Consider the following 70,804-nt stretch of genomic DNA (forward strand, 5'->3'; position numbering starts at 1 on the left):
CTTTGTGATCCGATCGGCCATCGGTTTCGAGTGACGTCAGCAACTGATGGCCACGTGGGCCGTTCTTGGTGGGCCATGTGGGCCAGGGAAGCTGATGTGTCTTGAAGAAGGTCACCTGGGGGGTGATCGGTGATCATTGTCTAGATGAGCCACGAGGCTGATCAGTCGTCGTGTTACACGCAGTTAAGCTGGGAACGAGAGGGATTCCCGGTGAGAGCGTTGCATGCGAGCCTTGTGTGGCAGAGTGTCAGAGATCAGAGAGGTTATGCACCTTTCAGTACCATGCATGAGAGTGGTCTGAGGGAGCTAGCAGTCGGTCGGTGCTCTTTAGCCCATAACGTGCGTAGGCGGAATGGGGTGATCGTTCACGCGACAGGGGATACCTGGTATGCGCGCTTGTCCAAGTCGCACCTGGTACCCACGCTGAGGTTGCCCGAGACACCCAATGCATGAGACACGCTAAGTTACTTCGTACGCGAATAACTTGGGCGCGCGACAGGGTATATATAGGCATTCCATGCTCATTTCGAAGGTACGCTTTTCATACTGATAAGTGACTAGTTTAGCACAGAGAGGAAAGAGAGAATCACAGAGTGCACGAGTCTCATTGAGATTCAAAATATACGATCTTTTGGTGGTCCTGTTTGACTGACTTGAGCGTCGGAGTGCAATCGGCCGCTAGAGGCGCCGTTTGTATTGTTTTTCGCAGGTTCGCTCGGAGCTAGTTGGAACGTATTTGCGGGAGACGGAGTTTGACGTGGCAAGACCTTCAACGATCAAGTCACTTGCAAGATCACTTTGCTTTTCCCTAGTTTCTAGGATCTAATCTTCACCTTCATCACCTACCATAGGGCTGGCCGAACCTCCCTACTTCCATACACATCATGCACCTTCAAGATCACCATAGCTCCTAGGAGGATCTTCACATTTACATCCATAGCTTCCACACCCTTTGATCACAAATCCGAGAAGAGCTCCATGATTTTGCCATCAGATATGACCCGGGAGAGGGCCACGCCCAGGAGTAATCCATGTGCATGGTACGAGAGGAAGGCTGATACACTCCCAGGGCAAGTGACTAGAATCTGGGGCGCATGAGTTGGCACCCAGGTAGTCACCCCTTGCGCCGGATGCACTTCGAAGAAGGAAGACTTACACGCTGGGATTTCCCTAAGTTAGGTTACAGCATCGTAAGGCCTTCCACGTGGAGTTGCGGTTAAGTCAGAAAGGCCACGTGGCAGCAAGCATTGAAACCCAAGGTATATAAGCTTCTCTGAAAGCTTGAGTGAGGTACGTTCTGACATATTACACACACACTCTAATCATTTGCTCGCTTACTCACTGTACGCATGAGTGATTGCTCTGTGTGGGAGGCCTTACAACGTTGTTCCCTAACCTTTCTCTTTTAGTTTTGCTCTTTGGGATGTAGAGGCCCGAGGCCTCCACGTCCTTCCGTACCGTCTCCCACTATGCCGCCTCCTACTATGCCGCCTCCTATGGTGCCGCCTCCTTCCCGGTCGTTCCTACCCGTGGGTATCAGGAGGTGGCGCCCATCGGATGCAAGCACCTCTCGGACCCAATCAACGCCCGAGGCCAATCAACGCCCAAGGCTGACTCTCCCTTTTACCTCAATGGGCCCCTGATGGGTCCCACCGTGTGTTTGACTTTGGTCAACGCTCGAGGACAGGTCGGTACAACATCAGTTATCAGTAATATCATCCAGAGTTAAGAGGAAGTCCTAGGTCACAAAGAGTCCATGCGTGTGGTGTGAATAACGCATTCAGGCGCAACACAAGTAAAGAACCACTAGAGGCGCTAATGCCCGTTAGGGTTGCGTTTTCCAGGGGCAGACTACATGCATGGCACGTGAACAACTAGGGCACCCCCAGGACGGATGGCCCAAGAGATTAGGTGCACAAGTTGGTACCCAGGTGGCCATTCCGTCAGAGGTTGCACTCCAGTAAGGGAGCCTTGCGTGCTAGATTGCCATGAGATTGGGTGATAGCGGCGCTAAGGCATACCCTCAGAAACCCTAAATACGAGTAACGAGAACAATGAAAACCCTAGACTATATAAAGGGTAGTAAAAAAACCTACAACGTACGCAGTTCTTGAGACTAGAACGATACACACATTTTTGTTTCTATGCCCAGTATTGACTTGAGCGTCGGAGTGCAAACAGCCTCTAGGGCGCCCTTTTGCCTTTGTAGGTACAAAGTGTTTTGATCTGAGGGAGAAGCACGAACCAAGGCAGTGAGAATTGGGCGTGTGATCATCGTTAGAGGCACGAAGGCAATCGAGTCAACCGACAGGAACAATTCTCAAAGCAGAAGGTGAGAGCGTTCGCAAGCAGAAGGTGATTTGAAATTGAAACTCAAGCGTAAGACTAACTGATTACTTCTTAAATTCTTATAAGTCCTGTATTGACTAGATCGTCAGAGTGCAATCAACATGTCTGTTTTAGCGGAGCTACGTTCTAGAATAACAAGATACAGACAGAACTAGAACTTGGGATCAAAATCAACCTACGAACAGGTCAACCGACAAGAACATTAACAATTAAATTTAGAATAAAATAATTGTCTAAACTATATTGTTGTTAAAGAAGAAGTTATTTAATAATATTTGTACGACAAATTTTAATAAAATAAAATGGACATGCATGGTAAATGAATTATTAATCATCATAAATATAAAAATTAAACTCACAAAAGCTGGATAGGAGAACTATTTTGATTGAATTTAAAAACGACCAAATTCAATAATTAAAATAATGTTTTAAGTTATAGGTTTTATTAGAACAAATGTTTTCTTGTTCTTTAATGTCATAAATAATTACATCAAAACAACATTGTTTTACTCACTATTTAAAAAACTATATAAAATTGAAAATAATCAATTTTCTTTCCATCCCTTCTAACATAAATTTTGAAACAATTTTTTTATATAAAATTTATAAATTAAATATATCTTCTCCCTAATTTTAATTTAAAATTTTAAAATATCTGATGCAGCTTTTGTTTGGCTTGCAAAATTATCTTGATCCTGCAACCACTCTTATCAACAATGCTTCTGAAAGCACCTCTCTGTTATGTCACCCTAAAGCCTCCACACTTTGCATCGATGGCGGGAGCTACAGGAAGAACCATCTTCACCTTCTTCATCTCTTCCTCTTCTTCTTATTCTTCCTTCACGCGCTTCCTCGCCAAGCGCGTCCCACTCCGCAAACCCCTCCCCCTTTCCCCCCGCCTCCGCCCCCTCTGCTCCGCCGCTGCTGCGCCGGAAACTGCCGACGCGAAGCATTCTTTACTCCTCCAGAGGCTCCGGGCGCGACACCTCAGGGATGCTGCGAGAGTCTCCCCCGAACCGAGGAAGAAGGCCAGGGTCGCCGCCGTGGCGGAGAAGGAGAAGGTGATTGCGACTTTCGAGGAGTTGGGAGTGAGTGAGGAAGTTATGGAGGTGGTTAGGGAAATGGGGATTGAAGTACCAACTGAGATACAGGGAATTGGCATCCCCGCCGTTTTGGAAGAGAAGAGTGTCGTTTTGGGGTCGCATACTGGCTCTGGCAAAACCCTCGCCTACTTGCTTCCTCTTGTTCAGGTGTTGTTCTACATTCGTTTTGAAAATGGAAAATTCTCAATATGCTTTGTGAGCTAAGTTCATCTCCAATACAAGAGTGTTATTTATTTTAAGTGGATTCTACTCTGTGTCATATTTTAAGTTCATCCCCTTGGAATTTTTGTTCCAATGCAATCCCACATTTCAATAATTATTGTTTATAATTTAACTGTTCAAAACTTAAAACCATTTTTTTGTATTCTTGTGCACTAAGGACTTATTAATACCAAGGTCTTCAATTCCATTTCATGTCACATTAGCTTGTTCCAATAAGGTGTCTTATAAGACCCATATTTGAAGCTTATGACATTGGCTATGAACTCTGCATTGAAGAACTTCCAAAATATTTTCAGATAGTAACCTGTCCATGTTGTACACATAAGAGTATTAGACGCACCAATGCTCATAGGTAAATTTTAGGCTAAACGAGCGTTTTGGTTCACGAGTGTGTGACAATTCAGTCCCAGAGAGAAAGAAAGTTCTGATCTTGTCCCCAATGTGGAAAAAGTTCGACAATTACATCCTTTTGTATAATTTAAAAACAAAATGGTTTTTGAATTTTACTATTTAATGTCAAATTCGTTGTCAAAAATATAACTAATATAACTAAGTATCAAATTGGTTCTTAAATATTCCAGCTTAATGATGAAATGGTCATGCAAAACTTAATTACTTTCAGGTACTAAATAATAATTTTTGGTCTTTTAGGGACTAAATTGTCATCGATTTACACATTTAAGAATCAAAATTGTCATTGATGTACATATTCAAGGACCAAAATAATCATTTATACTAAAATTGATATGGATGTATTTTTAATTTTAATTTTTTAAACTTTTAAGAGTTTTCAAGGTATAATATTTTATCTAGTGTAATATTACTATGAGGAATATTGATCCTAGGAGCATGTTTGGCTGCCTTTTAATAATTTCAGAAAAATAATTAAAATTTATTGAATTTAAAAATAAAAGTAGAAGGACTGTAAAAAATGTAGTGAAGATGAGTAGTTATGTTAGAAAGCAACTTCCATTTTCATGAGAATGTGATACACTTCTTTGACCATGAGAATAAGAAGTGAGACAAATGTTTTATTTTCTTGGTAATCAACAGGAATAAACATATGCGGGATTGGTTTTAGCAAAACTTGTATGAAACATGAGTATATGCTATTAGTTTGCTTAAAAAATTAGCCACTCTTTGGATACCTTGTAATGAGAATAGGTTATTCTCTAGTTCACTATTTGTTTCAGCTATTCCTTAGTTCAATGCTTTTACCAAACATGAGAATATGTTGGTCCGTAGTTCACTCTCTTGAGAAGAAATTTTAATACCTTGAAAAAACACAATTTTAGAGTGAATAATGTTTGCACCTGCTTGTCTTGGAATGTTATTTAGCTTTAGCTGAGGCAAACTTGTCTAGGCATCTACTGTGGCAGCTGAGACACTGTTAATTTGTTGATGTACCTGTAGTTGCTACGACGGGATGAACAATTGAATGGAATACTGTTGAAGCCTAGGCGTCCACGAGCGGTTGTGCTGTGTCCCACAAGGGAGTTATCTGAGCAGGTAAAATGCATTTAACTTGTATAGATCACTCCTATTAAGTTGGATTACGTTAATATGAAGTGGGCTTTATAGGTTTTTCGAGTTGCAAAATCGATAAGCCATCATGCACGATTTAGGTGTACCATGGTAAGTGGTGGTGGCCGGATTAGGCCTCAGGAGGATTCCCTTAACAACCCCATTGATATGGTAGTTGGTACCCCTGGCAGGGTTCTTCAGCATATTGAAGAGGGAAACATGGTCTATGGTGACATCAAATACTTGGTGAGTATCTCATAATTGACCGTTTTTAATAGACAACAATGAGTGTAAGCTTCACTTACCCATGGTGGTCTTTGCTTTTGCAGGTATTAGATGAGGCAGACACAATGTTTGATCGGGGTTTTGGTCCTGATATACGCAAGTTTCTAGGCCCATTAAATAGTCGTGCTTCAAAACCTGATGGCCTAGGTTTTCAGACTATCTTGGTAACTGCAACCATGACAAAGGTGTGTGTGCACCATAATCTTGTTGGCTACATGCAAATAAAATACTAATAGTTTAGGATATTATTCATGAAATGTGAGCCCTTATAGTGTAGTCCGATGGTCCTTTTTCACTTTTCTGAATTCTGGACAATCCCTTTTATATTTAAGTGCAATGCATTTTCCATGATCAATTTTGACAATGAACTTCAGTATTGGTTTCTTTGAGTCTTTCAGGCTGTGCAAAAGCTGATTGATGAAGAGTTTCAAGGCATTGTTCATTTGCGCACATCAACATTGCATAAAAAGATTATTTCTGCTCGTCATGATTTTATTAAACTTTCAGGTTCTGAGAACAAGCTTGAAGCATTACTGCAGGTATAATTTTATATTTTGGCATGTTTGACATATGTCAACCAATGGTTGATATTTTTTAGTTTGTGTTGGGATGTGTAATCAAGTGGCACCAAGTCTGTTTGTGATTATTTGGTCCTGCCATTGTCTCACCCAGGCTGCTTTTCTTTCACTTTAGCTAATGAGATACAAGTCTAGGCTGTTGTTGTTTTGAGTTAGGATGTGATGATACCAACTGACTGGAAAAAATGATAATTATGTTTCGTTTTCTTATGATGCCAGTTTTATCACAGATTTTCTGCCATATATGCCTTAGTAACTATTGGAAAAATAACAGCTTGAAATTTAATAATAGAGGCAATATGTGTACACAAACTACTGGTGATTGTATTAATTACCATCCTAATTGCAACTTTAAAAGAGTAGTTCATGACTTCTTTGCATAAAATGACTTTACACAGATTGTTGTGAACTAACTACTCTAAAAACTTAATCTGTTATGTGAAGATGCATGAATGATTTATCTATTGGGCTTAACATGTGAATAATGCACAGGGCCACATACTTTGTTATGAAGTCAACTTTCTCTTAGAATACTAGGAGTAGCAAGTATTAAAGGAAAAGAAAGAATAGGGTAAATCCCTTATTTATGAACACATAGAGTTATGTTTATATAGAAAAAAAAACATATGGATTAAGCCCATTACATAAATATGAAATATTTAACAATATCTATAATATCTCATAATATCTAATAATATATAATTATATCTAATAATATCTAATAATATCTAACACTCCCCCTCAAGTTGGTGTATATAGATCGTATGTACCTAGATTGTTACAAATGTAATCACGGGTTAGTAAAAATATCAGCTAATTGATTAACAAACTCAGTCTTGATATCACCTGATATAATCTTTTCTCGAATGAAATGACAATCAATCTCGATATGTTTGGTCCTTTCATGATAAACTGGATTTGAGCTAATATGAAGAGCAGCCTGATTATCACATATAAGTGTCATTTGAGTGACCTCTCCAAATTGCAATATTTAAGTAACTGTTTTAAGCCAAATAAGCTCACAAGTAGCCAAGGCCATAGCTCTATATCATGCTTCTGCACTAGATCTCGCCACAACATTGTGTTTCTTGCTCTTCCAAGAGATCAAGTTATCACCAATGGAGACACAATAACCGAAAGTTGATCTTTTATCAGATGGAGATCTTGCCCAATCAACATCTGAATAACAAACGACGTTAGTATCCAGGAGAGCCTTTAATGTACTTCAGTATACGACTGACTGCATTCCAATGATCTTCACATGGAGAATTAAGAAAATGACTCACCATACTGTCTGCAATGGAAATATCAAGACGAGTAACAGTGAGATAGTTCAATTTTCCAACTAATCTACTGTACTTCTCAGGATCTGAAAGAGGCTCCCCCTGATTGGGTAGAAGTTTGACATTGGGATCCATGGGAGTATCAACAAATTTCGAATTCATCAACACAATTTCCTCCAAAATATTCAATGCATATTTTCTTTGAGAGATAACAATACCTGTATTGGATTGTGCTACCTCTGGTCTGAAAGTGTTGTAAATGTCTTGTTTTACTTGTGAGTTGCCATGGTGATCACCGTCTGTAAAAACAATGTCATCAACATATACTACAAGATATACCATGTGAAGTCATAAATTTTTTAAAAGAATGAGAAAGATACGTTCTTTATCACTGCGAAAAATCGAATGGAAATTCCAAATTGATTTTTAATTTCATTGTAAAATATTTGAAATATAGAAAACAACTCAGAATTTAGAAACACCCAAGTACATCTTGAATAATCATCAATAAAAGTAACAAAATACTGAAATCCTAAATTAGACTTAATACGACTTGGTTCCCAAATGTTAGAGTGAACTAAGGCGAAAGGAGATGAAGTACGTTGTGAGACACTACTAGGAAAAGAACTACGAATGTGTTTTCCTAACTGACACGACTCACAATAAACTAGATACATTAGACAAACTTGGAACAAGCTATTGCATCTTGGCAAGACTAGGATGACCCAACTGAGCATGAATGAGAGATGGAGAATCCATAATCACACCAACATGTGCAGTGATCTGTAGTTGATAAAATCCACGAGACTCACATCCGGTGCCAATCATCTATCTCACATTCCTGTCCTGTAAACAAACAAAATATTTGGTAAAAGAAATAACACAATCAAGGGAACGATTGTACCCTGTTTCTTAGCTTGAAACTATTTTACTTATTGTTTCTTAGCCTAGTACTGACTTGATCATCGGAGTGCAATCAACAGGTAGGGCCCTCACTGTGTCAACGGAGTCCCTCACGAGCACCAGAAGTGAACGCAGGAACCATCGTGGATAGGAGGAGCCACCGCCTGCCTTTGAAGTCAACGACGACCGAGTCAACCGGCGAGAACAACTATAAATATATATTATAACACTATAAATATATATTATAACACTATAAATATATATTATAACACTATAAATATATATTGTAATATTATTAGTAACTCTTACGAGTCGAGTTACGATTCTCGAGTTACGATCTTTTATCTCCTTTCCGATCCTCTTACGAGTTACGAGTTTGACTACATTGATCCTAATACCATGTCATGAGCCAACTATTTTCAAAAGTTTAAGCTTAATAGGCAAGGGCACATGAATGGTTTTATTATATTATATCTGTACATAACAACTAACTAATTAAGATATTATCTGATGATCCACAACAAAACATAAAAACTTCTTAAAAATAGGAGAAAATTGCAATATTTGGTGCATATTGCATGTTCTAAGCGCTTGGCTATGCAAAAGGTGAGATATGACCCTAAATTTGTAATGCTTTCTGTTTCTGATCTATTGTTGTATGTGTTTTCACTGAGAACTTTAACACATTCAATATTTTAATATTGCATTGTATTAAAGGAAAAGAAAGAATAGGGTAAATCCCTTGTGTATATTGAACACATAGGGTTATGTTTATATAGGAAAAAGAAACATATGGGCTAAGCCCATTACATAAATATGAGATATCTAACAATATCTATAATATCTCATAATATCAAATAATATCTAATTATATCTAATAATATCTAACACTCCCCCTCAAGCTGGTGCATATAGATCATATGTACCCAGCTTGTTACAAATGTAATCAATCCTAGGTCCTCGTAAGGGTTTAGTAAAAATATCTGCTAATTGATTATTTGAATTAACAAACTCAGTCTTGATATCTCCTGATATAATCTTTTCTCGAATGAAATGACAATCAATCTCAATATGTTTTGTCCTTTCATGAAAAACTGGATTTGAGCTAATATGAAGAGCAGCCTGATTATCACATATCAGTGTCATTTGAGTAACCTCTCCAAATTGCAATTCTTTAAGTAACTGTTTAAGCCAAATAAGCTCACAAGTAGCCGAGGCCATAGCTCTATATTCTGCTTCTGCACTAGATCTTGCCACAACACTTTGTTTCTTGCTCTTCCAAGAGATCAAGTTATCACCAATGGAGACACAATAACCAGAAGTTGACCTTCTATCAGATGGAGATCCTGCCCAATCAGCATCTGAATAACAAACGACTTTAGTATGGTTATTATGACCATATAACAAACCTTTTCCAGGAGAGCCTTTAATGTACTTCACTATACGAATGACTGCATTCCAATGATCTTCACATGGAGAATTAAGAAATTGACTCACCACACTGACTGCAAAGGAAATATCAGGACGAGTAACAGTGAGATAGTTCAATCTTCCAACTAATCTCCTGTACTTCTCAGGATCTGAAAGAGGTTCCCCCTGATTGGGTAGAAGCTTGACGTTGGGATCCATGGGAGTATCAACAGATTTCGAATTCATCAACCCAATTTCCTCCAAAATATCTAATGCGTATTTTCTTTGAGAGATAACAATACCAGTATTGGATTGTGCTACCTCAATCCCCAAGAAATATCTGAGTTTGCCAAGATCTTTGGTCTGAAAGTGTTGACAAAGGTGTTGTTTTACTTGTGAGATGCCATGGTGATCACTGCCTGTAAGAACAATGTCATCAACATATACTACAAGATAGATACACCCAGCACTCGAGTGACGATAAAAAACTGAATGATCGCCTTCACTGCGAGTCATACCAAATTGTTGAACAACATTGCTAAATTTTCCAAACCAAGCCCTAGGAGACTGCTTGAGGCCATATAAGGATTTGCGAAGACGACATACCAATCCAGAAGACTCCCCCTGAGCAACAAAACCGGGAGGTTGCTCCATATAAATTTCTTCCTGCAAATCCCCATTAAGAAAAGCATTTTTAACATCCAGTTGATAAAGAGGCCATTGTTGAAGAGCAGCCATAGCTATGAATAAGCGAACAGAGGCCATCTTTGCTACTGGAGAAAAAGTATCACCATAGTCTAAACCAAAAATTTGGGTATAACCCTTAGCCACAAGACGAGCTTTGAGACGATCAATAGTACCATCAGGACCAACTTTGATAGCAAAAATCCACCTGCAACCAACAACAGATTTCCTAGATGGTAAAGGAACAAGTTCCCAAGTTCCATTATTCTGAAGCGCATTCATTTCATCAAGCATGGCCTGACGCCAACCAGGATGGGCTAAGGCATCACCTACAGATTTTGGAATTGATACAGAAGAAATAGACGAAAGGCAGGTATAAAAGGGTTGAGATAGTCTATGGTAACTCAAAGCAGTATAATGTGGAGAGGGATTACGAGTAGAACGTATACCTTTACGGATAGCAATAGGAAGATCAGGTTCAACAGTCGGAGGTTCAACTATAGGAGCCGGAGGGGGATGAGGTGTTGGCACCAAAATAGAGTCTGCTGATGGACGATGAGACGGTTGACGACGACTATACACCTGAAGAGTTGGCGGCGGTGGTGAATTGTTAGATGCACTAGGCACAACAAGAGGAATATTAACTTGATTAGATGAAGAAATGGAAGGAGAAGGACAAGACTTAAAGTAAAGGGAAGATTCACTGAAGGTGACATCTGCTGAAATAAAATAACGGTTTAAAGATGGTGAGAAACATTTATATCCTTTTTGTGATCTAGTGAACCCTAAAAAGACACATTTGTGTGACTTAGGAGATAATTTATCAAGACCAGGACTAAAATTATGAACAAAACATGTGGACCCAAAAACTTTGGGAGGTAAAGAGTGGAGAGGGTCATGTGGAAATAAAATAGAATGAGGAATTTTGTTATCTAAAACTGAAGATGGCATGCGATTAATGAGATAACATGCACTAAGAACAGCATCACCCCAAAAACGCTGAGGAACATCACCATGGATTAAAATAGTACGAGTTGTTTCAACAAGATGTCTATTCTTGCGCTCAGCTACCCCATTTTGTTGAGGTGTATAAGCACATGAAGTTTGATGAAGAATACCATGAGAAGCCATAAAATTTTTAAAAGAATGAGAAAGATACTCACGTCCATTATCACTGCGCAAAATTCGGATGGAAATTCCAAATTGATTTTTAATTTCATTGTAAAATATTTGAAATATAGAAAACAACTCAGAACGGTTTTTCATTAAAAAAACCCAAGTACATCTTGAATAATCATCAATAAAAGTAACAAAATACTGAAATCCTAAATTAGACTTAATACGACTTGGTCCCCAAATGTCAGAGTGAACTAAGGCAAAAGGAGATGAAGCACGTTGTGAGACACTACGAGGAAAAGAACTACGAATGTGTTTCCCTAACTGACACGACTCACACGATAAAGTAGACACATTAGACAAACTTGGAACAAGCTGTTGCATCTTGGCAAGACTAGGATGACCCAACCGAGCATGAATGAGAGATGGAGAATCCATAATTGCGCCAACATGTGCAGAGATCTGTAGTTGATAAAGTCCATGAGACTCACATCCGGTGCCAATCATCCGTCCCGAACTCCGGTCCTGTAAAGTAACAGAATCTTTGGTAAAAGAAATAACACAGTCAAGGGAACGAGTGAGACGACTAATGGATAATAAGTTAAATGGAGACCCAGGGACATAAAGAACATTATCAATAGATAAAGATGAAAAAAGATTAATAGTACCAACACCATGTGATGGTACCCTATATCCATTGGCCATGGTAACTGAAGGTAAATAACCCGTAGTAGATAAGGAAGAGAAAAAAGATTTATTACCAGTAATGTGATCAGTGGCACCTGAATCTAGAACCCAAGGGCCATGGGAAGTGGAGTGAGTGAGGCCAACAAAAGATGTACCTGAATGTGCAACAGAAGCCGTGGAACTAGGGTTCTGACGATCCTCATACCATTTAAGAAATTCATTGAAAATAGCAGGCTGGCTTGGGGTATCAATTGAAGTATGGTCCATGGTAGAAGGTTGCACAGGGGCAATTTGAGCAACCGCAACAGATCTAGGAGGACGACCATGTAAGGCATAACATCTGTCAATTTTGTGGCCAAGTTTGCCACAATGGTCACACTTGTGACGCCCTTTGCCCGGCTTGTGAGGGCGAGTACGATCATTATGCTGAGATACTAAAGCAGAAGAGTCATCAACATGAGACGTTATATCAGCGGTGTGTTTACCTGGCACGCGCAAAAGGGTAGAACAAGTGGAAGTAAAATTGGGCACAATAGGAGATCCCAAAATTTGATCACGAACGTGAGAATAATCATCAGGAAGACCATGTAAACCCAATAACATGAAGAACTTGGATCTTTGTTCTAGTTCTTGAGAAGGAGTAGAAGCAGGAGGTAATAACTCATTAAAATCATGAAGAAGAGCATGAATTTTACCTAGATATTCTGCCATTGTACCATCAAGACGTTTGGGAGCAACAATTGTGAGAAGATTTTGACACACACCATAAAGACGTTGAGTATCATTGGTGTATAATAATTTTGCTTGTTCCCAAACTTCTGAACATGTTTCATAGGTACGAAAAATTTGTTTTAAAGATGAGTGAATGGTCGATTTGATAACAATGCATAATTGAGCATCAATTTTCGACCAACGAACAACCTCATTTTCAGCAAGAGTAGGATGAGTAAGATGATCAACATAACCTTGACTCTTAAGCCATAATTTAATATCTGATGCCCAAGTGTCATAATTGGTTCCATCCAATTTGTCAATGGAAAGATGAACATTGACGTAATTAGTATAAATAGATGAATCCGGCATAATGACTAAAGAAGAAGCCATAGTGGCAGCGGAAGCGGAAGAAGCCATAAAAGATAAGGACAAATCCAGTCACCGGTTAATTGGCGGGAGCAACAAAGATGAAGGCTCCGACAGCGATTCCGGCGAGATTCCGGCGAAGGTCCGGCGAAGGTCCGGCGGAGGTCCGGCGAAGGTCCGGCGGAGGTCCGGCGGAGGTCCGGCGAAGGCCCGGCGGAGGTCCGGCGAAGGTCCGGCGAAGGTCCGGCGAGACAGTGGGGGTGGTGGCTGGAAAATTCCAGTGAATAGTGGATTCACCAATAAAAATTGAACCCTAAACCCTAAACTCTAACCTTATGCTCTGATACCATATTAAAGGAAAAGAAAGAATAGGGTAAATCCCTTGTGTATATTGAACACATAGGGTTATGTTTATATAGGAAAAAGAAACATATGGGCTAAGCCCATTACATAAATATGAGATATCTAACAATATCTATAATATCTCATAATATCAAATAATATCTAATTATATCTAATAATATCTAACACATTGTTTCATTTTTATTTGTGTTCCTACTTATGGTAAGGTTTCTCTTTGGCAAGGGTGTTCAAATTATGATGTTTAGTGTTTAGGCTATTTTACAAGCAAAATGCAATATTTTTCTTCAGATGAGGAAACATCTACTTTTTTACAGTTTTTCTTTTATTTTTTGTTCACATTCAACATGTTTATCAGCTTTTGGTGTTTTGTAAATAAAGCTATGGTGCATGTTTTTCAAATAATAGACTTTGAGCTGTCAAACTGAATCACAATCTGTTAGTCAACCTAGCCCAGCATAGGTTTTAGTTGGGTTGGGTTGGTGAAAAATTGGCTCACCAAGACCCTGGATCAGTTTGGCCAAGTTTGCTTAGCTCATGTCTCACCCAATTCCTCACCCAATTCAACCCATGGTGAACTATGTTGGGGTGTTTCCTTTTTAATTTTGTACTTGTTCAGAATTTGAATTGTTTTATGTTTGAAATTTCAGTAATTGTTGTTTTAAACTGTACTTTGGTTTTAAACTTGAATTTCGGCTAATTATTGTTTTATGCGAACCGGTTGGGTGACTCACTTTTTGACTAACCTGTTTGGAAGGCCAACCCTACTGAGTTTGGTTGTCATTATCACTGTAGTTGGCTTGGGTGTTTTCGTGATTTATTGGGTTTTCATTATATCTTTTCTGATCACGTGATGATAGGTACTAGAACCAAGCCTTGCAAAGGGTAATAGGGTGATGGTTTTCTGCAATACATTGGATTCTAGTCGTGCTGTGGATCATTTTCTTAGTGAAAATCAGATTTCTAGTGTGAACTACCATGGGGAGGTACCAGCAGAGCAAAGGTAATATGCTATAGTGAGATTCTTATATACTTCTCCTTCTTTATTTTGTTATGGTGCTGAATTAAACTGCCCAGAAATAGGCACACTGTAACTGTTGAATTTGACTCTAAACTTTAAAATGAGGAGATATGTAAAGTGAAAGGGTGTATCTAATGTTGATTTGGACTGGGTTAAGTTTACAAGGTAGGTGCCGTATTTCAAATTAGTGGGTGCATCTCCTTACTTTATTGCAAATTAGGTGCATCTTCTCACTTGAAATCCAATCCATGGAAGAGAGGTAATAAAGTGAAAAATGTAAAATATATTTTACCAATGAGGCTTACAATAACTATGCTACAATGTGCTGACTTCATGCCTATTTTTATACTAAAACTTCGATGATCAGAAGCAACAACACCCTCTGCTTTGGGGACACCAAATAACTGCTAAATTAACCAAGATTTTACTCATCACATAACAATAAATACTTCTGAAGACTTCCTCAACTTGTTATAAATAAACCCACTTGATCAAATTCATATCAAAACTAAACATGAATTCTTGCAAAACTTGTGATGGGTTTCAAATACAATGACATAAATTAAAATGTCATTAAAGAAGATGGGCACTGCTTAGACAACTCATTGACCTTATACACTAGGCAGCTAGAGTGATGCAAAACAAAAGCTAGACAACCTTTCTGGAAAGAGTTGTGTCAGTTTCTGTAAGAAAGGGACAGACTGAACTACTGTAAGGGTGCACTACCAAAGTTTAATTCTGAAGATCACCATGAGGAACATGTTTAGAATCCAAAAATTGGCTATAGCTTGAAATTCAAATTGGCTTTGACATGGTCGCAGGAAGTGGAGAACAGCTTTTCCAACTTTCAGAAACTCTCTCAATATGTGTACTTTATCTTGTTTAGGCCCTGATATTGATTAGTCTTCATTTTTAGTCATGAGCTTCAAAGCCATTAATTGTTTGGTATGAGCTCTGAAAGGTTGAAGATAGGTGAAATGAGGACTTTAAAATTTTGAGGTAAGACAGTTTACTGTGTTCTTACATGAATAATTTATTTTGGCAGTGCCATATATTTGAATGATAGGCATGTGAAATGTGACATGTAGACTTTGTTTGAATAAATTTATTTTCAAGTACTTGTAGAAAAAAAAGGAAAAATGAATTAAGTTTCTTGTACAATCTAAAATCAGCTTATACACTTAGCTTTTATAGTCCATTTTTTTTTAATTTATTTTCTCCAAAAACTAAGGACATATATTAATTTTAACTTATGAAGAAACTCAGTGTATTTTATCTTCTAAGTTTGCTCTTGTTGAATTGTTTATGAGAGGTTTTACCAAGCAAGACCATAAAACTTAATTAGTTGGGGGAAAAAGCAATCTTTTGTCCATAAGCAATGCGAGTGTGGTCTAACTTGCTTTGACCTGCTTATCCGTGTAATTCCTGCCCTTCTGAATATGTTATCTATTTTTTTATGCCCAGTGTAAACAACATCAAGGTTTAAGATGTAATAATTTTGAATAACTTTCACTTTAGCATAATAGTGACTTCTCTGATACTCATGTCGAAAACTATTGAATTGAACTTACGTATCTGTAACTCTTAAAACTTACTTAAACGCATGTTGGTGCTGACATTGCATCTCTTGCTTGCTCATAAGAGTGAATACTTGCTCACAAATGGTGCTTGAATAGCTTTTCACGTGTGAAGAATTAATGACCAAAGAAAATGGAGGAAGAATGAGCCAAATAATAAATGGAATTTGTGTACAATAAAATTGAATATGGTAGCTTTTGAGCCTATGATGCCATTTGAATCAGTGCTTCTCTGATGCTCTGTTTCCTATCATGCCCGCTTATTTATATTGCTTTTCTCTTGAATTCAGGGTTGAAAATCTCAGAAAGTTTAAGAGTGATGGTGATGATTGTCCTACATTGGTTTGCACGGACCTGGCTGCTAGGGGTCTAGACTTGGATGTAGATCATGTTGTCATGTTTGACTTCCCCTTGAATTCTGTGAGCATAATATCAATTAATTTATATAGTTTCCTTCTTTCTGCCTTCCCTCTTTCGATATTAATTGGCTATGAACTATTCTTTTTCCTTTCTATTTTAGATTGACTACCTTCATCGCACAGGTAGAACGGCTCGCATGGGTGCAAAAGGTAACAAATTCTTATATGATTTAATTTAATCACTTTATCTCAATTGATAATTGTGATATTTATTCTACAAGCAGTATTTTTTGCCTTAGTATTTAGTAAAATTAGAAGCTGCAGTCAATGTTCCTAGCTTGCACATACACTTTGCCATCAAATTTTCACCTAAGTTATAGTCACTTTGAAATTGCTTCTAAATTACAAGATAACAAAATGGATTACTGTGTATGTGATTTAAATATCCGCATGCAGCATTTCTAACTGCAGAATATTTTGGTCATTATGTACCAAAACAAAAGAGGAAAAGAAAGAAAGAAAAAGATCTTGATGTGTATCATGTTGGGTTATACTGGGTTTCTTCTATTTGTTATACCAGATCCATGCTGCCTTATTATGTCTTAGTCATCATAACTAGATTACAGTTGTACATTAGACATTGCATTATGTCTGTTACAAATTTGTAGCTGTATTTAGAAGATCTAAAATGCTCTTTTCTCTTGCAGGGAAGGTAACAAGTTTAGTTGCTAGAAAGGACTTGGACTTGGCCAGCAAAATAGAGGAAGCAATAAGGAAGAATGAGAGTTTGGAGGCTATCACAAAAGAAAGTGTTAGAAGGGACATTCCAATAACCCAAATCACAGAGCAGAAGGGAAAGGGTAGAAAAATGGTTCAAGTTTCAAAAGTGAAGGGCAAATTTGGTAGTCGTGCCAGTTCTGGGAATAATGGATCAGGTATAAAATCTGGTAAAGGGTCACCAGTGAAATCTATGAAAAAAGGGATTAACGTTTCAAAATCTGGAAAATCTTCTAGTACAAGTAGCACCATCAGAAAAGTTTCTTCAGAAAAGAGACAAACAAGTAAAGTGGTCCTCAGTAAAGGTTATTCAGAGAAGAGGAAAACAAGTAAAGCGGTGGGTGCCACCAAATCTACAAATTCTAAACTCAACGTTGTGGGGTTTCGGGGGAAAATTTCATCTTCAAATAACTAAGGTTCGGTTCGGTGAAGTGGATTGTGCGCCATTCCTATAGGGAGTAGATGACTCTCAATTTTGCGTACTAGATAAGAATATTTTATTAGTTACCAATTATGTAGTAAAATTATTATAACTAGAGGAAGTACAGGTGCACATCTGTCCACTCTTTTTTATGATAAAAAGAAATATTATTTTTTCATAATAAATATTAAAATAAAAGTATTACTGAATTTTAAAAAAATAATTATAAAATAAATTTTGTTATAACTTTTTTATTAAAGATAACTAATTAAATTTAAAAAGTAGTTACAAAACTTGAAACTTAAAATAATAAAATAAATTTGTACTGGCCAGACCTCAGACATTGACATTGGACATCGGTGGTCTGGTCGCGATAATGGGTCACGTAAGCGGGGTCTGAGAAATAGTAATGAGTTGACACCTAGATATAAGAAAGACCTAAATCACGGGAGGGTTCATGCATATGGTGTGTATTGTACGTTCAGGTCTAACACAAGTAAGTATTCCTTGGAGGCGTCAAGGCGCATGAGCGCTAGGGTTTCCAGGGAAAGTTGAATGCATGACACGTGAATAATTAGGGCACCTATAGAACAGATGGCCCCACAACGTTGGTGCACGAGTTGGTACCCTGGCGGCCATACTATTAAGATTTTGCATTCCAGAAGAGGAAAGTCCTGTGTGACGATTGCGCTAAGATTGTGCAACACGCAACATGATGTCTTCCTAGTAACCCTAATTCCACTTGAGGAAAGGTTCTCGTGAGACAAGGAAGTTAACCTAAAAACAACCTATAAAAGGGAGTTGAGATCTCTGGTGAAGGTACGCCGTTTCTAAGACTGAAACTGTTTTACATATTGTTTCTTAGTCCAGTGTTGACTTGATCGTCGGAGTGCAATCAACAGGTACGGCCCTCTCCGTTTCAACGGAGTCGCTCTCTATCCAGAAGTGAGCGCAGGAACCAGCATAGATAGGAGGAGCCACCGCTTACCTTTGAAGTCAATGCAGCTAAGTTAACTGGCAAGAACAAAATTATATTAAAAGATTGATAATAAATTATAATAGTATTTTTGTAATAAATTATAATACTATTTTTGTAATAAATTATATTATAAAACTAATAGCTATTGTTTTTGTTGTCAAATTAAAACAATTTCAGTATAGACCTATCTAATATTAGAAAGATGGTAGTATAATTGTGATTAGATGACTTCAAGTTGTCTCCAACGAATCTAATAGTGAAATCAGTAAATCATTGTTTAGAATCTATTTGTAGGTAAGAAAAGTTAGTAATAACAATAAAAAAAAAGGATTGAGATTGTTTAACATCGAATATAAAAGAAATTAAAATAACAAATAAAGAGTTGTTGATCACCAAGTTCTTATACCATTTAGTTTTTCGCAAGTTCTCTAAAGATTAGTCATTTTTCAATCCTCAAATAGAGTTAAACTAGATTGAATATGCATCAATCTGATTCAACTAAAGCTCACTAGTAAAACACGTGTCTACTGGTTTGATTAGTACCCACTTTGTTCCACGCATATACTCCATGAGAATGCTTATGTCCTCTCTCTTGAATCATGTGTTTAAGAAATTAATTAGAATAATGCGAACTAACTAAAAAAAGCAATGTTTAAGACAAGGGAGACAGTCAATCATGGGTTCAATTACAACTTCTCAAGAAACTAGTGAGATTAAAATATTAAAAACTGTTATAGAGAATTGAAAAAAGAAACTTTTATTGATTAAAACCCTAGAACTCAATGGGAAATTACAAAGGAATCAACCAAAAAGGCTTAAAAAGATATTGGTCTTCCTTGTGTGTTTCCCTGGATCTCCTTAAATAGGCATGGTCCATGCAACCTCTTCCACATTTGATGTTGGAGGCACCACTTTTAACAGAGAAGATAATGGAGAAAATGATGGAGAAAATGATGGAGAAGATCATGGAGAAAGTAGTGGAGAAGATCCAACTCCTACTTAGGTGAATAAATCTCTCATATTTTGGTGGAGAAATATCTTCAACTTTGCATAAAATCCTTTCAAACATGCATAGTACTTGTATTAGATGCTTTAGATGTTTGCTAGAGAAAAAATAAATATTAAAGAATTTTTATTTTAAATCAAACCAAGTAAACTCCCAAGAAAGAGAAGTTAGTCACAAATGGACAAACTTAAATACCAAGTCTGTCATAGTCATGTTGAACAAGGTGCTTTGATGTCTCCAAATCCAAGTGGAATGCATGAAGATCCTTGCTGTTGGTTGTGTGCGTGTGTTTAGAGTAATTGACGATCCAAGGTTGTTTGATTTTAATCCTTTTGAAAAAGATGTGCTTTCAAAGGAAAGTGAAAAATCATCCTATTGAAATTTTGATTCAATTGGTTGTTGTACACTTAGTGTATTTTTGAAAAAGATTTAAAAATCTTGACTTTGGTTGAATTTGTTATCAAGCAAATTCAATTGGTTGTTTCGTGTTTTCAATCGATTGTTTCTTAAAACCTTAACAAAATTCTATTAAGTTACTTTAATTTGTTTTAAATGATTTAAATTGTTTTGGCTATTGCATTAAATGCTTTGACCAACTGATTGAAGTTTAAATAAGTTGTTTTATGCTCCTGGTCTTAACTAATTAAAAAGAAATCATTCAAATAAGTTCTTCTAAGATTGCTAAAAGCTTTGGATCTTTTCTAAGAGTGGAATATGATTGTGTTGTATCAATTGCGCTTTAATCTGCGATTGTACCTAGGTGTACTCCATTCCTTCTTTTTTGACTACTGTAATTATTTGTGAATTGTTGTTGTGCAGTTTCAAAGGTTGTTCTGAAAACTGTGGTGTGTTTTAACAAAGGTGGTGTGTGTTCTTGAAGAGTTCAAGATCACCACCTTGGTGTGTTGTGTGTAATCAAGGTTTTTGATTACTTAGTGTACCGTCCCGTATCCGGGCGTTGACTAAGTCAAGGTCAAAGTCAACACCAGGAGTCAAAGTCAACACCAGGAGTCAAGGTTAACACAAGGCGTCGCCTGGGTAAAGAGGTGCCACGTACCAGTGACGCCAAGAGGAAGCATCGCCAAGGCAAGACGTTGCCTAGGTGAAGGCGTCGCCCAACCAGGGCGTCGCCCAGACCAAATATTACTAAGGCAAGGCAATCACAGTGTAGTTCCCCGATATCCATGGGTAGGAAAGACCATGGAGGGAGCGACGCCGTGCGAAGGCCTCAGGTCCCGATGATCCGGGAGAGTGATAAAGAGAAGAGAAAGGTGGCTTCAAGGCCATAGTAACAACACCAGTGTAGGGCAGCCTGACTCGTGAAGTACCCCTGCCGCCCCAGAGACGCCTTTGGGACAGATACGACTCAAGAGGAAGGTCACGCCCAGGGTAGCCGGGTGCAGGGTACGAGAGGAAGGCAGATACGCTCTCAAAGTGAGTGACTAGATGATTGGGGGCATGAGTTGGCACCCAAAAAGTCGCCCCTTTGCGTATAGCACTCCCAAGCAGGGGGACTCACACGTAGAAACGTCCCCGGATGGGGCCATGGCGCTGTGAGGCCCTCCACGAGTACGACAGCCAGGTCAGAATGGAAACACCCTTTAGCCAGGTATCAGGTAATTAAAGTCATTTAGTACAGTTTCTGTTTCGAGCGTTTAAGGTACTATAAAGGCTCCCAAGCGTTTCAACGTCTTAAATGCGCTACGTTTTCTAATTAGACACGCTGATTGAGTGCGTTACGTTTGTGATTAAAAGCGCTTTAAGGCGCTTTAAATGCTTGGGTAGTTTAAATAGCGCTGAGAATGTTGGGAGCGGGGTTCGAAGTTTTGGCAAATTTTCCCAGAATACACTCCAGTTGCTTGCTCGAAGTCGTGAGGCTACGCACAAGGGACTGGAAAAGAGGTTGTTTGCCAGAGCAAGAATATACGCACAATACACAGTTCTTTTTACCACCTTCAGAGTGCCATACGTGGTGCTCAGATACGGAGGTGCACAGTTTTGGTGTTTCTTGCTGGCTGACTTGAGCGTCGGAGTGCAAACGGCCGCTAGGGCGCCCTTTTGTCCTCTTTTTGCAGGAATCCACAGGTAACCAGTGGGAAGGAGTCCCTAGCTGACGGTTGAGGTCGCGCACAAAGACGTCACAGGTCAACCGGACGGAACATTTGGCGCCCACCGTGGGGCCGATATAAAACATCAGTCCCATCACAAGTTCAAAAAGATCTACCAAGTTACAGTAACGTTTGAGGAAGTTGGAAGAGACCGTGGCAATGGCCCCCACCAGACGAAGTACGGCACGCGCAGCCCCAGCAGAACTATCCATGCAACAGGTCCTGGAGATAATGTGGGGGCTGCAGGAGGATATGGCGGAGTCGAAGCTGGAACAGGAACGCATGCAGGCAGATCTCGAAGCCTCGCATAAGAGGAATGAAGAGCTCCGCCGCGTAAACGAGGAGTTGTGCCGGGGTCTGAGAAATAATCGGGGGCAGCGTGAACATGACGAGATGGAGAACCACTCCCCGCCAAGGGAGTTTTCCACTCCCTTCTCGCAGGAGATTCTGGATGCAGTGATCCTGAACACGTTCGCGGGGCCCAAGGTGATCTTCACCGGGATGGAGGACCCTGATACGCACCTCGCTGCATTTCACACACAGATGGTCCTGGTAGGCGGTTCTGACGCTGCCAAGTGCAAGCTCTTTATGAGCACCTTGACTGGGATGGCTATGGACTGGTTCATCGGCCTCCCGGACGGTCATATCACATCTTTCCGACAACTGTCACGATTGTTCAGGGAGCAATACCTAGCAAACAAAGCCCCGCCGCCGGTCTCCTACGATTTGTTTGATGTGAAACAGTATCAAGGGGAGACCCTCAAGGAATACATCAACCGCTTCGGGGCCCAGGTGGTCAAGGTTGGTACGACAGAGGAACCTATGATTGTGTACGCGTTCGTGAAAGGCGTATGCCCCGGTCCTTTCGGTGAATCCATCATTCGCAACCGCCCTAGGACTTTTGCAGAGCTACGGCGTCGGGCGGTAGAGCATATCTCTTCTGAGGGAGAGGTGTGCGTGAAGCGCACCAGCGTCGTACCCTCACGCCCGAGGGGACCGGCGCGAGCTCAACTCGCTAGGGTCAATGAGACCACGACGGGAAGGAAGAAGCCCGAGGGGAGACGCCCCTACGAAGCCAGAAAGCCCCAGCCCAGGGTCCAGCGGGAGGCGATCGCCCGGCCAGAGAAAGAATGAGGCCGGCGAGATACAACTTTGTGGTGGATTTGAAGGACCTGATCGCCGTGCCTAATATAGCTGAGAGATTGAGGCGGCCGGCGAAGTCCGATAAGGTGTTGGGGCCTCGGAAAGACTCTTGGTGTGAGTTCCACGAGGCTTTCGGTCACCACATTGATAACTGCCTGTCGTTGGGTTACCAGCTGGATGAGCTGGTGAGAACCGGGTTTTTGAAGGATTATGTCGCGGAGCCCACAACGACTGCCACCTTGCCAGCGGCGGCGGAAGAACCAGCACACGAGACGCCGGTTCTCGGCGAGGTCCATACCATAGCTGGAGGATTTTCCGGCGGAGGTCCCATCGCCTCCCAGCGGAAGAAATACGCGAGGGGGGTTAACTCGATCGAAGAAAGACTCTCGGGTGCGCCATGGGAGTCGGACATCGTATTCACGAGAGGGGATCTCAGAGACGTGGTGCCGCACGACAATGACCCCATGGTCATCTCAGTTGTCACGGCGGGAAGAAAGGTGCACAGAGTACTTGTCGACCAGGGGAGTTCAGCTGACGTCATGTTCTGGTCGACATTCAATAAGTTGCGATTATCCCCCGACCTACTGAGGCCCTACACAGGGTGCCTGTATGGGTTTGCGGACAACCAGGTGGAAGTCCGAGGCTACCTGGAATTGAGGAATACGTTCACGGACGGAGAGGCCTCGCGTACCGAAAGTATCCTGTATTTGGTCGTGAACGCCAGCTCCGCTTACAACATCTTGTTGGGCAGGCCGGCGTTGAACCGGTTGAACGCAGTGGCCTCCACACGCCATATGAAGATGAAGCTTCCAGACCTCAGTGGCAAGGTGATAGTCATCAAGTCAGATCAGGAGGAAGCAAGAAAATGCTATGAGAACAGCCTGAAAACGAAGAGAGGCGTGTTCATGGTGTACGAACGTCCGTCGTGTGCAGATACGGCGATGATTGAGGCGACGCCCGCTGCGCCGACGCCTAGCGAGGCCGCACCCGCGAAGGCAACGCCACAGACAGATGCACACATGGAGGAAGGCCCTGACGACGCGGCGCCCGTGGAAGAGGCGGCGCCCGTCGAGGAGGATAGCAGGGAACATTTGGCAGCCAACGCCGTAGAGAGGGAGATTGGCGGCAAGACATTCAAGTTAGGTAGTTTGCTGAGCCCAGAAGAACAAGAAGGGGTGGCAGAAGTGATTTCGCGCCACCTGGATGCCTTCGCATGGTCCGCCTCGGATATGCCCGGTATCGACCCTGATTTCCTGTGTCACCACCTCAGCATGGACGCCACGGTCCGCCCCGTGCGCCAAAGAAGGAGAAAGTTCAATGAGGAGCGACAGCAGGTGGTGAAGGACGAAACGCAGAAGCTGTTAAGTGCTGGCCACATCAGGGAGATTCAATACCCCGAGTGGCTGGCCAATGTCGTCTTGGTGAGAAAAGCGAATGGGAAGTGGAGGATGTGCGTGGACTTCATGGACCTGAATAAGGCGTGCCCGAAGGACTCATACCCCCTACCCAGCATCGACGCGCTGCTGGATAACGCGTCTGGCAGCAAGGTGCTGAGCTTCCTGGACGCATTCTCAGGGTACAACTAGATCAAGATGCACTCGAGAGATGAGAGTAAAACGGTATTCATGACTGAGACTTGCAGTTACTGCTATAAGGTGATGCCTTTTGGGCTGAAAAACGTGGGCGCCACATACCAAAGGTTAATGGACAAGGTCCTGGCGCCCATGCTAGGGAGGAATGTGTACGCCTATGTAGACGACATGGTGGTGGCGTCGCCGGATAGGGCGCAACACATGGCAGACCTGGAGGAATTGTTCGTCACAATATCCAAGTACCGCCTCAAGTTAAACCCTGAGAAGTGTGTCTTCGGGGTAGAGGCCGGTAAGTTCTTGGGTTTTATGCTCACAGATAGGGGGATAGAAGCGAACCCCAACAAGTGTGCAGCGATCATCGCCATGCGAAGCCCGACGTCGGTGAAGGAGGTACAGCAGTTGACGGGGCGAATGGCGGCGCTCTCAAGGTTTGTTTCCGCCGGGGGACAGAAGGGGCACCCATATTTCAATGCCTCAAGAGAAATAGCCGTTTCGCATGGACTGACGAATGTGAAGCGGCTTTCATTAAGTTGAAAGAGTACCTGGCGACGCCACCGGTCCTTTGCAACCCGATAACAGGTGCGCCCCTCCGGCTGTACTTCGCAGTAACGGAACGAGCTATCAGCTCAGTGCTGGTCCAGGAGCAGGACCAGATTCAAAAGCCCATCTATTTTGTAAGCAAGGCCTTACAAGGCGCGGAAACCAGATACCAGGCGTTGGAGAAGGCAGCGCTGACGGTGGTATTTTCAGCCAGGAGGCTCCGTCATTACTTCCACAGCTTTACGGTGGTAGTGATGACAAACCTCCCTATACAGAAGGTGCTGCAGAAGCCTGACGTGGCTGGGAGAATGGTACGCTGGGCGGTGGAGCTGTCAGAATTCGACATCCAATACGAGCCTCGAGGATCCATCAAAGGGCAAGTGTATGCAGATTTTGTAGCAGAACTCTCGCCCGGAGGGGAACAGGAGGTGGAGGTGGGCTCGTAGTGGTTGCTCTCGGTTGATGGCTCTTCCAACCAGCAAGGGAGTGGTGCGGGAATAGTCTTGGAGGGACCCAATGGCGTGCTGATTGAGCAAACCCTGCGGTTCACCTTCAAGGCAAGTAACAATCAGGCAGAATATGAAACCTTGATAGCAGGTGATGTGATTCCACTAGCCATATAGAGAATGATTCTTGACATTCTTAGGAATCACCTTGAGCTGGACATTATAGAGGCACTTTTCTTAGAGTTGGATCATTGTTCTAAGACAAGAACTCACCAAAAACTAGTACCAAATCCCAAACTCATTTGGATGCTCCACATATTGTCAAATTGAATCAACAAAGAGAGGTAAAATTAAAAGGACCGAACAGAATTGAATAAGCAAACATATGAACCGAACAAAAGAGAAAATAAAAGGCAAGAACAGAATATACTTGCTGGAAAATTAGAATAACCGAACCAAAGAAACTCAAGAACACAAGACAACATGAACAATTGAAAGAGAAGGAAGGAAGGAGAAAAGAGTGCTCATGAAGATGGAAGGATGTTGGATGATCTCGCCACTAGAAGTGTGGAATGCTCCTAGATAAGAGTGATGCCGCCACTTGAGGACTCCATTGATCCATCAAGATAAGACTAGAGAAGAAGGCTCCAAAAGCTCTCCAAAGTTCACTCAAAATTTGAGTAGAGTTTTCTTAGATTAATTCCAATCTGAATTTTACAAAGAGAGCACCTCTATTTATAGCCTAAGGTGCTGAAAATGCAAGCTAAACAATTTCAAAATTCCCTCCTAAAACATTCTAGAACCGGCGCCTATTTGCAAAGCATGAGGAAGGTGTGACCTCTTCCTTCACTTTGGCACCTCCTATTCTACTCCTACACCTATCTACTAATACACCCCCCCTCCTAAAGCTCCTAACTAAAGCCTAAAAGATGCTATAACAAAAGAGGTTTCTAATGTTTCCCTCTAAGCACCTTCAACTAAAGAAATTACAAAAAGAGAAAATAAATGTCCTCTAGCTCCTAAAGCTTTGAACATGCTTCTTGTAATCCTTTGAGGTGGGCTTTGACCTCCATGGGCGTCCTCCATTTGTGCCTCTACCTCTTCTTGACCTTGTTGATTGGCCTCCATGTCCTCTTGAGCTTGATCTCCATCATTCTCACCCCAGGAGTGAGGCAGGGAAAGAATGACCCGATCCGCCCAAGGTTGATGACCTTGGGGAAAGTAAGAGGGGTTACTGAGAAACACTCTTTTTCCCCCAAAACAAGGCATCACCTCGGACGATCGATGTCCTCTATGAACTTAGCGCTAGAGCGACAGAGAAGCAAAGTGAAGTCCGAAGAACGATGATTGATGAGTTGTTGGTGGGTACGCTGCCTGAAGAACGATGACTGATCAGTTGTTGGTGGATACGCTAGTGGGTAGTACCTTGTCGGAGGAAGCTTTTCCAAACAAGCTCTTACACAACAAGCTGAGGTAGACAGACTACGCCTAGTCAGTCATCCAGTACGAAGCTGTGCATAAGAACTGTTAAAAAGACAAGCTAAGGGAGTTGTTGGTCGTGATCAAGGTAGATCAAAGAGTACAGATCGTGCTAAACCTAAGCTAGTCAACAGTTAGTTGCGCGCAAGAAGAAAGACAAAGCTTAAGAAAATGCGAGAGAAAAAGACATATAGCTGAAACAAATATATATATATTCACACGAAGTTTTATACAAGTTCAAAGTACAGGAATGGTGCAGAAATATAAGATTACAAGAAAAGAGCTCAAGGAGGAGGAACGAGCTTGCCATCTACCACTTCATGGTAAATGCTGAATTGTGTAAGGTCCAAATCCGGGAGAACGCATCGAATCTGCTCAAGTGCCAGCTCAAACCCATCAGCAAGGGCATCAGCACCCACGCTCATAAGCTCGGCATTCTCAGCTTCAAGCTCTTTCTTTGAAGTCTCCGCAGCGTTCTTCTCGGTGGTAAGGGAAGCAATGGAAGAGGCAGCCTCTTTCAATTGACCCTTTGCCTCAGACAACTCAATCTTCACTCCAGAAAGCTCACTCACCGCCTCCTCAAGTTTCTTCTCCCCGTTAGCGGCCTCCTCCTTGGTGGACTTGAGATCCTCCGCTAGTCGTGAGTTCAGTTGGCGTAGGGAGGAAGTCTCAGCCTCTAAGTTGATTACCTTGCTCCGCAGCTCCACCACTTCGCTGTCCAGAGCGTTGACAGTTTGCCCCATCAAGATCTCAGTCTTGATGGTCTCTTGGACCTGAGATAGGTACTCTTTCCTGGACTTTTCCACCATGTCCCTCATCAGATCCACGAACCCTTGGGCAGCCTCAAAGTCACTATGCAGTGACTCCTTGTCATGCTCAAGCTCCTTGATCCTCTTCTCCAGGACTAGTTGCTTGCAGTGTTGGGTGGAAAACTCCAGGGAAAGCACTATCTGCTTGGCCAAGTGCGCATCCACCTCCTGCCCACTCCACTCGAGAAGCTCACGGCTGCGTATGAAGTGTCGGACCAGGGCAATGACCCGACTGAAATTCTCATTGCTGGCGCCAGAGCCGCTTGGCTGCGAGCTGGCCTCACCACCTTTAGCAATAGCAGCAGAGGTTGGCGGTGGTGGTGATGCAGGAAGTCTTGAGAGACCCCCCTGAGTGGGCAGAATCACCCCCAGCAGGTGGAGAGAGTTGACCAATAGCTTGACCCGCTGGGGGTGGAGGTGGAAGTGACGCTGGAGACAGAGGTTGAGGCGTCGGAGATGGTAGGCGCTGATGGGAGAGAGAGAGAGTTGGTGCTGAGGCAGGTTGAGCAGCAGGAGGTGAGGGTGAACCCTCCTCGATCTGTACCACCTCAATTTCCTCAGGCCTGAGAGAAGAAGCCCCCCCAACCTCTTGATGCTTCCTCTTGCGATGTATGAGGGGAGAGCCAGAACTCTCCTCCTCAGTTGAGGGGGTAGGCTCAGCAGCGACCGCCACAGTGGAGGGAAAGGCCTTTACTAGCTTTCTTCTCTTCCTCTCTGGCTCGGGGCCTTCAGCTGGCGCGACCGAGAGAGGGGGAGCTGCGATGGGCTCGGTGGTGGAGGAGGAAGAACCAGTCCCCTTGGCTCCCCTGGTCCGGGCAAGCTCCAGCAATGCCCTCTTCCTATCTTTCCCTGAAGTCATATCTACATCAAGGGTAAAAAGAAGAGTTAGATGGCATAATTATGCAAGTGGATAAAATGTTATGCAAGTATGCATGAGAGTGTGCAAGCATTCTAAGGGGTGCAAGAAGAAGAGCCTACCTATGTATTTCTTCAGAGACACCACATCAAACTCGTGTTTGATGAGAAGAGCCGAGTTATACTTTGCCCCTAGGAGCAACCTACACAGCTCGCGCTCGTAGGGGGCCATGGCCTCAAGACCCCGGGGTTTCTTTAACTCTACTTCAGGAACCCAATAAAGGGGAAACCCCTCGAGCAGCGTCGGACTTTGCTGGGTAGCAGAGATCATGTAGAACCTGCCCTTCCAATCTTTGAAAGATTGCTGGTACAGGCCCAAGAGCACTCGTCCAGCAACCCCATTCAGACTGACCCAGGACCTATCCCCAGGGTTCTTCGCCTCGAAAAAGTGTAGAAATACATCTACGGAGGCGTTATGCCCGAAATAGTTGCAGAGGATCTCGAATGCCCGTATGAAAGCCCAGGCATTCGGATGGAGTTGGCAGGGGCGACGTTTAGCTCCATCATCAGCTCCTTCTCAAAGAAAGTGAAGGGTAGGCGCAACTTCAACCTCTTGAAGATGGCAGAGTAGATGAAGGTGAAGGGCACCCCATTGGTAGCCTTATCATCCGCACAGATGGGCATCCCTCGAGGAGGAATGCGTATACGGATGTTAAAATCATTCTCCCTGTCGATGGCGCAAGAAGGCTCATCTGGGTCGTTGCTCAGAAGGGATTTGAGGTGGCCTTGCGGTAGTAGAGTGGAGGTTTCGGCCAGCAACGCCAGGGGAGCCCAGTCGTAGACCCTGACGTTGTCGTGGTAGGAGGTTGCATCGGGTGGAGGTGGCGCCGGTGCACTTGCTGAAGGCTGTGCACTAGAAGATGAGGCGGCAATGCGAGCGGTTTGCTTCAAGCGAGCCATTGCGGGATAACTACAATGGAGGAAAGCAAAAGGTCAGATGAACGGAAGAAGAGGGAATGATGAATGGTTCGGTGAAAAACAGAGGAAGGGAAAAAGAAAGAAGGGTCCAGGTGAAGAAGAGGAAGAGGGAGAAGTAGGGAACGAAGTGAGAAACGCAAAAACCCTAGCGCGGGTTGAGAAGAAGAAAAACAGAGAAAGATGAATGCATGGTAGTGAAAAGGATAAATGCAATCGGTGAAAAGAACCTAGATGGATCAAGGAAGAAGAAAAACCATACCTTTAGGTGATCGCAGAAGGTCTTGAGGTAGGAAGCTCGAAGAAAGTTGGGCGCGCAGAGAGGAGATTCGACGAGAGTCTGAGAGTTGGAATATTGAAGAAGATGATGAAACAGTGAAAACGCACGCCTATTTGAATGAGGGAAGCGCTAGCGACACTCCACGCTGGCCGTTGATGCGGCCACGTGTCGCGAGATTAAGGGAGGAAGTTGTAACGTTAAAAAGCAACACGTGAGGTGGCACGTGATGCGGCCCCACTTGCCACGTGGACCGAGAGCGCGACCACTTAGTCTCTTTGCTGAGAACGAGTTCACAGCTCGAGACTAGGGGGCTTGTGATTCGGTCGGTCATCGGTGGTCGATGACGTCAGCAGCAGATAACCATGTGGACCACTCGCGGGGTGACACGTGGATCAGGTGACAGAGAGATCAGGGAGGAGATCACCCGGTATGGTGCTAGTTTTGGTGAGTTCTTGACTTAGAACATTGATCCAATTCTAAGAAAAAGTGCCTAACTATTGTCCAACTCAAGTTGATTCCTAAGAATGTCAAGAATCATTCTAATTGTGCTATTGGAATCACATCACCATCCGCCATGTAGCGCTGGTAGGGCGTTATCCATGTATCCGGCTCATGGATAGCGCAAACTTGCGTCATCTTTGTCACTCCCGCTGGATGTGCCCTAACTCTCGGCGTCCTCAAAGTCTCTTGAGTCAAGGATCTATGACTCCTCGCCGTCCTTTCCATTGACCTGCACACTTGAAGAACCTGGTGATCTGCCACAAACGCTCGAGGTGTCTTCAAAGTTTCTTGTATAACGGTCCTCTGCTTGCCCCCCTTGTCCGAACTGGCGAGCTTGGCGAGCAAGTCAGCTCGGGCATTCTGCTCTCTTGGCACGTGCACCACTTCAAACAAGACAAAAGACCTCCTTAACTCTTGCACGTACTCCAGGTAAGCCGCCATCTGCGGATCTTTGGCCTTAAACTCGTCGGTTACCTGGCCAGTGACCAACAACGAATCACTCTTGGCCATCAGCACCTTTGCTCCCATCTCCTTTGCCAACAAAATACCAGCGATCAAAGCCTCATACTCCGTCTGATTATTGCTGGCTTTAAAGGCAAACCTCAGAGATTGCTCTATCAACACGTCGTTGGGTCCTTCCAAAATAACCCCAGCCCCGCTACCTAGCTGGTTAGATGACCCATCCACCGAGAGCACCCAACGAAAACCATCCCCGACGCTCTGCACTGCTTCAGAAGATAGCTCGACCACAAAGTCAGCGAAGATTTGCCCCTTGATCAGTCCTAGGGGCTCATACTTGATGTCGAATTCCGACAACTCCACCTCCCATTTTACCATCCTCCCAGCTACATCCGGTTTTTTCAAAACCTTCTGGATGGGTAAGTCAGTCATTACCAACATTGTAAAGCTCTGGAAGTAATGACACAACCTCCTCGCCGAAAACACAACTGCCAGCGCCGCTTTTTCTAAGGCCTGATATCTCACTATCGGGCCCTGCAACACCTTGCTAAAAAAATAGATGGGCTTCTGGAAGAGGTTGAGGATTATCCTTCCGGCAACTTCAGAGAAGCTCACCCAGTGGCTCTTCCCCTGCTTCTTCACTTCAAAAAAGTGGAGGAAGATGTCCACTGATGGTAGCAGGCCCAAGTATCGGTTCAAGATTTCAAACGCCCTGATGAATCCCCAGTTGTTGGGGTGTAGCTGGGCAGGGGCTACGTTGATTTCAGTGAGTAATTCCCTCACGAGAGCCTGAGAAGGGTAGGCGCAGACCGGTTCGTTTGAACACCGTCTGGTAGAGGAAGAAGAAGGGTTTCCCACCGTTGGACCTCATCCACGCAGACTGGCTCCCCGGGGGTGCAGTGACGAACGGAGATGTGGGAGTCGCGTCTGCTGGAGAAGGCGTTGAAGTTGTATGCACGTGGGTCACCCAAATGGTTCTCCATGTCTTCAACGGTGGTCAGGGTCGAACACTCGGCTAAGAGTTCATCAGAGGCCCAGGGGTAGTGGGCCCTATAGTTGACCTTTGGGGGTGAAGGATTGGCCTTCGTTTTGGTACGCGCGATTGAGAGAGCTGAAGAACGAAGAAAGGAAAAAGGTTTAGCAAATGGGGTTAAGACAGAAAGGGGAACAAAAAACCCTAAGAAAACCTCTACCCACGCGAGAAGTTCAGAAAGGGAGAAACAGAGAAGTGAGGAAGAAGAACAGAAATGCAGAAACATAAACAGTCCTAGGCAGTTATAAGAGCAATACAGTAAAGAGAAAGAGTCATCGAAGAAGAAAAACCATACCTTTAAGTGATTGGATTGACGAAGGTTGGGGTTGCGAAGAGAGAACGCAGAGAAAGATTTTGGAGAAGAAGGTGAACAATATGAAGGAATGGGCAAAGTGATGAAACAGTGCCTTGAGCGCGCGTTTTTGAAAGGTTATAACGTTAACTTGAAGAAGCGCTAGCGACACTCATCCCCAGCCGTAGGATCGTGCCACGTGTCAAGAGATTAAAGCATAACTTAAAGTGTCACATCCTCAGCGCAGAGAATGTCACGTCAGCCGTTCAGAGAATGTCACGTCAGCAGGAATGCCACATGGATGATAGGGCGAGGCCTTAGGCTTTTTGCTGAAACAAGTGTCGGATCAAGACTAGGGGGCTTGTGTACCGTCCCGTCCCCGGGCGTTGACCAAAGTTGATGAAGAACAGATAAGATAGGCTTTTACCAATGGAGGAAGAGGTCATTCACCCACACATTTAAAGTTCTTCTTTCTACTCTTCTCAAAATTAAAAGAAGACATAAAATAAAGAGAGGATCAAGCCTAAAGCCAAAGAAGTCTACAAGCTTTCAAGAATGGGCTTCAATTAAATATCTCTCTTTATAGTTTCTTTTGTATAAATTTGTAAATAATATAGAATAGTGTTTAGGTAGGTGCTAAGAGGGAAACCTAAAGAAACATCTTTTGTAAAGCATCTTTAGGCTTTAGTTTAGAAATTTATAGAAGGTGACTCTTCATGAGTCACTATAGGCATTAGCTTAGGGGACTCTTGGGTAGCTTGTGGTACAAGCTTTGTAAAGCTCATGACCGGCCCTTGCTCCTATAAAAGGAGGGCTTGGGTCCTTCTAAATTCAGAATTGGAATTTGTAGTGATCCGGTCGGTCATCGGTGGTCGATGACGTCAGCAGCAGATAACCACGTGGACCACTCGCGGGGTGACACGTGGATCAGGTGACAGAGAGATCAGGGAGGAGATCACCCAGTATGGTGATCGGTGGTCAGTAACCGAGTGACCACTGACAGATCAGTTCCAAGATAAACACCCCGGGGGAGAACGCGAGAAGCAATAGAGCACCGATCAGTCATCGGGTGCATGGTCATCAGGGTTTCGTGTTACACGCAGTTAAACTGGGACTGAGATTCCCAGCGAGAGCGTTACGCATGGACCTCGCATGATCATACCTCAGAGAAAGAAGAGCTCCTCGCCGGTATAATCGTGCACGAGAGTGGCCTGAGGGAGTTAGTAAACCAGTCAGTGATTGGTGACTCTCTCAACCCATTACGTGCATGACATCGTGAAGGGGAAATCGTGTATGCAGAGAGCAATGCTTGGTGAGTGCGCCTAGTCCAGCCACACCTGGTGTTCTCCTGGGAATGAGCGATTCACCCAGATGGAAGAAATGCGCTAAGTTACTCTGCAAAGGAATAACTTAGGCGCACAAAGAGATGCGCTAGAGCCCTTCAGGTAGTGGCACATGTACGGTTAGATGTGAGTTGCATGCCTCCACATGTCACTGTCTGAGAGGGGCGCGGCCCAGATAAAGGTGCACTCCGTGTCAGGAAAGGTACAGACAGAAAACACAGACACCCACGTCTTCACTGATTTGAGGTACGTTTCTGCGTGAAAGCATAACAGAATTCTGACACACGCCAGAAAAGCATAACAGAATTCTGTTAGGCGCAGGCACAGAGAGAGATATAAAAGAGAATCAGAGTGAGATTCAGGGACACACTTTTTTAGACACATTATTTTGATTAGTGATTCTGTGACCTAACTTGAGCGTTGGAGTGCAAACGGCCGCTAGAGGCGCCGTCTGTGTGTTTTGCAGGTCCCATTCGAGGTTCCCGGAGAAGGTTCTAAGAGCACACACTTGCAGATAGCACAGTTGCATAGGCGGGGTAAGGAAGCGACAAACAATTCCTCCACGCTTGAGTTGTCGACAGGATCATTTGGCGCCCACCGTGGGGCCCGTTTGAATCGTGGTCCACTCCACACCAAAGTTTCTGGAGTTTCTCAAAGTTTTTGCTGAGAAAATGAGCAGAACAAGACAAACATCACCTGAGCCATCTGCTGAGGAAGGAGCCGTGACAATGGCCCAGGTCCTGGAGATGATGCGTGCGCTGCAGGACAATGTCGCAGCGTCGAGAGCTGAACAAGAGAAGATGCAGGCGGAGTTGGCTGCATCGCAGAGTAGGAACGATGAGCTGAATCACGTTAATGAGGAGCTGAGAAGGGCGTTACAGACGCCAAAGGAACGCGCAGTTGGAGAAGGGATGTCGATGCCACCATCGCCTTCGAGAGCGTTCCCTATGCCGTTCTCCCCTGAAATCATGTAAACCATGGTACCTCCCAACCTAGTGGGAGTGAAGGCGTCATTCACAGGGGTAGAAGATCCAGAAGCGCATCTGACGGCGTTCCACACTCAGATGATGCTGTCTGGGGGCTCAGATGCCGTGTATTGCAAGATGTTCATGAGCACTCTGAGTGGAATCGCCATGGAATGGTTCGTGAGTCTGCCAGAGGGTCATATCACGTCCTTCCATCAGTTTTCGAAGCTCTTCACTGAGCAGTATATCGTTAACAGAGCACCTTCAGTGGTGTCGTACGATCTGTTCGATGTACGCCAGTATCAAGGTGAGTTGCTGAAAGACTACCTCAACCGCTTTGGAGCACAAGTGGTTAGATTGCCCAGCAAGGACGAGGATATGCTGGTGCATGCGTTTAAGAAGGGAGTGCTGCCTGGTCCTTTCAGTGAGTCGCTCATCAGAAGCCATCCCAGCACCTTCGCGGAAATCCGGCGACGCGCGGTGGCGCACATAGTGGCAGAGACAGAGGTTTCTGAGAAAAGAGGAAGTGCTGCACCGCTGAAGCCGCGTGGTGGACAGGGGAAACAATAGCAGCACACGAGGGTGCATGAGGCAAAGGAGGGGAAGAAGGTGTAGGGGAAACCTCGCCCTTATGCACCCAGGAAGGACCAGGGCAGGGGGCGTGCAAGGGAGAATAATGCACCCCCCAGATACGATTTCATGGTAGGGTTGGCAGATCTGATCGCCTTTCCTGCCGTAGCCGCAAGACTCTGAGTACCAGAGAAGATAGACAAGGTACTAAGGAGGAAAAAGAACGAGTGGTGTGAGTTCCACCAAGCCTTTGGTCACACACTCCACTCCTGTTTGGCGTTGGGGCACCAGCTGGCGGAGTTGGTGAAGTCTGGGTTCCTAGCAGATTACCTGCGGGAGGAGCCGGGTGATCGCGCGTCGTCCCAGGCAGGAGAGCAGCAGCATGAAATCCCTGTGCATGGGGAGGTGCAGACGATTGCGGGGGGCTTCTCTGGTGGGGGATGCACCGCATCACAAAGGAGAAGGTATGCTCGATCGGTAATGGCCGTAGACTCGGTGGATGAGGGCCATTTCCCCGAGGTGGATATCACTTTCAAGAAAGCTGATATATGGGACGTTGTACCGCACGACAACGATCCTGTGGTCATCTCCCTCATCACAGCAGGAAGGCGAGTGCACAGAGTGCTCGTAGACCAAGGGAGCTCGGCAGACGTCATGTTCTGGCCGACGTTCAACAAGTTGCAGCTGTCCCCCGATCAACTAAGGCCATATACCGGATGTCTCTATGGCTTTGCAGGGGATCAGGTAGAGGTGCGGGGGTACATTGAGCTGAGGACGACGTTCACCGATGGAACAACAGCCCGCACCGAAAAGATAAGGTACTTGGTGGTGAACGCCCCTTCTGCGTACAACATCTTGCTGGGAAGACCAACACTCAATAGGTTGGGTGCAGTGCCATCGACGAGGCACATGAAGCTGAAGCTGCCGTCGATGGAGGGGACCGTAATAACCATCAAGTCAGATCAGGCTGAGGCTAGGCGCTGTTATGTAAACAGCCTCAGGCAGAAAAGGAGCGTATGCCATGTCACCTCAACACCACCACCAGGAGTGCTCGAAGAGCGATCGGTGGTTAGGGGAACGCTTGGCGATCAGGAGATGGAGGCTGCTACGCTGGGGGGCTCCCAGGTAGCTCAGGTGGAAGCAAAGGAGGAGGGCATGATCACTCCTCGCGAGTCAGGGATCGCGAGGGCGGTCATCGCCAGCGAGAGAAGACCCCACCCAGCTGAGGGGTGGGTGGAAGTAGATATAAGGGGGAGAAAGTTCAAGTTGGGAGGATCGCTCGGCGAAGAAGAACGAGGGTTGATCGCCGGGGTGATCGAGAGGCGCATGGGCGCGTTCGCATGGTCAGCATCTGACATGCCAGGAATCGACCCTGACTTCCTTTGCCATCGCCTGTCGATGGATCCTAAAGTCCGACCTGTGCGGCAGAGGCGAAGGAAATTCAACGAAGAGAAGAGGAAAGTGATCCATGACGAAGTGCAGAAACTCCTTGTCGTAGGGCACATCAGGGAGATCCAGTACCCAGAGTGGCTAGCGAACGTGGTACTGGTTCAGAAGCCAAACGGCAAGTGGAGGATGTGTGTGGACTTCACTGACCTCAACAAGGCATGCCCCAAAGATTCCTACCCTCTACCCAGCATAGACGCTCTGGTGGATAGCGCGTCAGGGGGGAAGCTGCTCAGTTTCTTGGATGCATTCTCAGGATACAACCAGATCAGAATGCTCCCCAGGGATGAATGCAAGACAGCATTCATGACTGAACGGTCTTGCTACTGCTACAAGGTAATGCCGTTCGGGCTGAAGAATGCGGGGGCTACCTATCAGCGACTTATGGATAGGGTGCTCTCGCCCATGCTTGGAAGAAACGTGCATGCTTATGTAGATGACATGGTGGTCACATCCCGAGAGAAGGAGCAGCATGTGGCCGATCTGGAGGAATTATTCACCACCATCGCCAGGTACAGGTTGAAGCTCAACCCCGAGAAATGTATTTTCGGCGTGGAGGCAGGGAAGTTCTTGGGATTCCTCCTGACAGAGCGTGGAATCGAAGCTAATCCGGAGAAGTGCGCAGCAATCGTGGCAATGAGGAGTCCAACGACGGTGAAAGAAGTGCAACAACTCACCGGTCGGCTGGCAGCATTATCCCGGTTTGTGTCCGCTGGAGGGGAGAAAGGTCACCCGTATTTTCAGTGTCTTAAGCGCAACAGCAGATTCCTTTGGACACAGGAGTGTGAGGAGGCCTTCATCAAGTTGAAGGAGTATCTGGCAAGCCCACCGGTCTTGCGTAAACCACAGGTGGGCACCCCTCTTCGTCTATACTTTACTGTGACGGAGAGAGCAGTTAGTTCAGTCCTGGTGCAAGAGAAAGATCAGGTCCAGAGGCCTGTGTACTTTGTGAGTAAGGTACTGCAAGGCCCTAAAACAAGGTACCAAACCCTCGAGAAGGCTGCCCTGACGGTGGTATTTTCAGCAAGAAGACTCAGACATTATTTCCACAGCTTCACAGTAGTGGTAATGACAGATCTGCCCATCCAAAAGGTGCTAAAGAAACCAGATGTAGCGGGAAGGATGGTCAAGTGGGCGGTGGAATTGTCTGAGTTCGACATTCAGTACGAGCCCCGAGGACCGATAAAGGGGCAGGTGTTCGCCGACTTTGTGGTCGAGCTGTCGTCGGTCGCGACACCTTCCGAAGGGTTAGATTTCCGATGGGTATTATCGGTGGATGGCTCTTCCAATCAGCAGGGAAGCGGCGCTGGGGTCATTTTGGAAGGCCTGAACGGAGTGCTGATCGAGCAGTCCCTTCGCTTTGCCTTCAAGGCTAGCAACAATCAGGCGGAGTATGAAGCCCTGATCGCAGGAATGTTGCTAGCAAGAGAAATGGGAGCAAAAAGTCTGGTTGCTAAGAGTGACTCTTTGCTAGTCACCGGGCAAGTTACAGGGGAGTTCCAGGCGAAAGATCCCCAGATGGCAGCTTACCTAGAGTACGCACAGCTTCTGAAGACGTCCTTCACCGAGTTTGAACTGGTTCATGTGCCGAGAGAGCAAAATGCCAGAGCAGACCTGCTTGCCAAGCTGGCCAGCTCAGGCAAGGGGGGAAAGCAGAGGACCGTCATTCAGGAGACCTTGAAGGTACCGCGAGCGTTCGTGTCAGACAACCAGGTACTTCAAGTGTACAAATCGATGGAGCGTCTGGCGATTGGTCATCGTTCACTGACTCAAGAGACGTTGAAAATGCCAAGGGTTAGAGCGCGACCGGCAAAGACCAATGAGGTGATGGAAGTCAGCGTTGTTAGGGAGCCCGACGCGTGGATAACACCGTACCAGTTGTATTTAGAAGATGGTGTACTCCCACTGGACACGGCAGAGGCAAAAAGAATAAAGTGGAGCTCGAGTAAGTTTACTTTGATTGATGGAAACCTGTTTAGATTTGGGTTTTCTCATCCTGTGCAGATCTGCGTGTATGGCGAGCAATGCACTAGGCTTATGTCAGAGCTACACGAGGGGGTGTGCGGAAGTCATGTGGGCGGTCGCGCTTTGGCAAGTAGGATCCTCCGCGCAGGGTACTACTGGCCAACGCTGAAGGAAGACTGCGTGAGGTATGCTCAACGTTGCAAACAGTGTCAACTTCACGCAGATTGGCATAAGGCACCCCCTGAGGAGTTGAAGTCCATCCATAGCCTATGGCCATTTTACACATGTGGAATCGACATCCTGGGACCTTTTCCCCTGGCGATAAGGCAGATGAAGTTCCTCATCGTGGCCATCGAGTATTTCACCAAGTGGGTAGAGGCAGAACCAGTCGCGCACATCACCGCACAGAAAGTCGAAACTTTGTCTGGAAGAACATCGTTTGTCGTTTTGGAGTACCCAAGAGGGTGGTCTCCGACAATGGCACCCAGTTCACAAGTCATCAGCTAAGGAAGATGTGCGAGGAGTTAAAGATACAACAGGTTTTCGCCTCAGTGGAACACCCACAAACCAATGGGCAGGTGGAGTCAGCCAACCGAGTACTGCTCAGGGGGCTAAACCGAAGACTAGAGAAAGCAAAAGGAAAATGGGCAGAGGAAGTCCCCAGAATCGTATGGTCCTACCATACCACTCCACAGTCCAGCACCCATGAGACACCCTTTAGCCTTGTCTACGGGACGGATGCCATGATCCCCGTGGAGATACAGGAGAGCTCCCCCAGGTTTTTGAATTTCATTGCTGAAGAATCCAATGAAGAGCGAAAGGTGAATCTCGACCTACTGGACGAAGTGCGAGAAGAAGCCAGAGTTAGTGCTGAAGCCGTCAAGAGAAGAGTAGAACGGAGGCACAACTCCAAGGTGAGGCTCAAGCGCTTCCAGGAAGGTGATCTGGTGATGAGAAAGGCGCATCAGAATGAGATGGAAAACAAGCTGTCTCCAAAGTGGACAGGCCCATACAGGGTGGTTGAGGCATTGGAGAATGGAGCTTATCGGCTGGAGACTCTGGAAGGAGGAGCAATCCCCAGGACGTGGAACGCCACCCACTTGAAATTTTATTTCAGTTAAGTTGTAAAGTAGTTGCGTTCTCGCGCTAAAGAAACATTCAGTGTGTATACAGAAAACAGTTGAACAGATAAGGGGGCACTCTTTTCCCTAAGGAGGGTTTCTAACGAGGCCACCCAATGAAAAGATTATCAGCATATCAAATGTGCGAAATTTTTCAAGTTAAAATCCTCCTCGCCCCAGGTGCGAGTGCAGGTGATCGGTTAGGCCTTATTCGCCCTAGGCGCGAGTATGGGCTCTAATCTAAATCCTCCTCACCCCAGGTGTGAGTGCAGGCAATTAGGGTTTGAAAAGCCAGGGGTACTAATAAGACCAAGAGAGGGAAAGGAAGGATTTCGACAAACGTCCTTACCCACTTGGCATATACCAATATTGGCCGAGTAAAGCTCTTAGTTTAAACCTTCTCACCCCAGGAGTGAGGCAGGGAAAGAATGACCCGATCCGCCCAAGGTTGATGACCTTGGGGAAAGTAAGAGGGGTTACCGAGAAACACTCTTTTTCCCCCAAAACAAGGCATCACCTCGGACGATCGATGTCCTCTATGAACTTAGCGCTAGAGCGACAGAGAAGCAAAGTGAAGTCCAAAGAACGATGACTGATGAGTTGTTGGTGGGTACGCTGCCCGAAGAACGATGACTGATGAGTTGTTGGTGGGTACGCTGCTTGAAGAACGATGACTGATCAGTTGTTGGTGGATACGCTAGTGGGTAGTACCTTGTCGGAGGAAGCTTTTCCAAACAAGCTCTTACACAACAAGCTGAGGCAGACTACGTGATGTGAATGTAACTACAAGAACACATGATTCTTGACATTCTTAAGATCAACTTGAGCTGGATTTGAAAGGCACTTTACTTTAGAATTGGATCAATGTTCTAAATTCAAGAACTCACCAAAACTAAGCACCAACCAAGACTCATATGGAAGTCCATGTATTGTCAAATTGAATCAAAACAAAAGGAAAGAAGAACAAGAATTAAAACTGAACAGAATTTAAAAGCTAGCTACTGAACCAAAACAGAATTAAGAACACAATGCTGGAAACACAAAATTAAACGATAGAAAAAGAAGTAAACTCTAGGAATCAAAACTACCGAATGGAAAATTGAAGAAAAGGGAAGAAGAAAACTTATAGAAGAAGATGCTTGCTGGATTTTGAGAATTGGAAGAAGCCATTCACGCCACTTGGAACCTTGAGCCAAGATAGGTGATGGAGTGCCACCACTTGAAGCTCACCATAGCTCACAAGATAAGGCAAAGAAGAGGAAGACTCAAAACTCACAATTTCTCTCCAAATTTGAGTATAGTCTCTCTACTATAAAATTCCAGTCTGAATTGTGAAGGACCTAAGCCCTCCTTTTATAGGAGTAAGGGCTGGTCCTTTACATAGCTTATTCCCTAAGCTACCCAAAAAGCTCCTAAGATCACACCCCCCTTACTAAGCTCACTCCCCAAGCTTCTAGAATTTGCTAAACTAAAGCCTAAAGATGCTTTTACAAAAGAGGTGTCTCATGTTTCCCTCTAAGCACCTTTCTAAACATTATTCTATATTATTTACAATTTAAAAGAAACTATAAAGAGAGATATTTAATATGAAGCCTATTATTTGAGAGTTTGTAGACTTCTTTATCTTTAGGCTTGATCTTCTCTTTGACTTCTTTTAATTTGTGAGAAGACTAGAAGGAAGAACATCAAATGTGTAGGTGAAAATCCTCTTCCTTCATTAATAAAATCCTCTCCTAGTGGATATCCATCACTACGCCTAGTCAGTCATCCAGTACGAAGCTGTGCATAAGAACTGTTAAAAAGACAAGGTAAGGGAGTTGTTGGTCGTGATCAAGGTAGATCAAAGAGTACAAATCGCGCTAAACCTAAGCTAGTCAACAGTTAGTTGCGCGCAAGAAGAAAGACGAAGCTTAAGAAAATGCGAGAGAAAAAGACATATAGCTGAAACAAATATATATATTCACACCAAGTTTTATACAAGTTCAAAGTACAGGAATGGTGCAGAAATATAAGATTACAAGAAAAGAGCTCAAAGAGTTCAACTCCATCCGAATGGTGCAGCAACCCCATTCAGACTGACCCAGGACCTATCCCCAGGGTTCTTCGCCTCGAAAAAGTGTAGGAATACATCTACGGAGGCGTTATGCCCGAAATAGTTGCAGAGGATCTCGAATGCCCGTATGAAAGCCCAGGCATTCGGATGGAGTTGGCAGGGGGCGACGTTTAGCTCCATCATCAGCTTCTTCTCAAAGAAGGTGAAGGGCAGGCATAGCTTCAACCTCTTGAAGATGGCGGAGTAGATGAAGGTGAAGGGCACCCCATTGGTAGCCCTATCATCCGCACAGATGGGCATCCCTTGAGGAGGAATGCGTATACGGATGTTAAAATCGTTCTCCCTGTCGATGGCGCAAGAAGCCTCATTTGGGTCGTTGCTCATAAGGGATTTGAGGTGGCCTTGCGGTAGTAGAGTGGAGGTTTCGGCCAGCAACGCCAGGGGAGCCCAGTCGTAGACCCTGGCGTTGTCGTGGTAGGAGGTTGCATCGGGTGGAGGTGGCACCGGTGCACTTGCTGAAGGCTATGCACTAGAAGATGAGGCGGCAATGCGAGCGGTTTGCTTCAAGCGAGCCATTGCAGGATAACTACAATGGAGGAAAGCAAAAGGTCAGATGAACGGAAGAAGAGGGAATGATGGATGGTTCGGTGAAAAATAGAGGAAGGGAAAAAAAAAGAAGGGTCCAGGTGAAGAAGAGGAAGAGGGAGAAGTAGGGAACTGATCCTGCCTGTTGACTTAGCGCAAGAGCGTTGCCTCGTCACGATCTTCCTCACCAGCTTGACACCACGTGCCCTCCAAGTGCGCTCCACAGATAGCCTCTCTGAGAACCTGAAAAACACACAGTGGCACCTCTGCGGCCGGTGGCGCTCCGACGCTCAAGTTAGATCACATAATCACTAGAGAAATAATGTGGGTAAAAACAGCGTGTAAAAAACTCTCCTCTGAATCTCACTCTAATTCTCTTTTATGCCTCTCTCTGTATCTGCGCCTAACAGAATTCTGTTATGCCTCTCTGGCATGTGTCAGAACCCTGTTGTGCTTTTCTGTGGCAACGTACCTCCAGAATCAATAAAACGGGAGTGCCTGCGCGTGTCTGCGCTTGTCTGTACCTTTAGCGGTACGGAGTGCACCTATGTCTAGACCGCGCCCTCACAGATGATGACACGTGGATGCATGCAACTAACCACACACGTGTCACTACTTGAAGGGCTCTAGCGTTTCTCTCTGCGTGTCTAAGTCATTCCCTTGCGGAGTAATTTAGCGCATTCCTTCTATCTGGGTAAATCGCATACTCTCAGGAGAACGCCAGGTGTGGCTGGTCTAAGCACACTCACCAAGCATTGCTCTCTGCGCAAACGATTTCCCCTTCACGATGTCATGCACGTAATGGGTTGAGGGAGTCACCAATCACTGACCGGTTTACCAACTCCCTCAGGCCACTCTCATGCACGATTCTCTGAGATATGTTCATGCGAGGTTCGTGCGTAACGCTCTCGCTGGGAACCTCGGTCCCAGCTTAACTGCGTGTAACACGAGACCCCGATGACCATGCACTCGATGACTGATCGGTGCTCTATTACTTCTCGCGTTCTGCCCCCAGGTGTTCATCTGGGAACTGGTCTGTCGGTGACGGTTTGGTTACTGACCACCGATCACCGTTCTGGGTGATCTGTTCCCTGACCTCTCTGCCAACTGATCTGTCGGTGGCCACCTGGCTACTGATCACCGATCACCTCTTTGGATGACCTCCTCCCTGGTCTTTCTGTCACCCGATCCACGTGTCACCCTACGAGCGGTCCACGTGATTATCTTCTGCTGACGTCATCATCTACCGATGACCGACCGGATCACGAGGAAGTATGAGGACAACACGCTCCAGTTCAGTCGCGCCATCAACAACGAAGATGCTGTGTCTATGACACAAGTGATGGACATGATGAGGACGCAACAGGAGAACATGGCTGCATCGCGTTCTGAACAGGAAAGGATGCACGAGGCGCTGGTGGCCTCGCAAGCAAGGAACGAAGAGCTCAACAGGATCAACGAAGAGCTGCGCAAAGCCCTTCAGGAGCGGGAGGAGCGTGCGGCTGGGGACAAATCTGCACCCCCATCCCCACCGCGCAGCTTTCCCATGCCATTTTCCCCAGAGATCATGGACTCGGTGGTCCCGGCTAACACTGTGGCGGTGAAAGTGTCTTTCACTGGGGTGGAGGACCCTGAAGCCCATCTCACGGCTTTTCATACTCAGATGATGCTCTCAGGGGGCTCAGACGCGGTGTACTGTAAGGTGTTGATGAGCACTTTGAGCGGAACAGCGTTGGACTGGTTCGTCAGTATCCCCACTGGCCACATTACCACGCTCCAACAGTTTTCCAAGATGTTTGTTGAGCAGTACATACTGAACAAGGAGCCACCTTTGGTGTCTTACAACCTGTTTGATATGAGGCAGTACCAAGGGGAGTCCCTGAAGGATTTCTTGAACAGATTTAGAGCTCAGATAGTCCGCTTGCCGGGAAAGGACGAAGAGATGTTCGTGCACGCCTACAAAAAGGGTGTGTTACCTAGGCCTTTTAGTGATTCGCTCATCAGAAGCCACCCCGCCACGTTTGCTGAAATCCGGCGACGTGCTGTGGCTCACATCGCCGCCGAGAGCGAGGTCACCGAGAAGAGGGGAAACGTGGCCCCAGCTAAACCGCGCGCCCAAGCAAGGGTACAGCTGCAGAGGGTAATGGAGGCGTCGGCGGGAAAAAGGGATCAAAGGACGCGCCATCCTTACGACCCTAAGAAAAATAAGAGCAAGGGGTCAGGGCGGCCCAGGGAGACTAATCGCCCCCCAAGGTATGAGTTTGTAATGGGTTTGGCCGATTTGATCGCCATCCCAAACATTGCTGCCAGGCTCAAAGTGCCTGAGAAAACGACGGAGAAGGTTTTGGGGCCAAAGCCAGACGCATGGTGCGAGTTCCATAAGAGTTTTGGCCACTCTATCAACTCGTGTTTAGCTCTGGGATACCAGCTCGCCGAGCTGGTCAAATGTGGTTTCCTGAAGGATTACTTGCTAGAGAAGCAAGCGGACCAAGCGTCAGGATCTCAACCGGCAGGCAGCGGAGGGCAGCAGCACGAGGTGCCCATTCACGGTGAGATCCACACCATAGCTGGCGGATTCTCCGGCGGGGGGTACACCGCGTCGCAACGTAAGAGGTACACGAGGTCGGTAATGTCAGTGGAAATCTTTGAGGATCACTCGCCCGACGTGGACATCACGTTCACCAAGGGGGACCTTAGGGACGTGGTGCCTCACGACAACGACCCTATTGTGATCTCGCTTGTCACGGCGGGAAGGACTGTCCACCGGGTGCTGGTCGACCAAGGAAGCTCAGCAGATGTGATGTTTTGGCCCACTTTCGAGAAGTTACAACTGTCCCCCGATCAACTGAGACTATATGGGGGCTGCTTGTACGGTTTTGCCAAAGACCAAGTGGAGGTGAGGGGGTATATCGAGTTGAGGACGACCTTCACTGACGGCTTGGCCTCACGAACGGAGAAGATCAGGTATCTTGTTGTAAACGCCCCGTTAGCGTACAAAATACTGTTGGGAAGGCCAACGCTCAACAGAACAGGAGCTGTGCCAAGGCACATGAAGGTCAAGCTGCCATCTATGGAGGGCATGATCATCACTGTTTGCTCCGACCAGAAGGAGGCGAAGAAGTGTTACGAAAACAGCCTTAAGAACAAGAGGTCTGTGTGCCACGTAACCACAACGCCTCCCCCTGGCGTGGAGCCAAAGCGCGAATCCCTGCGAGTTTCGGATACGGCGTTAGAGGTGGTCGCTGAGGGCGATGTGTCGATGGGGAATGTAGAGGCGAGGCCAGAGAGCGGGGAGGGAGAAAGAAACTGCTCGGAGACCGCCAGAGAAACTGGTATCGCGAGGGCCCTGATCGCCAGCGAAAGGAAACCTCAGCCAGTAGAGGAATGGCTCGAGAAGGAGATCAGCGGGTAGGTGTTTAAGTTGGGGAGAACCCTGGACAGCGAGACGCAAGACCAGATCGCCAAGGTGATAAGTAGACACTTGGATGTGTTTGTGTGGGCTGCTTCAGATATGCCGGGAATCGACCCCAATTTCTTGTGCCATCGTTTAGCGATGGACCCCCAAGTCAAGCCCATCTGCCAAAGAAGAAGAAAGTTCAATGAGGAGAAGAGACATGCGATCAAGGAAGAGACACAGAAACTCCTTGCAGCGGGCCAAATCAGGGAAATCCAATATCTAGAATGGCTTGCTAATGTTGTCCTGGTCAAGAAGAGCAGCGGGAAATGGCGGATGTGTGTTGACTTTACAGACCTGAACAAGGCCTGCCCAAAGGATTCTTATCCTTTGCCAAGCATAGACGCCCTGGTAGACAGTGCATCAGGGTGCAAGCTGCTCAGTTTTCTGGATGCCTTCTCGGGGTAAAACCAAATCAAAATGCACCTCATGGACGAAGAGAAGACCACCTTCATGACGGAAAGGTCAAGTTATTGCTACAGGGTAATGCGCTTCGGGTTGAAGAATGCAGGGGCCACATACCAAAGGCTGATGGACAAGGTGCTCGCACCCATGCTCGGAAGGAATGTGCAGGCATACGTCGACGACATGGTCGTGACGTCCCTGGAGAAAGACAAGCACGTCGTAGACTTAGAAGAGTTGTTCATCACGATAGCCAGGTACAAGCTAAAACTGAATCCTGAAAAGTGCGTTTTTGGTGTAGAAGCAGGGAAGTTTCTGGGGTTTCTCCTGTCAGAGAGGGGAATCGAGGCTAACCCCGAGAAGTGCGCCGCCATTTTGGCAATGAGGAGCCCCGCCAATGTGAAGGAGGTGCAGCAACTCACGGGGCGGATGGCCGCCCTGTCCCGATTCGTATCGGCAAGCGGAGAGAAGGGCCACCCGTACTTCCAATGTTTGAAAAGGAACAACAGGTTTGTTTGGACAAAGGAATGTGAAGACGCCTTCGTAAAGCTCAAGGTATTCTCGACAAGGAGATTGCGCCACTACTTCCAGAGCTTCACGGTATTCGTGATGACTGATCTGCCAATCCAGAAGGTTTTGAAGAAGCCCGATGTGGCTAGAAGGATGGTGAAGTGGGCAGTCGAGCTTTCGGAGTTCGACATCAAATATGAACCCCGGGGATCGATCAAAGGGCAAGTCTTCGCCGATTTTTTGGTCGAGTTGTCCTCCGAGGTGGCACAGAACGCCGAGGATGACTTTCGTTGGGTACTCTCGGTTGATGGGTCGTCCAACCAGCTGGGCAGCGGGGCTGGGGTCATTTTGGAAGGGCCCAACGGAGTGTTGATAGAGCTATCATTGAGGTTTGCTTTCAAAGCAAGCAACAATCAAGCAGAGCATGAGGCTTTGATCGCCGGAATCCTGCTGGCGAAGGAAATGGGGGCGAAAGTGTTGATGGCCAAGAGCGATTCGCTGTTGGTCACCGGACAAGTAACTGGCGAGTTCCAAGCCAAGGACCCGCAGATGGCAGCCTATTTGGAGTACGTGCAAGAGCTAAGAAGATCTTTCGCTTCATTTGAAGTGGTGCACGTGTCAAGAGAACAGAATGCCCGAGCTGACTTGCTAGCCAAGCTCGCCAGTTCGGGCAAGGGGGGCAGGCAGAGGACTGTCATTCAAGAAACCTTGAAAGCGCCTCGAGCATTCGTGGCAGACCACCAGGTCCTCCATGTTTGCAGATCAATGGAAAGACCGACGAGAAGTCACAGATCCCTAACGCAGGAAACTCTGAGGATGCCGAGGGTCAGAGCGCGCTCAGCGGTAGGGGCAAGATCGATGCAGGTTTGCGCTGTCCACGAACCAGACACGTGGATAACGCCATACCAACGCTATTTAGCGGATGGTGTGCTTCCAGTTGACTCAACTGAGGCCAGAAAAATAAAGAAGAGCTCCAGCAAGTTTACCCTTATTGACGGCGAGCTGTACAGGTTTGGATTTACACACCCTCTGCTTTTATGTGTACACGGAGAGAAGTGCACGAGGATTATGGCGAAGCTCCATGAGGGAATTTGTGGGAGCCACATTGGAAGTCGATCACTGGCGACAAGGACTATCCGTGCAGGCTATTACTGGCCCACGATGAGAGAAGATTGCAAGAGATACGCCCAGCGTTGCAAGCAATGCCAGCAGCACGCCGATTGGCACAAGGCACCCCAGAAGAGCTGAAGTCAATTTACAGCCCCTGGCCGTTTCATACTTGGGGAATTGACATTCTGGGACCCTTCCCAATGGCGGTCAGGCAGATGAAGTACTTGGTAGTGGCGATTGAATACTTCACCAAGTGGATCAAAGCGGAGCCAGTGGCCCAGATCACCGCACACAAGATCGAGAGCTTTGTATGGAAGAACATAGTGTGCCGGTTTGGTGTGCCTAAACGCCTGGTGTCAGAATATGGGACTCGGTTTGCAAGTCACCTATTGAAAAAGCTGTGCGAAGAGGTGGGAATACAATAGGTGTTTGCATCCGTCGAGCACCCACAGACGAATGGCTAGGTGGAGTCTGCCAATCGGGTGTTGCTGAGAGGTTTAAAGAGAAGACTAGAGAAAGCTAAGGGATCGTGGGCTGAAGAGGTACCTCGCATAGTTTGGGCGTACCACGAGACCCCGTTTAGTTTGGTCTATGGATGTGATGCGATGATTCCAGTCGAAATCCAGGAAAGCTCGCCGAGATTCCAGAACTTTGTGGCGGAAGACTCGAACGAAGAAAGAAGAATGAATCTGGATTTGCTGGATGAGGTCAGGGAGGAGGCGAGAGTGAAGGCCGAAGCAGTAATGAGAAGGATTGAGCGAAGGTATAACTCTAAGGTAATGTCAAGGCAGTTTAGAAGTGGCGACCTGGTGATGAGGAAGGCCCATCAGTATGAGATGAAGAACAAGTTATCGCCTAAGTGGACGGGACCGTTCAGAATAACCAAGGCGCTCGGGAACGGCGCCTACCGCTTGGAGACGTTAGAAGGAGGGGCGATTCCTCGCACTTGGAACGCCATACATCTCAAATTGTATTACAGTTAAAGCCTTGTAAGTAAAGACGAACATGAAGAGATTTGAATAGTTTCTGTTAAAACAATTTCAAGGTGGGCACTCTTTTTTCCCTAAGGAGGGTTTTTAATGAGGCCACCCAATAAAGAAGAGTTTTACAAGTTTAGAGCTTCTAAGATTGCATGCTTATAGTTTTGAAAGTTTTTCGGAAAAAGACCTTATCACTTGTACGTGATCTAAGGCAACAGTAAAGTTATATTGCATGCTTCATAGTTAAAAGTTTTAAAGTCCCCATCGTTTTTCGGCGATCAGCGGCAATAGTTAAAAGTTTTAAAGTCCCCATCGTTTTTCGGCGATCGGCGGCAATAGTTAAAAGTTTTAAAGTCCCCATCGTTTTTCGGCGATCGATGGCAATAGTTAAAAGTTTTAAAGTCCCCATCGTTTTTCGGCGATCGGCGGCAATAGTTAAAAGTTTTAAAGTCCCCATCGTTTTTCGGCGATCGGTGGCAATAGTTAAAAGTTTTAAAGTCCCCGTCGTTTTTCGGCAATCGGTGGCAATAGTTGAAAGTTTTAAAGACCTCGTCGTCTTTCGGCGATCGGAGGCACCAATAGTATAAAGAGCCCTCAACGCTCTCGTGCATTTTGAGGCGAAAGAAGAAGTCCTCCTCGCCCTTGAGCGAGTGTAGGCGAGAAAGAGAAGAAGTCTTCCTCGCCTTTGAGCGAGTGCAGGCAAGAACAGATTAAAAGACCTCTTTGCATAAGCAGATTGAGGCAAGATTAAAAGTCCTCAGTGCATCCAGGGGGGAGGAGATGTACACCCTGGGCAAGTTGAGGCACCAGAGAAAGTCCTTCGCACCTCAGAGTGAGTTCAGGCAAGATGAAACTGAAAAGTCAGGGGTGTTCATGACCTTAAACGGCGGGAAAGGAAGGTTGGTGGAAAACGCCTTTTCCCCTTTAAGTGAAACATCAATATTGACCCAGTAAGACCAGATAAAGCTTCCACGCTTGTGAGCGGTGCGAAGATAGATAAAATCCTCCTCGCCTCGAACGAGTTCAGGTACGGCGTGAAGGGTGGAAGAAGTTAGAAGATAGCTGAGATAGGTTCGCAGAGAACACCTCACTATCCAGATCATTTGGCAGATCAGGTAAACTGTATTTTAATATTAGTTTGAGTTAAAACCTGCTGCCTAGTAAGTGATTTTATGTTAAAGTTTGTTGCCTTAAGTTCACAAGTTTCGTTGAATGCCATCGCCGAAGAGTTTATAGTTGCTCAAATCTACTTTGAGTTAACAGTTTGTTAAGTTTGTTATAAGGTTAACAATTTGCTCGAGTTAAAAGCAATATGTGAAGGGTTAAGTTCAAGTATTGCTGAGTTAATTCAGTAAGTTTTACCAGTTATGTTGGTTAACCCCACAACAAATAGAGGCAAAGGCAAACAAGGTGAAATAGAAGAGTTATATAAGCAGTATCAATTCAAGTTTCTACAGAGATTGGTCATCACAAACAAAAGATAAACAACAAGTTTTCAAAGAAGAGGTGATGGGGAAAGGCGGTTAGTCTTCAGAAGGTACAATCTTCCCATCCACCACTTCCTTGCAGATCGACAGCATGGAAAGGTCGAGCTCAGGATATTGGCATGACATTTGCTCCAGAGCAGCTTCGAACCCAGAGGCAAGGATTTGAGCAACACTCTGCTCGAGCTCATGTATTTGGTTCTTCAGTCCTTCTTTTTCCTCGTGAGCTCGAGCCAGTTCCTCAGTGGCTTTCTTACTCTCACCCCGAGCTTGGGCAAGCTCTGCAGCAACCTTTGTAGCTTCCTCACGAGCTTGGGAGAGCTCAGCGAGAGCCTTATCCCTGTCTGCCTCGACCTTCCCCAAAAGGATCTCCATATCTGCCGATCTCTTTTCAATTGTTTCCACCTTGGAAGCTTCAGCCTTTCGTGCAGCCTCCAAATCTGCCATCTTGACCCTGAGTGAGACCAATTTGCTTTCCAAGTCAATTTTCTCTTGGAGTTGGAGGTGCAGTTTTTGGCGCAGATCGGAGGCTTCCTTGCGTGTGGTCCTTAGCTCAGCATCCAACGCATCCTCCAGCTTTGAATGTTCCATTTCATTCATCAGTAGATTGCAAGTGAGCTTTTCAGCCTCAGCCCTTATCATAAGATTCAACTCCTTGAGCTCGGAGTTTTCCTCTTGAAGCTTCTTGAGTGAATCCTTCACAGCTCTTGATACCAGCGAAGGGAGATCTTCCGCCATGGTCTTCAGTTGAGCTGCGAAGGGTCCCAAGGTCTCTTTAAAGGGATCTGGGAGGCTTAAGGCTGATGTTGGAGGTGCTGGTGGAGTCTGATGTTGGCTTTGATGACCACCCTCTTGAGCTTGTATAGCAAGGGGGGCTTCCAGGTGTGGTGGTGAGGCCGGAACTTCTGTTATAAACATTGGAGAAGCCTGAACACCTTCATCTTCTCCTAATGCGGCCCCAGCAATGGATGTGGTGGAAGGAGGACCCTCTCCAGTAGATACAAACGGTGTAGAGGCGCTCGGAGGGTCCTCTACATAATTAGGACTGCCGCTCTCGATCACTATGGGCACGACAGCCAGTGGTGTTGCTTGGACTAACGGAGCTGGAGGTGAAGGCGTTGTTGGTGTTGGAAGTGCAGGTGGTGTGGAGGTGGTTACCCTTTTTCTCTTGGTGATAAGACCATCCTCGGTGGCTTCGTCGTCGCCTTCTTCTTCGGACACCACTTGAGGAGTCTTCCTCTTTGGCCTTTTCAGCGCCAGTTTTTTCCTTTCTGGGGCGGGTAGGGCCCCAGAAGGAGTTGGACCTCGGGGAGGAGTTTTTCCTTGAGAGATGGCGATCTCCACAACCGAGTTGGGCACAGTTTGGGAGCCCGCCGTGAGTTTGTGGGATCGGGCAATCGCCCTCAATTCTGCTAGTTTCCCTTTTCCCAACAATGCGTCTGCACAAGGTAAAAAACGGATGAGTATGCCCCAGAGCAGAAGCAGAACATGCAAATGCATACATACAGAATGAACAAGAATGCCAAAGACAGAATGGTAGAAATGCTAAGTCAGTTTCAACACAAAATGAGAGACTTAGTGTTAGGGTAGGGCTAACCTATGTGCATTTCGAGTTGGTCCTCGAGGAACTCGAAGGAGATTATTGAAGCAGTGGGGAAAGTGATGTTGGCAGAAGCCACGCTTTTCCAGTAAAGACAAAGGTCTTTGTCGAAATCTCCCATTTTGTCAGGACTCCTTCCTTTCCTGAAGCTGTCCCTGGAATCCTTGTTCCCCTTGTTTACCCAATACAAGGGGAAGCCATCAAGCAGCGAAGGGGCTTGGTTGTTCGGGCACACCTTGACGAACTTCCCCTTCCAGTCTTTGTACGGTTGCTGGAAGATGGAGAGGATTGACCTCCGAGCATTTCCATTCAAGCTGACCCAAGGGCGATCTCCAGGATTCTTTGCCTCAAACAGAAAGAGGAAGACATCAACCGAAACTGGCATCCCCAAGTGCGCGCAAAGGATTTGGAACGCCCTCACGAATGCCCAGCTGTTGGGATGGAGCTGGGCAGGGGCGATGTCGAGCTCGGTCAATAGCTCCTTTTCGAAACGAGTAAAAGGAAACCTAAGTTTCACTTTCTTGAACAGTGTGGCGTAGACGAAGCAGAACAACTCGCCGTTGTTCCCTTTGTCGTCCGCGCAGATTGGTTCTCTGGGAGGCAAGGCAGCACTGTCACGTTGTTATCGTGCTCCTTGTGAAATGAAAGGTCGGGTCGTTCCCCTTTCTTCAAGCGAAGCACCCCCACCTCATTATTTATTGACGAGGTTTCATTCAATAGAGTTGGGGTGGCCCAAGGGTACAACTCTTTGTAATCTCGTGCAGGAAGGGAGGTTCCCTCGGCTTGTGGTGGAGTTGCTTGGGTAAGATTGGCGTGGGATGAGGCAGGCCTCTCTGCCTGTGTGGAAGGAGCACCAGAGGCTCGTGGGGGGTTGCGTGTTGGTGGAGGGTTTGTCCCAGTGGTAACCCTACGAGTTTTGGGAGGAGGGTTTTGCGATGAGGAAGGAGGATTAGCGGTGGACTTTGTCTGAGCCATCGCAGGAACTGCAAAGGAAAGAAAAGGGAGGAAGTGAGGATAGCAAGAGAATGACTCGATCGAAGACGAAGAAGACAGAACGAACGATTGAGAGTTCGCTGGGGTAGACGTTATCAGGAACGAAACTCTAAGTCAAGAGAAAAGGAGAAACAACCCACAACGTATGCTCCAGACAGTTAATGGATGATGCAAACCGATTAAAATGCAACAAATATCAGTAGAAGGAGTAAAAGAGTTACCTTTGATGATCGGGTGAGTGTTGAAGGAAGTTGAAGATTGAGGGAGACGAAGGTTTCGTAGTTCGCAGAGAGAGCGTTCAGAATGCTTGAAGATGAAGAAAGATAATGAAACAGTGAATAGCGCGAAGGGTTTAAGGGTTTCGAACGTTGTAGAAAGCGCAAACGACAGCGAACAATGGCCGTCGATGGGTCCACGTGTCGAATGATCGAAGGAGTTGGTGAAATGTCAAGTCAATGAACAGTTTTAGCGCCAACGCGCAAGGCCACTTAAGCCGCCGGATTTAAACCTCTTTAGTCTTCTCGCTGAACAAGTCGCAGCTCGAGACTGGGGGGCTTGTGTACCGACCAGGTCATCGGGTGTGATGACGTGTCTTGCACGTGCCCGGGTGGGGTGTGCTCAGTGGAACATGTAGGCTAGAAAAGATGAATGGTTTAGAAGTGAGCATAGTCGCTGATCGCTGAATTGGCGTTCTCCGATCTCTAGTGTGCGTAACCGGCGGTCACCAGAGTTACGTCACAGTCGCCGTATGAGAGTGCTAGGAGATCAGATGGGTAGAGATCGCCGGGGAATGCAAGGAGATCGGGTGGTTTACACACCGCCACAAGGAGCATATCGCCGGATCTCCCAGTAAACTTAGTTAAAGCTGTTGGAGGCTCAGAAGAGTAATTTCAAGCGTGTAAGTTCAGTAAGATGATTGTTGCGCCAGCATGGCGCATGAAGGTCGAGTGGGTTGGGGGGAACACCTTGCTCATCAGCGACAGGATTCCCATAGTGGACATTCGTTGGTGGCAAGGTTTCCCCAGCTAGAACATGCATGGCGTAGCAATAAGGAGGGTGCCACTTGCGACGAGCGATATCACAGAGATGATGCACTTTGTTGCATCCGATACTCGCCTTGTCAGGTGGTGTTTCACAGCGCATTACGTGCTAGGTTACTCCTTGAATAGGGGACTTAGCCGCACGGTTGGTTATCACACAGAAAAGACGCTCAAATTGCTCCAACCCAGATGACAACACGTGTAGGCTTGGATGCTACATAGAAGTGACGCTCGAGTTACCCTCGCCCAGATGATGACACGTGTAGGGTTGGGTACTACCTGCTATCCCAGCCCAGATGGCGACACGTGCAGGGCGGGATGCGAGCCACGCGTCCAAAAGCATAACGGCCTGGAGAGAGAAGAAACCTAGCTATAAAGGTAACCTTAACAGAATTTGCAGAGGTACATTTTTTATTACGGCTCATTCTGCTAGGGTTGTGTGCTTTTTAGTACGGTTCTACAGAGCATATTTTCTCTCAGTTTTGAGTGTTCTTGTCACTGACTTGAGCGTCAGAGCGCCACCGACCGCAGAGGCGCCACTGTGTGTTTTTCAGGTTCTCAGAGAGGCTATCTGTGGTGTGGACTTGGAGGGCACGTGGTGTCAAGCTGGTGAGGAAGACCGTGATGAGGCAACGCTCTTGCGCTAACTCAACCGGCAGGATCATTTACAATTTAAAAGAAACTATAAAGAGAGATATTTAAAAAGAAGCCTATTATTTGAGAGTTTGTAGACTTCTTTATCTTTAGGCTTGATCTTCTCTTTGACTTCTTTTAATTTGTGAGAAGACTAGAAGGAAGAACTTCAAATCTGTAGGTGAAAATACGCTTCCTTCATCAATAAAATCCTCTCCTATTGGATATCCATCATACTCCCCGAGTTGGAGAGAATTCGACCTCGAATTCTGAAACCCTGCACGTAAAAAAGTCAGTTTATGTGTACAAGTAAAAGTTGAAGACAAAGATAAACATGACTTAGCTTTAGGAAATGGTGGGATAGCAGAAAAGGAGGTTCGAAAAATTGACCAAGTTGGAAAAATGTGTTGGGGAATAATGATATCTTTTGGGAAAAGACCTCTTATATGGGGAAACCCATTAGGAGGTAAAAAATCATTCCTAACACGTTTTAACCAATTTGGTGTTGCAATAGGAACCTTAGGTAATGAAAAAGATAAAGAAGAAGAAGACCTTAGAGGGTCCATGTGAGGCATAGCACGAGTCAACATGATGGATTTAGTGGAGAAAATGGTTTGACTCGGTAAAGTACTTACTTCTTTTTCTTTCTCATTTTCTCTTTTAGTTTTCATTTTGATGTGGTCCTCGTGAACTTCTTTGGGAGAGAGAGGTTTTAAGACAACCTTGCGCCCTTGGAAGGAAAAAGACATAGTATTGGATAGGCCATCATGTAAAACATGTCTATCATATTGCCAAGGCCTTTCTAAAAGAAGATGAGTGGCTTCCATGGGCACAACAGCACATAAAACCTCATCCTTATACTTTCCTATTGTAAAGTTAATGAGGACTTGTTTGTTAACCATTATTTCACCTTCGGTACTTAACCATTGTAATTTATAAGGCTTGGTATGAGAGATAGTGGGTAAGGCTAACTTCTCTACTACTCTTGTACTAGCCACGTTAGTGCAACTTCCTCCATCAATAATCAAGGAACATAACTTGTTGTTGATAAGACATCGGGTATGAAAAATGTTTTCTCTTTGAGTATCGTGCAAAGATTTTGCAATTGTTCCCAACATACGCCTTGTACCGCCCTGGTAGTCGGAAGTGATGACGTGGCACCAAGCTACAGTATAGGCGTGTTGACGAGACGCCAGGTTGGCAGAAGGGAAGGAAGTCGGGGGGCTCGTGAAGTCGCCAGTTATTATGTTGGCGTGCTCCGATCTCCAGCACACCAGAACCGGCGGTCACCAAGTTGAAGATGAAGTCGCCAGATGTAAACTCAGGCGACCAAGTGATTCGAGATCGCCGGAGTAAGCACATCGCCGAAGATGAAGGTGATGCAGATTATGAAGGCGGCCGGCGAGACCACAGGGAAGGTGTACGAAGGCACCCTAACTCGCCAATTCCAGTAGAGATCGTGCTCCAAGTTAGCTATGCATTGAGCAGTATCATGCATAAGTAACTTAGCTAAAGGAGAGTCAGAAGCAGCGCCCAAGTCAAGGAGGCTCCAGATGATGGCACGTGTACGACTGGATGCGAGCCACATGTCCAGATGTGTAACTGCCAGGAGAGAGAAAGTGACCAGGTATATAAGGGTTTCCAAACGAACTTCTGAGGTACGCACGTTCAGATTGTCTTCTTTACTTTTGTGAGTTCTTGAGCATACTGTGAGAGAGAATTGGTTCACGGTTCCTTGAGAGTTCTTGAGTGTTGCTCTTGAAGTATTTGGTGGTTCAGTCACTGACTTGGGCGTTGGAGTGCGATCGGCCGCAACGGCGCTGCTCTGTTCTTTTGCAGGTTCTTGAGGTGGATCATGACGAAGGACGGAGGTTGAAGCGGTGCACACGTCAATCCAAGTTTGACGAGGCAAGTTCCAACGTTTTGGTCAACAGGCATATGGGGGCTGCTTATACGGTTTTGCGGGTGATCAAGTCGAAGTCAGGGGATACATTGAGTTAAGAACAACGTTCACAGATGGGACCGCCTCGCGCACGGAGAAAATCAAATACCTTGTCGTGAACGCCCCTTCAGCATATAATATCCTATTGGGAAGGCCAACACTCAATAGGATAGGAGTTGTACCCTCCACGAGGCACATGAAGGTCAAATTACCTTCAATGGAAGGGGTAATCGTCACCATCCGATCTGACCAAGAGGAGGCAAAGAGATGTTATGAAAACAACCTCAAGAACAGGCGATCAGTGTGCCATGTGACCACAACACCGCCTCTTGGTGCGAAGGATGCGCAGGAAAGCCGACGGGCCATGGATGCGGCGACAGGGGGAACCGCCGAAGGCGACGTGGGTATGGACGTGACATTGGAAGCAGCCACCAAGGGCGACGTAACCATGGGAGAAGTCGAGTTGAAGCCTGAGAACAACGCTGGAGTAGAGGAAGAGGAAAGCTGCCCGGAGGCCGCCAGGGAGTCAAGCATTGTGAGAGCATTGCTCGCTAGCGAGAGGAGGCCTCGCCCAGTTGGAGATTGGCTCGAGAGGGAGATCGGCGGTAAAACTTTCAAGTTGGGGAAAAATTTAGACGACGGGACACAGGAACAGATCGCCATGGTGATAGGCAGGCATCTGAACGCGTTCGCGTGGTTTGCCTCGGATATGCCAGGAATCGACCCCGATTTTTTATGTCATCGTCTAGCAATGGACCCTCAAGTCAGACCAGTCTGACAAAGAAGAAGAAAATTCAATGAAGAAAGGAGACAGGCGATCAGAGATGAAACGCAAAAACTCCTCGAGGCAAGCCACATCAGGGAGATACAGTATCCGGAATGGCTCGCCAATGTTGTATTGGTAAAGAAGAGCAATGGGAAATGGCGAATGTGTGTCGACTTCACAGATCTAAACAAAGCCTGTCCGAAGGATTCCTATCCTTTGCCAAGTATAGATGCCTTAGTGGACAGCGCAACAGGGTGCAAGTTGTTGAGTTTCTTAGACGCGTTCTCAGGGTACAACCAAATTAAGATGCACCCCATGGACGAGGAAAAAACTGCCTTCATGACAGAGAAGTCGTGTTATTGCTACAAGGTGATGCCTTTTGGGCTGAAGAACGCGGGAGCCACGTACCAGAGATTGATGGATAAAGTGCTTGCACCTATGCTTGGGAGGAACGTGCAAGCTTACGTTGACGATATGGTCGTAACATCCCTGAAAAAAAACCAGCATATAGCCGATTTAGAGGAGCTGTTCGTTACGATAGCCAAATACAAACTAAAGCTGAACCCTGAGAAATGCATTTTCAACGTGGAAGCGGGAAAGTTCTTAGGTTTCCTCTTGACCGAGAGAGGGATCGAAGCAAACCCTGACAAGTGTGCGGCCATTTTGGCAATGAGGAGCCCCGCTACGGTGAAGGAGGTGCAGCAGCTGACGGGTCGGATGGCCGCCCTGTTGCGATTTGTGTCTGCCAGTGGAGAGAGGGGTCACCCATATTTCCAGTGCTTGAAAAGGAACAATAGGTTTGTCTGGACGAAGGAGTGTGAAGAGGCTTTCGTAAAACTCAAAGAGTGGTTGGCGAGCCCGTCGGTCCTGTGTAAACCACAATTGGGAGCGCCCCTCAGGTTATACTTCGCCGTAACCGAGAAGGCGCTGAGTGCGGTGCTCGTCCAGGACCAAGATCAAATTCAGAAACCCGTTTATTTTGTCAGCAAGGTGTTGCAGGGCCCAGAAGTGAGATATCAGGCTTTGGAGAAAGCAGCACTGGCAGTAGTGTTTTCGGCGAGGAGGTTGCGCTATTACTTCCAGAGTTTTAAAGTGTTGGTGATGACCGACTTACCCATCCAGAAGGTTCTAAAGAAACCAGATGTGGTTGGAAGAGTGGTAAAATGGGAGGTAGAGTTGTCGGAGTTCGACATCAAGTATGAGCCCCGGGGACCGATCAAGGGACAAATCTTCGCTGACTTCGTGGTCGAACTATCTTTTGAGACAGTGCAAAGCGCCGGAGATGGTTTTCGTTGGGTGCTCTCAGTGGATGGATACTCTAACCAGTTAGGCAGTGGGGCCGGGATAATTCTGGAAGGACCCAACGGGGTGTTGATAGAACAGTCCCTAAAGTTCGCCTTTAAAGCCAGCAACAACCAAGCGGAATACGAGGCTCTGATCGCTGGTGTTTTGTTGGCAAAGGAGATGGGAGCAAGGGTGCTGTTGGCCAAGAGCGATTCATTGCTAATCACAGGCCAAGTAACTGGCGAGTTTCAGGCTAAAGATCCGCAGATGGCAGCTTATCTGGAGTATGTGCAGGAGTTGAGGAAGTCTTTTGTTTCTGTGCCAAGGGAGCAGAACGCCCGAGCCGACTTGCTAGCAAAGCTCGCCAGTTCGGGCAAGGGGGGCAGGCAGAGGACCGTCATACAAGAAACCCTGAAGATACCTCGAGCGTTCGTGGTGGACCACCAAGTTCTCCAAATCTGCAAGTCAAAGGAAGGGATGGCAAGGGGTCATAAGTCTCTATCCCAGGAGACCTTGAGGACGCCAAGGATTAGAGCGTTTCCAGTGGGAGAGATAAAGATGACACAAGTTTGCGCCGTCCAAGAGCCGGACACATGGATAACGCCATACCAGCGCTACATGGCAGATGGCGTACTCCCAATGGACCCGACGGAAGCTAGGAAGGTAAAAAAGAACTCCAGAAAGTTCACCCTCATCGATGGCAAGTTGTACAGGTTTGGGTTTACACACCCCCTCTTAGTGTGTGTGCATGGAGAGAGGTGCACGAGAATTATGGCCGAGCTCCATGAAGGGATTTGCGGGAGTCACATCGGAGGTCGAGCCTTGGCAACAAGAACCATCCGTGCAGGTTATTATTGGCCGACAATGAGGGAAGACTGCAAGAGATATGCCCAACGTTGCAAGCAGTGCCAGGAGCACGCCGATTGGCACAAGGCACCTCCAGAAGAGTTAAAATCAATCTACAGTCCCTGGCCTTTCCACACATGGGGAATCGATATCCTGGGACCCTTCCCGTTGGCGATTAGGTAGATGAAGTATTTGGTTGTGGCAGTCGAATACTTCACGAAGTGGATTGAAGCAGAACCAGTAGCCCAGATCACAGCGCACAAAATTCAGAATTTCATATGGAAGAATATTGTGTGTCGTTTCGGTGTGCCCAAGCGTTTGGTATCAGATAACGGGACTCAGTTCGCGAGTCACCTGCTGAAGAAGCTGTGCGAGGACGTTGGAACTCAACAGGTGTTCGCTTCTGTGGAGCATCCACAGACGAATGGGCAGGTGGAGTCGGCTAATCGGGTTTTACTAAGAGGTTTGAAGAGGAGATTGGAGAAGGCCAAAGGATCTTGGGCTGAGGAAGTTCCCCGTATAATATGGGCATACCACACCACTGAACAGTCAGAAACCCACGAAACCCCGTTTAGCTTGGTGTACAGGTGCGATGCGATGATCCCAATTGAAATCCAGGAAAGCTCGCCGAGATTCCAGAACTTCGTGGCAGAAGACTCGAATGTAGAAAGAAGGATGAACTTAGATTTGTTGGATGAGGTCAGGGAGGAGGCAAGGGTAAAGGCTGAAGCAATAAAGAGAAGAGTCGAGCGCAAGTACAATTCCAGGACAAGGCCAAGGCAGTTCAGAGATGGCGACCTGGTAATGAGGAAGGCCCACCTGTACGAGATGCAGAATAAATTGTCACCCAAATGGACGGGACCGTTTAGAATAACCTAAGCACTCGGGAACGGCGCCTACCGTTTGGAAACACTGGAGGGAGGGGCGATTCCTCGCACTTGGAACGCTACCCATCTCAAGTTTTATTACAGTTGAAGCATTGTAAGTAGCAGTTAACTCGAACAGTTAAGTGAAAACAGTTTTTCAAGGTGGCGCTCTTTTTCCCTGAGAAGGGGTTTTTAATGAGGCCACCCAATAAAGAAAAGTTCGAGTCTATCAAGTTTTCCCATTTATTGAGTTTGCGTGATTATCATTTTAAATAGTCTATCAAGTTTTCCCAGTTATTAAGTTTGCATGATTATGATTTTAAATTTTTAAGCAAAAGACTTAGTCGCCCTTGTGTAATTTAGGGAAGATTCAGATCGCATGCATTCAGTATAAAGTTTTTTAAAGTCCTCATCGCCGCTGGGCGATCAGAGACACCAGTATAAAGTTATAAACCCTCATCGCCAGTTGGCGATCGAAGGTGAAAGATAAGGTATAAGTCCTCATCGCTGCTTGGTGTGAGATTAAAAGTCCTCAGTGCATCCAGGGAAAAGGTAGCCCCTGGGCAAGTTGAGGCACCAGATAAAGTCCTTCTCGCCGTCGAGCGAGTTCAGGCCAGATAAAGTCCTTCTCACCTCAGAGTGAGTTCAGGCAAGAACAGAATAACAAGACCTCTTTGCATAAGCAAATTGAGGCAAGTTCGAAAGTCCTCAGTGCAGAATCAGGCCAGCCCAGTTTAGGCGATGACCTGGAAATGCACATGTCACTTGGCAGATCGGGCAAGCGAGATTTCAGATACTAAAAATGACTCTCGCCTACAGGTCAGTAAGTAATTTCGTGTCAAATGTTATTTCTATAGACTAACCGTTTGTTTAAAATAAGTTGATCGCCAGAAAATTAAACATCAGTCTGCGCTAAGTTAATTGGGTTGAGTGAGAGCCCACCAAATTATCAGGCGATCGCACAACAGGTAAGAGATAAACCATGAGCATAAGTTAACACTGTCCGAAGAAAAGAGGTCATAACAAACAGATTCGTTGCACATAGACAGAGGTTGAATATGTAAGTCTTTCAGAATGTTTCTAAAGAAAACGTCACATGAAAACAAATGAAAATGTTAATCTGAGGGTACAATTTTGCCGTCTACCACTTCATGGCAAATCAAGAACTGGGAGAGGTCCAAGTCGGGGTAAGCACAAGCGAACTGCTCCAAGGCTGCGCCAAACCCGGAAGTCAGAACGTTTGCGGCGTTGAGGTCGAGTTCTTCACTTTGTTTCTTCAGCTTTTCGTTCTCCTCAAGCGCCTGGGCAAGTTTTGCTGCAGATTCGTTCAGCTCGTTATCTTTCTCGCTGAGTTCCTTGGCTTTTTGGTCCATGTCAGCTCTGATGTTGCCCAGCAGATCCTCCCTCTCAATCGACTTGGCCTCGAGCTCGTCCGCGTAGGCCCCTTTAGCCTTTAGAGTCTCCTTAAGGCTCGCTATCTTCTCCTGCTGATGCAAGAGTCTGCCCTCGAGTTCAGTGACCTCTAAGAGTTTGGCGTTGAGCTTTTGGCCTAGTTCAGCGCTGTTTTTGCGTTCGCTCCGCAACTCCTCCTTTAGAGCATTCTCTAACCGCGAAAACTCCAATCCCCGCATCGTAAGATCACGCTTAAGTTGTTGAACTTGGTCCTTCGCAACACCGGCTTTGGATTCATACTGGCTCAAGGAGTCCCTTAAAGCCTCGCCCATCATTTGGTAAAGGCGTTTCTCTACGCACTCGGTAGTCATAGCGCTAAGGTAAGCGGCGTGGGCATTCAAGACCTCCTCGACAGGGGCTGGAAGAGCAGGGATTGGAAGAGGAGTCGGGGGTTGGTTCTCGCCGCCGCCTTCATAAGTATGGACAACCAGGGGAACATCGGGACATGGCGGCGACACGTCTGGCTCCACTACAGGTTGGGGAGACCACTGAATGTCCGCAGCTTGCTCCAGAACGCCCCCAGCAGCTGAGGTGTTTGATGGTAGAGCATCCCCAGCACTCTCAAAGGGTGTAGAGACGTTGGGGGGATTTTCCGCATAATCTGGGCCCATACTCTCGTTTGCGGGTAGCTCGGTGACGGTTGCCCTGTTCCTTTTGCAGATAAGTCCATCTTCAGTGCTCTCGTCATCCTTCTCATCCGACACCATTATGGGATTCTTCCTCTTGGCCCTCTTTGGCGGCAGCTTCTTTCTCGAAGGGACAGGAGGGGCGATAAGGGAAGATGAGCCCACAGAAGGAAGCTCGCCTCGGGCAACAGCGGCTTCCGCTACAGAATTCGGGACGGTTTGAGAACCCGCAGCAAGTTTGTGGCGTTTGACTATAGAACGCAATCTGGCCATATGATCTTTTCCCAGCATTGTGTCTGCACGAAGTGATCAATGTTCACAAATCAATACAATTACAGATACAGATAATTAGCAGTGCAAGGGTAAGCGCTGGACATGTAATGCGAACAAACTTGGTAAAGAAGTAAAACAGATTTGGCCCAGGAAGAAAAATCTAGGTGGAGTGGAGGGACAGACCTATGTAAAAGTCTAGTTGATCCTCATAGAATTCGAACTTGATGATTGAGGAGGTAGGTAAGGTGGTATTGGTGGAGGCAACTTCCTTCCAGAAGTGGCACAAGTCTCTATCGAGCTCCCCCATCTTCTCTGGACTCCTAGCTTTCCGAAAATGATCCTGAGAATCCTTTTTTCCCTTGTCAACCCAGTACAAGGGGAACCCATCAAGAAGTGTGGGACTCTGATCATTACAGCAAACACGAACGAACTTACCCTTCCAATCCTTATAAGATTGTTGGAAGATGGAAAGGATGGATCTCCCAGCAATCCCATTAAAGCTTACCCATAGGCGGTCCCCCGGGTTTTTGGCCTCAAACAGAAATAAGAACACGTCTACAGAGGCTGGATGGCCTAAATGTGCACAAACAATTTGGTATGCCCTGACAAACGCCCAGCCGTTGGGATGCAGCTGAGCAGGGGCAATATCAAGCTCGGTAAGGAGCTCCCTCTCAAAGCGAGTAAAGGGGAACCTGAGTTTAACCTTCTTAAACACGATTGCATAAACAAAGCAGAAAGGGTGGCCATCGTTGCCATCGCTATCAGTACAAACAGGTTCCCCGGGAGGACAAGGACGAATAACAACCTTGTCATCATGCTCCTTATGGAATGTGAGGTGGGTCTTATCTCTCAAGCGAAGAATGTCGGCCTCAGAGTTAATCGAGGAAGTCTCGTTCAGCAGAGCTGGAGGAGCCCATGAGTACAACAGTTTGTAATCAGGAATGGGGCGGGCAGTGGCGCTAGTTTGTGGGGGAGTTGATTCCGATTGGTTGGGACGAGATGCGCCCGATTTGAAAGGATGCCAGGATCTCTAGGTGGGTTACGAGACGTGGAGGGGTTTCCTGACGAAGGTTGTTTGCGAGATTTTGAAGGAGGGTTTTGAGAGGGGGCAGGGGTGGCACCTGTACGAGCCATCGAGAACTACAGGAAAGACGAAAGGAAAGTAAGAAAAGGAAAGCGGAGGGTCGCTAAAAGGAATGATTCGATTCGAAAAATAGGAAGGGAAAGCAGCATGAACAACAAGGGTCGTAGGAAGGGAAAGAAAACCTAAAAACGCAGGGAAAAAAGCGAGACAGAGAACAAACAGCCCACAACGTATGCGTCAAACAGTTAAGGGATGATGCAAGTTGATCAAAATGCGGTGAACACCAACAAAGTGATAAAGGGCTTACCTTTTTTATGATCGAGGGAGCGTGCGAGGAAATGATGATTGGGGAGATGAAGCGTTCACCAGAGCGTACCGAAAGTTTGAAAGTGAAGCAGGAAGATGATGTAACAGTGGGGTGGCGCGAGAAGTTTAGAGTTTCGAAGGTTATGGGAAGCGCAAACGACACGAAATAACAACCATCGATGAATCCACGTGTCATTTGATGGGAGGGGTTGGTGAAGTGTCAAATCAGTAACCGGCGTGCGCATTAGCGCGCGGAGCCACGTAGATCGCCGAAGTTTAAACTCACCCTCCCCGAGTCGCCAAGGGCGATGACGTGATCAGGAAGTGCGAAGGGGCGGTCTGCAAAATGTACACGACCGCCGACGGAGTCGTTGTTAAGCCAAAGACTAGGCGGTCTGATATCACTACGAGCAGCACGTCGCCAACCATCCCAATGAGCTCGGGCGCGATAATGCTGAAGGTTCGAATAAGAAAGTTCAAACGGAAAGGCATCCATTACAAAAGTGAAGGCCGAGCAGAGCCATAAACAAGGCAACCAGAAACAGGATTTTAAGGAATGGGAAACAAACAAAATCTAAGAAATTCACGCCGAGCGTAAAGGCAATATCAGAATGACGTGCGCGGCATGACAAAGAACGCAAGCATGCAAGATAATTTAAATAGCATTCAGCATAAAGAAAAGTGCAGAACCAATGTTAGGGTTACAGACGAAGTTTGTAACATTTGCAAAATGGAATTGTAGTCCTATACACGTCCTAAATATCTGCACAAGAAGCAAGAACACATCACTCATCAGTGGCCCCAGGCTTCGAGCAATGCGACGAAAAGGCCCCGTCTCCGAACCGCAAAGCCCGAGTCAGAACCGTCCTCTGATGATCGTTTATCTTCGAACCTACGTGAAAGAGAGGAGTAAAGTATAGTAAGAGACATACGGGAAACAAAGTATTTCTAAGCGAAATCATAACAAGAAGTGGGAAAGTCATGAGAAAAGCCTCACACACATATATATCTTTGCAGGCTTGTTTTTGAGAAGCTCGGCATTATACTCCAAGCTTATTAAAGCAGCCGCATCAAATCCTCCAACACTCGCCAGGATCTTGCAAGCTTCCTGATTCCTTGAAGACAGTTTCTTAAGGGGTTTGGATTTCCAGTACAAAGGAAAGCCGTCCAGGGCAGAAGGCACCAAGCTGGAACAGCATACCTTAAAAAACCTGCCTTTCCACCCTGTGAAGGCTTGCTGAAAAGGAGTCAAAAGAATCCTACCAGGGACATTGCTAAGAGTTACCCAAAGATTGTTTCTCTGCCTCTTCACCTCAAAGAAGTGAAGAAAAATGTCCACAGAAGGTGCACATCCAAGGAAGCCAAACAAAATGTCAAAGGCCTTCACGAAGGCCCAACTATTAGGGTACAGTTGGGCTGGAGTGGTGTTCATCTCCGTTAACAGCTCCCTCTCGAACCTGGAAAAGGGAAGGCGTACGCCGACGCACTTAAAAACTACTTGGTAAAAATAGAAAAAGGAAACCCCGTTATTGGATCGTTCATCCCCGCACACCGGCTCCCCCATGGAATAAGGAAGCACGACGATGTCATCATCGTGCCTCTTTACGAAGGCACGATGGTCATAGGAGCACGCTTCCCCCACGTGTTCCCTCAGGGCCCTAGTAGAAAGTAAGCAAGAGTACTCGTCGAGGAGTTCACTCGAAGCCCAGGGATAAAGGTCCTTGTGATTCACTCGGGAGGAAGATGGGTTGGTGGAAATCTTAGTGTGTACTGGCAGTAAGGAAACTGGGGGTCAAGGGTTCAGTAACGCAACAAAGGGAAAGGTCGCAAAGAAAGAACGTGGAGCAAGGAGTTCTTGGGAAGAAGATGAATAGTGCAAGAAAGATACGAAGGAAGCAGAGACAATAAGTTGAGATGCGGGGTTTTCAAGATTCGGGCCTCATGATTGAAGCGGTAAAGCAAGCGCCTCGTGTCGCGAGGTAAAGGTACGGATTAAAATGTCATTTGTCTCACTCAGAGAGTGTCACATCGTCAGAGCCCTTGAGGGTACGTTGCACCGGCGATACAGAAATGTCACGTCAATCGATCGGAAGGTGGCATGTCATCAAAACGCCGCAAGGGCAGTAGGGGGCAAGCTTTAGTCTTTTCGCTGAAAGCAAGTTATCAGCTCAAGACTGGGGGGCTTGTGTACTGACCAGGTCATCGGGTGTGATGACGTGGACAAGAGAAAGGTAGGTAGTCAAGAAGTCAACGTAGTCGTCGTATGTAAAAGCGGCATTCTGCAGCATAAATAAGCGGTTATCGCCGAGATGTGTCACCGCCAAGATGGATCATCGCCCATCGCCTAAGTTGGGTGGCGGCACTGTGGGTCCCTATGTACAGAATAAATGATCAAGTCAAAAGGGCACGTAGTAATGCCCACGTGCTCACCAAAGGTATCCAGGGAAGGCTGCATGCATGACACGTGTTTAATTAGGGCACTCAAACAGTATGATGGCGCGATAAATACAGCGCTCAAGTTAGAGCCCAAGTGGCCATAAGGTTATACATTGCACTCCAGATAAGGGAAGTCCATGGGCCAGATACGCTAGGATCCTAAAGATAGCGGCGCAAGGACCTTCTCTAAGGAACCCTAGATAATAGCAGGCAACGCAGGGGTAAACCCTGATTGTTCCCAGATAGACATACAGAGCACAAACCCTAATTGTTCTTGACGGCGCATCCGCTGAGAGCACAAGACAATTAGAGCAACACAGTTTTAGCCATACAGTTTTCAGTCATTGAGATTATTATACAGTTTCTAGTTACTTTGGTGTTTCTCGCTAGCTGACTTGATCGTCGGAGTGCAAACGGTTGCGAGGGCGCCCCTTTGTTCTTCTTTTTCAGGTACTGACAGACGAAGCAAAACGAAGGTGCCCTAGCTCGTTAGAACAAGCCACGCATAAAGACGACCCAGGTCAACCGGCTGGAACAGACATAATGGAAATTGTGTAGAGGAACTTGTATAGATCTAGAATACAAGCATGAACTCAAATCTAAAAATGAAAATGCACAAAGGATCAAGCAATAAGCTCAGAAATAGAAAGTAAAGCAAAGCAAGAAACAAACAAAGCAATAAAAGTACTACAAGAAGTAATGACAATTATGGAATAACATGACTAAGACAAAACTTGAAATGATTACAAAATTAAAAGACATATCACAAGATATAACAACAAGTGAAAGGAAGCTTAAGGACAGCTCAAGGAAGGAGAATGCCATTCCAAAAGAGCAGCCAAACTCATATGAACAATGAGTGCCATAATCCTTTTCACAAACACTTGGTGGAACAAAATGAAAACAACAATAAAACTCAAAATAAAGCCTAAAACAAAATGGTAAACAACTTGAATTAAAGAGCTCTTGAAAATAAAGTGCACACAACTCAAAAATTAAACAAGAATGAACCTAAGACTCTTGATACCACATGATGTGATTCCAATAGCAAAGAAGAGAAAGGTTCTTGACCTTCTTAGGAATCAACTTGAGTTGGACAATAGTTAGGCACTTTTTCTTAGAATTGGATAATGTTCTAATTCAAGAACTCACCAAGACTTTGCACCGAACCAAAGCTCACATGGAAGTCCATGTATTGTCAAATTGAATCAAGCAACAGGAATGGAAGAAAACACAATTGAAAACAGCCAAAGAACAGGAATTACCCAACAGAATTGAAAAAACAAGTAAAGGTACCGAACTGAAATGAAGAACAATTAAGCTAGAACATGAACTAGAAAGAAGAAACAAAGCTTGAGAATAGAAAACTTATGGAGATGGAAGAATAGGTGAGTGATCACGCCACTTAGAGTGTGGATACTCCAAGATTAGTGAGTTGCCGCCACTTGAGGTTCACCATAGACACCCAAGATAAGACTTGATGAAGGCACCAAAGCTCTTCCAATTTCTCTCTTAAATTGAGTAGAGTTTTCTTACTTCAAATTCCAAATCTGAATTGTGAAGGACCTAAGCCCTCCTTTTATAGGAGCAAGGGCTGGTCATTTACATAGCTTATTCCCTAAGCTACCCAAAAAGCTCCTAAGATCACGCCCCCCTTACTAAGCTCACTCCCCAAGCTTCTAGAATTTGCTAAACTAAAGCCTAAAGATGCTTTTACAAAAGAGGTTTCTAATGTTTCTCTCTAAGCACCTTTCTAAACATTATTTTATATTATTTACAATTTAAAAGAAACTATAAAGAGAGATATTTAAAAAGAAGCCTATTATTTGAGAGTTTGTAGACTTCTTTATCTTTAGGCTTGATCTTCTCTTTGACTTCTTTTAATTTGTGAGAAGACTAGAAGGGAGAACTTCAAATGTGTAGGTGAAAATCCGCTTCCTTCATCAATAAAATCCTCTCCTATTGGATATCCATCACTGAAAGTTTGCTAAGGTGCGTTTTTATTTAGTTTACGTTTTGAACACTTTAAAGCACTTTAAACGCTTTAAATGCTTTGAACGTTTTAAAGGGGTCAAACTTTTCTAAGTGCTTTAAGTGCGCTTTAAGACGCTTTGAATGCACTTTAATTTGCTTTGAATGCTTTAGACGTTTAAAAGAGGCTTTAGACGTTTGAGACGGGGATCCAGACTCAGTTTTGACACACACACTCTAGTTGCTTGGGAGCGCACCCACTATATGCACAGGCAATTAGAGAGAAATTAGTTACTCAGTTATTCAACCACCTTCAGAGAATCCATTCACGGTGCTCCGATACGGAGGTGTGTTCTTTGATGTTTCTCGCTAGCTGACTTGATCGTCGGAGTGCAAACGGCCGCTAGGGCACCCCTTTGTGTTCTCTGTTTCAGGTACTCACGGTGGCACAGGGAGGAGATTTGCAATAAAGACGAAGGAGTCCTTGATGCGCGGGTCTTAGCTACGCACGAAGCACAATCTGGTCAACCGACGGGAACACCAGCAAAACATGTCTTTCGACCTGAAGAGGACAGGGACGAGATCAGCAGGGAGACCTTTCCTTTACCTTACGAGTCAAAGGTCAGAAACAGCAGGTAAGGGTTTCCCCTATCTTCGTGCAACAAAGGTAAGACCAGCCAAGAGTTGCGTGCACATCACCAATACCTTAAGACGTCAAAGGTCGTAAAAAGGTTAAGGAGAAAGGATGAAGTGTGTTACTTAAGGTGTAAATGTGCGTCAAAGGCGTTGTTAGTAAAATTAGTGCAAGACTCAACAGGACAAAGACCGAGACAAGAAAGCAGACTAAAGAAAGAAGATTTCATAAATAAATATGTACAAATTACAAGTGTTTGACAGAATATTATGTTACAACGATAAAGAGGCTACCCTCTGGGCACGAGTTGCCCATCAACGACTCGCTTCGACTCCGCAAAGGGGGAAAGATCCATCTCGGTTATATGCAAACTCAACATGGGGTAGTAAATTCTCCCACACTCTAGGATTCCCCGAAATAAAGCATCTCAATAGTTGTCCCAAAGTTCTATTTACCACCTCGGTTTGACCATCAGTTTGTGGGTGGCAAGTGGTAGAAAATAAAAGCTTAGTTCCAAGCTTGCCCCACAAGGTCTTCCAAAAGTGACTCAAGAACTTAGGATCTCTATCGGACACTATAGACCTAGGAATCCCATGCAAGCGAACCACTTCTTGGAAGAAGAGGTTTGCAATGTGGCATGCATCATCCACTTTGTGGCAAGGAATAAAGTGAGCCATCTTTGAAAAACGATCCACTACCACAAAAATGGAGTCCTTTCCCTTTGATGTCTTGGGTAAGCCTAAGATGAAATCCATAGATATATCTACCCAAGGCATTGAAGGAATAGGAAGAGGAGTATAAAGACCATGGGGATGCATCTTAGATTTAGCTTTGCGGCAAGCTATGCATTTATCACACAAACTATGAACATGTTTATGCATATGAGGCCAAAAGAAATGTTCATGCAACACATCCAAAGTTTTAGCAACCCCAAAATGTCCCATTAAGCCCCCCTCATGAGCTTCTCTAACAAGAGATAATCTAATAGAGCATTGGGGAACACAAAGACGTTTTCCTTTAAAAAGAAAGCCATCTTGAATAAAAAAATCTTTGTGTCCTCCCTTAAGACACTCTTGATAGAGGAGAGAAAAATCAAGGTCATCATGATAAAGTTCCTTAATGTGATCAAAACCAAGATATTGAGAGGTTAAAAGATTTAGCAAGGTGTATCTTCTAGAAAGAGCATCCGCCACAATATTTATTTTGCCTCGCTTGTGTTTGATCACATAAGGAAATTGCTCAATGAATTCCACCCACTTAGCATGCCTCTTGTTAAGTTTGTTTTGGCTTTTCAAATATTTAAGAGATTCATGATCACTATGTATCACAAACTCTTTGGGAAAAAGATAGTGTTGCCAAGTAAACAAAGCCCTAACAAGTGCATATAATTCCTTATCATAGGTGGAATAGTTGAGATGACTTCCCTTCAATTTCTCACTAAAATAGGCTATGGGGTGGCCCTCTTGAAGGAGAACAGCCCCAATACCTATGCTTGAAGCATCACACTCAATCTCAAATGTCTTAGTGAAATTAGGAAGGGCCAAGATGGGAGCATTAGTCAATTTTTCTTTCAAAGTATCAAAAGCATTTTGTTGTGCTTCTCCCCAATGAAAGACCACATCCTTTTTCACTATGTCATTGAGTGGTGCGGCAATGGTACCAAAGTTTGGGACAAATCTTCTATAGAAAGAAGCAAGCCCATGAAAACTTCGGACCTCATTCAAAGATTTCGGTGTAGGCCAATTTTGAATGGCCACCACCTTGGTTTTGTCCACATGGACCCCTTTACAACTCACAACAAACCCTAGGAATTCTATATGATCAAGAG

At 45.7% G+C, this 70,804-nt stretch overlaps 4 protein-coding genes across 4 annotated transcripts; 3 read left to right on the forward strand and 1 right to left on the reverse strand.

Moving 5' to 3' along the window:
• Nucleotides 1–3,014: 3,014 nt before the first annotated feature.
• Nucleotides 3,015–17,913, forward strand: LOC137837479 (DEAD-box ATP-dependent RNA helicase 39). The gene is made up of 9 exons (XM_068646479.1): nt 3,015–3,599; nt 5,088–5,183; nt 5,256–5,444; nt 5,528–5,668; nt 5,882–6,022; nt 14,445–14,587; nt 16,473–16,602; nt 16,703–16,751; nt 17,249–17,913. The coding sequence occupies exons 1-9, from the start codon at nt 3,066–3,068 to the stop codon at nt 17,731–17,733; spliced, it is 1,908 nt and encodes a 635-aa protein (XP_068502580.1). The 5' UTR covers nt 3,015–3,065; the 3' UTR covers nt 17,734–17,913.
• Nucleotides 17,914–27,316: 9,403 nt separating this feature from the next.
• LOC137838543 (uncharacterized) lies at nt 27,317–29,027 on the reverse strand. The gene is made up of 3 exons (XM_068647789.1): nt 28,820–29,027; nt 28,186–28,702; nt 27,317–28,037 (listed from the first exon to the last, which is right to left on the reverse strand). The coding sequence occupies exons 1-3, from the start codon at nt 29,025–29,027 to the stop codon at nt 27,317–27,319; spliced, it is 1,446 nt and encodes a 481-aa protein (XP_068503890.1).
• Nucleotides 29,028–34,712: 5,685 nt separating this feature from the next.
• LOC137838544 (uncharacterized) lies at nt 34,713–35,114 on the forward strand. Its single transcript, XM_068647790.1, has one exon. The coding sequence runs from the start codon at nt 34,713–34,715 to the stop codon at nt 35,112–35,114; it is 402 nt and encodes a 133-aa protein (XP_068503891.1).
• An 8,419-nt stretch (nt 35,115–43,533) lies between these two features.
• LOC137838545 (uncharacterized) lies at nt 43,534–46,421 on the forward strand. The gene is made up of 2 exons (XM_068647791.1): nt 43,534–44,897; nt 46,250–46,421. The coding sequence occupies exons 1-2, from the start codon at nt 43,534–43,536 to the stop codon at nt 46,419–46,421; spliced, it is 1,536 nt and encodes a 511-aa protein (XP_068503892.1).
• Nucleotides 46,422–70,804: the final 24,383 nt, after the last annotated feature.

Source organism: Phaseolus vulgaris, chromosome 4 (assembly GCF_000499845.2).
Source record: "Phaseolus vulgaris cultivar G19833 chromosome 4, P. vulgaris v2.0, whole genome shotgun sequence".
In the NCBI taxonomy this organism is placed as follows: domain Eukaryota; kingdom Viridiplantae; phylum Streptophyta; class Magnoliopsida; order Fabales; family Fabaceae; genus Phaseolus; species Phaseolus vulgaris.

Coding starts and splice junctions, on each gene's coding strand:
- LOC137838544 (XM_068647790.1), top strand. CDS start 34,713: ATGGAATGGTTCGTGAGTCTGCCAGAGGGTCATATCACGTCCTTCCAT.
- LOC137838545 (XM_068647791.1), top strand. CDS start 43,534: ATGACCGACCGGATCACGAGGAAGTATGAGGACAACACGCTCCAGTTC. Junction 44,898..46,249: donor ACCGCGTCGCAACGTAAGAG/GTACACGAGGTC, acceptor TGAAGAATGCAG/GGGCCACATACCAAAGGCTG.
- LOC137838543 (XM_068647789.1), bottom strand. CDS start 29,027: ATGATCTCTGCTACCCAGCAAAGTCCGACGCTGCTCGAGGGGTTTCCC. Junction 28,703..28,819: donor GTCTCTGAAGAAATACATAG/GTAGGCTCTTCT, acceptor CCCTTGATGTAG/ATATGACTTCAGGGAAAGAT. Junction 28,038..28,185: donor GATTCTGCCCACTCAGGGGG/GTCTCTCAAGAC, acceptor CTTCATACGCAG/CCGTGAGCTTCTCGAGTGGA.
- LOC137837479 (XM_068646479.1), top strand. CDS start 3,066: ATGCTTCTGAAAGCACCTCTCTGTTATGTCACCCTAAAGCCTCCACAC. Junction 16,603..16,702: donor TTGACTTCCCCTTGAATTCT/GTGAGCATAATA, acceptor TTTCTATTTTAG/ATTGACTACCTTCATCGCAC. Junction 16,752..17,248: donor GGCTCGCATGGGTGCAAAAG/GTAACAAATTCT, acceptor TTTCTCTTGCAG/GGAAGGTAACAAGTTTAGTT.